The 72089-nt window shown below is 38.9% G+C and overlaps 2 protein-coding genes across 3 annotated transcripts; one reads left to right on the top strand and one right to left on the bottom strand.

Annotated features, from left to right (window-relative positions):
- Nucleotides 1-19324: 19324 nt before the first annotated feature.
- On the bottom strand, nt 19325-22705 carry LOC141592558 (cleavage and polyadenylation specificity factor subunit 3-I-like). The gene is made up of 3 exons (XM_074413291.1): nt 22536-22705; nt 20875-21610; nt 19325-20366 (listed from the first exon to the last, which is right to left on the bottom strand). Exons 1-3 carry the CDS (start codon nt 22553-22555, stop codon nt 20304-20306), a joined length of 819 nt encoding a protein of 272 aa, XP_074269392.1. The 5' UTR covers nt 22556-22705; the 3' UTR covers nt 19325-20303.
- Nucleotides 22706-40007: 17302 nt separating this feature from the next.
- LOC141591246 (putative transcription factor bHLH041) lies at nt 40008-46844 on the top strand. 2 transcript variants are annotated; one of them, XM_074411600.1, is made up of 9 exons: nt 40008-40113; nt 40688-40875; nt 41072-41209; nt 41295-41400; nt 41501-41515; nt 41598-41660; nt 41944-42642; nt 43319-43714; nt 46630-46844. In XM_074411600.1, exons 2-9 carry the CDS (start codon nt 40763-40765, stop codon nt 46705-46707), a joined length of 1608 nt encoding a protein of 535 aa, XP_074267701.1. In that variant the 5' UTR covers nt 40008-40113; nt 40688-40762; the 3' UTR covers nt 46708-46844. The 2 variants fall into 2 exon arrangements, with proteins under 2 accessions (XP_074267701.1, XP_074267702.1); XM_074411601.1 differs by lacking the exon at nt 40008-40113 and having other exon boundaries at nt 40235-40875.
- Nucleotides 46845-72089: the final 25245 nt, after the last annotated feature.

The following is a 72089-nucleotide window of genomic DNA, read 5'->3' as shown; positions in this document are numbered from 1 at the left end:
TCATTTTGGCCATTGATGACAATGCCCATATTAGTGTGGGGATGGGAATTCTAACATTTAACTCTTATTCAAAAACCCATAAAAAGTGAAAAATTTCAAAAATCATAAAAATTGAAAAATTGAAAAATCCAAAAACATGTTCATTTCCTTTGTAGTGTAGTCTTGTATATATTGTTTTGTATATATTGTGTTTGTTTTATCCTTGTTCACATTGATTGACTACGCCACATCCGAGACATGAGGATAGTGAAGACCGCATGGTATGATCTTTCCAATCTCCTTTTTCCTCTTTATGTTAATGACTATGTGGCTTTATTTTGATTGATGCGGTATAACAATGTGAACTTAGGACTTGCATTTAGTTTATATGTCATATTAGTTGGTAGAATCATTTGCATTAGGATGTTTATATGATAGTTGCATCATGGCATGTAGTTGCATGTTAGAAAAATTTTGCGAAACCGTCTACTTGGGAAGCTTGACAAGTGTATATAGGCCCTAGTAGATGCTTTTTCTTCTTAAGACTTTGCTTGTTAGAATACTTGTAAAACACCCTAGGATGTGTCATGCTAGTATCCTTTGACCCATGGATTAAGGCCTAGTCAAGAGTACCTTGTGGTGTGATAACTCCTTGGCTACCGTTTATTCCAAGGTGACCCTTGAAACCATGCATACATCCATCATCCATGTTCTACCATATATTTTTGTCATCAAAGGGAATGGGCACAAAAAGAAATCAATTTGAGTTCAATGAAATGAAAAGTGAAAGAAAGTTTGCAAAAAATGCATCAAATGAAAAGAGGAGCAAAAATAGAACTCCTAAGCTTCAAATACAAGGCACCCTCGTTACTAATTGGGGTGACTTTGAAAATGTTCAAAAAGAAATGCAAAAAGTTGTCAAGTATTGAAATGCCAAAAATAAAAAAGAAATGGCAAAGAAAGTGTTCGCAAATGTCAAATGCCACATGAAATTGGGGGGAAAAACAAAAATAAAAGCAAACTCCCAAAGTGAAACTCAAATATCTATTGATCCCTTTATCCATCATATCCATTTTTGTGCATGGTAGAGAGGGGACGACCCTTCTTCTTGTCTAGGCAAGAGGGGGAATTCCGCGATCCTCCAGCGTTTCTAACACCATAGGGAGTCTACTCTTGACAAAAGCATTTAACGATTGAGGACAAAGGTACCCTAACTTGACACAATTTGGAGGTGATTTATTGGTATCCTTCTAGGCTTAGTAGTTTGAAGAAATTGCATCTATGAAGGATTGTATACCCCTGAATTGCTTCCCTTGTAGATAATTTCCGCCACTTGATGAGGGAGTGGCTATTCTTTTTGTAGATGCATCCATTATATGTTTTTGTGTGCTTAATGTTTGGATGTGTCGCCATTTTGGCAAGACCCACCTTGCCTTGCAAGAAGGCATCCTACCTCATGGTTGTCTTGTTGTGAGTTGAAGGGGCGGAGTGAGACCCGCTAATTGTCTCATATCGGCTATATTATTAGGATAGGTTAGTATTGGTCCTAGTCTTAGTCACCTCTTTACTCGGGACGAGCAAAGGTTCGGTTTGGGGATATTTGATGTGACCATAATTGGCGCATATTTAGCCCCCGAATTACCCTTGTTTCCATGCTTTTTAGTGCTTATTTGGGTCATTTCTTATCTTTAGTTCTTTGTTTTGCATATTCTTTGAGATTTTGATCCCTTGGTAGGAAAGGAGTAAGAATCTTGCATTTTCATGGCAAAACAAGACTAAATTGATCAAATTCAATGACCAAGCATCAAGGAGAGACAAGATTAGAAGGCCTTTGTACATATCATAGTAGAAGAGCAATGTTGAGAAAGGATCCTTGAGTCCCCAAGAAAATCCCCAAGGAATTTATGAAGAAAAGGGAAGAAAAGAAGAAGCTACCACGCTGACTGACAATCCGAGCGGATTGTCAACAATCCGCCCGTCCTGCCCTTGCACAATCCGAGCGTCCCAGCTGGAATCCGCTCGGATTCCCCCTCAACAATCCGCCTGGATTCCCCAGAATCCGCTCGGATTCCATCGCCCAAATTCGGCCGTCCCGACCCTAATCCGCCCAAATTCCTTCACAGCGCGGTTTGTCTTCTTCAAGCTACGAAAAGAGAAGCCCTTCTCTCCAAAAATAGCGGCTTCTCCTTGCTCTACATAAAAAGTGTAATTACTAGTTTAGCCCTTAGTTAACCCTAATGCATCCTCCCTAATTTTCCCTATAAATACCCCATTAGTCTAATTAGAGGAGCATGTTCTTCTTATCAATAATTAGTGTAGTTAATATCAATCAAATCTCTCTTCAATATTGTAATCAAGTATTAATCAAGTTTTAATCCAAGTTTTAGTTCTTTAATCTCTCTTTTGTTCATCCTTTACTTTGGGTAATTGAAGATTATTTGGGTTATTATTGGGAGATTGACAACCTCTCAATCTAGCATTCAAGTACTTCTATTATTCTTGCTTTATTATTGGAATCATTAGTAGGTATAATCTCTTAATCCCTTTTTAATTATTGTTAATTACTTTCATTTATTCATCATGTTTCATATTGTTGGTATGATTGACTACCTTGCTAGCATGATCAACATGATAATGAGTGAGTAGTCTCTTAGCTAGGGTTAATGGGTGATTAGGGGAAACCAACATGGGGAATGATTCATGCTTAAATTAATATGGTTTCATGTTTTATTTGCTTGCTTGTTTTGATCTCAACTCATGCACATGTTATATTTGATGAAATGCTAAGCCTATGAATCCTTGCATTTACTATCATCTCCTATCTTTTCAATGAGACTTGTAAGACATAACCCAACTCGAGTCTCATTAGACCATGCATGTTGTTGAGTAGGGAAGATTAAGTCGACTTTTAGGTGTTGTACAATCTAATCGATTCGGCTCCGGGACCCAAACTTTCCTAGGATTGTAAGATATAACCCAACTCAATCCATCACAACAATAATTGCTTGCTTATAATTTGAGAACATGTTTGTATGATCATATCCCATGATTCCCCTATGATCCCATGACACCCTAGTGCCTTTAATCAATTGTTTACACCCCTTTTTATTCATCTTGCTTGTTTATTTTCATTGTTATTCTAGTTTAGTAACCTTCTACATCAACCCAATTTGTGACACCCCTTAGACACCACTAGTTACAATAGAAATCTCATTTCAACTCCCGTCCCTTGGGATCCGACCTTTACTTGCCTCTTTACTAATTGTAGAGTTGCTTGTTAAGCTATAAATTGTGTTTTGATTCGACCGTAACCAACGACCACATCTATTTATTTGTGAATACGAAACGGACCGATCAATTCTCAAATACCACCATGTGATGCAAAACTCTTACTATGCAATTGATGATAAAAGACCCACAAATAAGTACACACATTGTAACACCTCCTCATACCAAGTTACCTTACCAAGGACTACCCTAACATGAAAGGCTGTTACCATCTCGGTTTCCCGAGGTTAGTATATTAAGGTTACAAATTCCAAACAACATTTATTAAAGTATAAAGAGTTAACGATTACATTATCTCAGACCAACTCAAAATAAAAGTATAAGGATCTCAATACAACTGAAACCACAGACAGCTAAACTCGTAACAGCGGAAGCTAGACTCGAAGTGGTGACTCCCCATGACTGTCCCATAGCTAAACATATGCATCACCTGTCATAATCTGCTCACCATCCCCGAATGGATCACCACAGGTTTTATAAAACAACAATGGGGTCAGTAACTGAATAATCAAACAAAGACAAGTGCATAAAGTAACCAGCTGATCATCCTCCGTCCCCGGTCTCCCGATCTCACACGGTAACCGACTATACACCGAGGTGTGTAGCCCTGCCAGACTACCCATCGCAACAGGTAGCCCGCGCCGCCGCCAGTGGAGGACCGCAGTCAATCCCCACCAAAATCCCGCTCATCAACGAGCGATAACCCTGTCCCTTAATGTGCACATCCCCTCCCGTGACGGGTTCCACGAAGGGCAAACTAGGGCGTGAAGCCACTCCCGCAAGTGACTCCACCACAACCATCACAACATCATCAAAACCACCACACCACCACCACACCAACACTCCGATGATCAGCAGACAACAATCATACACAGTACAATCACAACATCTCAAATTAATTCAACACAACTGAGCAGGGAAACCCTGCATTTTCGCAATCCGCTATGCTGCAATCAATCATACAATATGCATAAAAAATACCACATCGTCACCTACAACAACGATAATCAACAACACATACGATGACCAAAACCCTAAACCCCCAAATTTACCCAAAACAATAACTAGGCAAAACCCTGACAGACAACCTATTAACTGATTACAAGGCATAAGAGGCTTACCAATGAAATCGACGCAAGAGAGAAAAGCATGGGGACTCACGAACCATTAACACTCTTGGTAGAGAATAGAGAGGATTAATGTTACGTAGAATGTTTTAGGTTTGTCAAACGTAACAAGTGAAGTAGTGAATCTTAATTTATAACTCTAACCGTCTCTAATCAAATCGCGGAAATAATCTCCGTCAGACTGGATACTCAGTCGAGTATAGAGTATACTCGGTCGAGTACCCTCGGTCGAGTATTCCACATACTCGGCCGAGTGTTCCTGGGCAGTAGCCAAACAGGATACACGACACACTTTACTCGACCGAGTAGGCCATACTCGGCCGAGTACCAGGCTTAGGAAAACCGTAGTATTACAGTCTTCCCTCCTTAAAAAGGACTTCGTCCCCGAAGTTCCAACCCAACCTATAAAAACATGGACACCTAACACTAACTCCACCAACCACGCTCCCTTCCACAACATGGCTCACGATATCGTCTCAACTACAACATAGTCTCCCAATACTAACTCCATAATACTATCGGATACCCACAACATTAGTGTTGCCACTCTGTCTTACTTCCATAACGTTCACAAGCAAACTCAATACCAAGACAATCCACCAGCCAAGATCAACCACCAAAATGGAATGTTACATTCTACCACCCTTAAAACGAACTTCGTCCTCGAAGTTTACTCACACACATAAACATTATCACACAATCCGTTAACACTATCGAAGTTTACTCACACTCCTAAACACCATACTACTACAAGCACTGCCATTACCTATAATAAAATCGAGCATCACACAAGCCATCCTTATTCTACACCAACATTCAAACTTCCAATTTCATCTGTATTCCCATCAACTCTCTTGTCCCATCCTACTCCTCTTAAGATAAATGTTACGTCCTCGTAACTCACTAATACTAGATCCTTAACTATATATTCCCATTATCCTCATCACTACCGCATGTCAACGATATCCGCCTATAGCCTCGACACCTACTACATCTATTCATATATCCAAGGATCTCTTACTCTAGTTGTTCTCATACCTCAATTCATTCGGCATACCACATAACCTATACCACAAACGACATACTTCTTTATACATGCACTTATCTCCACAATCATAACTCACGATCCGCGATTATTACACACACTCACATTAGCTTCTCAAGTTCACCTCTTTTATTACCACAAAACTCACCCTTGACTTGACATGATACTAAGTCCCAAAACTCCGTACTCACTGTCCCAAGAAAAGGTACTAACCCACATGTAGTTCCAGTTCAATACCACACATGCTCCACAACTCTCTAGCCACAACTAAGTCCACCAATGCCTCATCTAAAACAAGATCAAAAGTACTCCAACAACCTCTCACAACTGTGTCCCATTAACAGAATATTGATATACCATGACAATGACAGAACCATACCCAACTCTCTTTCATATCATACTCTATTCTCACTCCCATGTCGACACTGTTAAGAAACATCGGGAAACAAAACAACGGTTTATATGCCCCGACCGACACTGACAGGAAATAGCAGTAAACAAACAACAATCTATGACAACACGAAAATACTCGTATCACAACACGAAATATCGTGCCCAGATCGCCACCCGAGGCACAACAACCCCATATCGATAGTCATCACAACTTTTACAATCTCATAACACTGACTGAGTACCACTTCCTTGACCAGAAGACTTTCTTAAAACCGCTCTACTAGATCACAACGCAGCATACTACACGGAATAACAGATAATAACCTTATGAATATCATCCATACTATGACTCTTGAGCCCGGAACCTCACACCATTACTTACAGATATCATACATACACATATAAGTATAACATATGACGCGGAACACACATATAAAGACTCATAACTATCACACCACACCATTACTCGTGAGGTCAGGACCTCACACAAAGTTTTACACACCTCATGGACCCATAGTCGAATCGAACTGGCCAATCTTGATCACGTAAGTTACCACTTGATAAAGGATACCTCTCGTCCGAACTTAACTCAGATGCCCTTCACAACATATCCTCTCACCCGCATAATTTTCAACACTCGACGAACGTAACCATATCGTATGTACCCAACTACTAGAAGACACCTCCTATATGCACATCTTATACTCCCTCCCGGCCATACATACCAATCAGTCTCCACAAAATCATCCTCTTAGAACAACTAACTTCCCTATGTGACATCACCCTCGACCACTAGTGACAACACTACAGCACCACCATCCATCATGTGCCACTTTCTTACTATCATTTGTTTATATAATAATTCATTTCCTCTCTTTGGTTGTCATCCCAATAACGAACACCAACTCCATCAACAAAATTTACCTCAACATTCTTTCCAATTCCATCCTTAATTGTATTGTCACTTAACTCTCCATCAAAATCTTATATCGTGCAAACACTCTATCAACTTCCTACTCCCTTAATACCTCAAAATTCACGGCTAACATGTCGTCCTGAACTTCGATATAACCATTGACTCACACCCTCTCAAGATGTTATCTTATTTCCATGATTCCTTACTTTCATGTCCCATAATTTTAGTCAACGTTCTCCCAACTTACATCTATCCAATGATACCAACTAATAATTCATCTCCTTTCTTCTTCTACCCAACTCTTTAGTAATCCGATTACCTTCTTGTTGTTCTACAACTCAAATTCTATTAATTCATATAAATATCTCCTCATTCTTCTTTATCACGGATCCCCTCTCCTCATACTACTCACTCATACTTGTCACCCTCAAATCCCCACAACTAACGGTTACCCATTAATTACTTGTATCTCCCTTTCGTATTCCTAGGAAACCAACAATTCACCGTATACCGTTAATTGCCCAAAGAACTATACACTAGGTGAGCCTCTTGATAATCCAAACTCCCAAACTCAGTCACTATCTACAAAGCAACGTCGCAACATAACTTCATCTAAGTTCACTACATACCCCTCTTCTCTATCCCTCTACAACAACCTTTTATTACATATATCCTTAAGCAACACAATCCTAACCGTCTCCCACCATAAATCCATACACATCCCAATTTGTCACTATTCGCATCCCTCAACTCAATCTTTTATTCTTGCGTTTTACATCCCAATTTTTTTTTTTTTACACTTACATCACTTTTGCCCATATACACTTACTTTTATATTACTCAAAACACGACTATATCACTCACCCTATCTCACAAAACATGCTCCTTGCCTCGACTAGCTCATCAATCTTCCCTTTCCTTTTTCCACTATCCCTCACAATCACATATAACCCATGTCCTTCTATCCAACACCTACCCCTCATAAGCCGGCATTCTCCCTATCATAGCATTTGGTAACTTACGTATCAAGACCGTCACATATATAAAAGAACGCTTTAAGACCCAAAACATACATGTGTACATACCCTACGACTCAAAACAAATGTAATAACATAGCCACCGTGTAACACCCCGTATTTTATTAAGTTGGGTAAAATTCTTCTAATTTCTATTTTGAAGTTAAATTTCAAGAGCTCGTCTCCTTAAATGTTCCAGTTGTCTTTGAATTGGATTGTTGGTGTCCTTGTCCGCGGCGAAAACTCTTACGCTCAAGTGTGGAGGACACGAATTTTTTTTAAGTCCTTAAAACATGTTTGAAATATTTCTGTCAAAACTGATTCTGTATTTTTGTCTCAACTTTTGATTTTTCTGTTTCTGTTTCAAGTTTCGAGGGCGAAACTTTTTGAAGGTGGGGTGATTGTAACACCCCGTATTTTATTAAGTTGGGTAAAATTCTTCTAATTTCTATTTTGAAGTTAAATTACGTCATTTAACGATTTATATATATACATACTCTCAGCTAATTATTTAATTCATTATAATTCGAGTTGTTAATTTTAATAATCGTTAATAATTTTCGATCCTTTTACGAGTCCTTTATGAAAGTCGACCCTTAGTGGATTCAAAACGGATTTGGGAAAAGACATCCAATTAGCTATTTTGAGTTATTTTGCTAAATTATCAAATTTCGTTAAACTACGCTAATTTAGTAAAAATCGTTAATAACTCCGATTCGAATCGAATTCCTATTATTTCCGTTAGCTGGTTGAGTTTATTTTATTTTCACTCATTAAATTTATTTATTAGTAATTCCGTTTTATTACTGAAACTTTTAGTAAAACTGATTTTATTAACTCGAAACGGTTTTAAAAACGAGCGAAATTACTTAACGATGAAGAAATACGTATAATAAATAGCAGGCTAGCAGACTGCTGTCTCATTTCACTCACTCACGTCTCTCTTTTCTTCTTCTTCGTTATTTTTTCTTCTTTTGCGAGTTTTCTTTCCTTTTCAAAATTTGATCTGTTAATCGACGTCGGTGCTTCGTTTCTTATCTGTTTTCAACTATTTTTGTTCCATAGCGCTCCTCTCGTCGTTCTCGTCATTCCGTTGTAAGTACAATTCAATTCAGTTATGGATTTTTACAAACCCATTTTATCCTTTCAGTTTTATTTATTGTAAGACGGTTGTAGGGGCTGAGATAGACGGTCCAGTACAAGACTTTTACGTCATGGAGGACTTGTACGTTCGGAAAAAGGTAACGATGACGGGTTACTCGATATTACTTGTAAAATATGTTTATTTCGAATGCTGGTTAGTCTGTTTTATAGTTGAGACGGTGTATAATTATATATAGGGATCATTATGGATGTTAATTAGTCAGTTGTATAGTTGAGACTGTGTATACTGATATGTGGAGATGATTGAGACGGTGTATACTGAACTGTAGGGATCATTTGGGATGCTAGCTAGTAAGTGGTATATTTAAGACGGTGTATGCTGACATGTATGGATTGTTTTAGGTGCTAATTGGTGTCTTTTATAGTTGAGACGATGTATACTGAAATGTAGGGATTGTTTTGGGATGCTATTTGAGATTATGTTTAGTTGTGGTATATTTAAGACGGTGTATACTGGAGTGTAAGGATCGTTTTTGGATACTAGTTAGTCCGTAGTATAGTTGAGACGGTTTATATTTACATCTAGATATTGTCGGATACTAGTTAGAGTATTGTATAGTTGAGACGGCGTATACTGCCAGGTAGGGATTGTTTTGGATGTGGTTTTGATAAAAGAAAATGGTATATTATTTTGTGGACTTGTCTTGCTATATTTGTACTTTGTTGCAGGTGAGACGGTAAGCATTATGGGCCGTATATGTACTTTAATTATGTTGGAACAGGTACGAGATGCTAGATAGATTGGTCGGTCAATACATGGTGGTATTTTCATATTTAGGTGTGTTTATTCCCATTCTCTTATTGCGTGGTTGTTACCACATTTTGGATTATTTGGTTAGTCCATGCTGGATATGTACGTTGCGTACATTGGGTCTGTGTGTGTTTGTCGTTCTAGTGCTAATCAATGTCATTTGTTACGATTGTTTCTTTTCGCATCCTAACTCATGTGTCGTGGACTAGGCGACCAGATTGAAGTTACTTGGCCATGGTTATGTGTTGTAGCCGGGTTACGAGTCTCGGGGTTACGGGAGGTTACCGTAGCCGTTAAATCGGATACGTGTTGTATTCCGAGAGTATAGTGTCGGGTTACCGAAAGGCCGGTACTGTACTTAAGCCAGGACTGCTTATATCAGCTATGTGTTGTAGTCCGATAATTGTCGGGGTATGTGTTGTATCCCGAGAGCGTGATATTATTTAGCCGTCCTACCGGGAGATCGTTGGTTATTCCTTATGGTTGATTGGCATTAGTACTTTGGGACCCGTCCACTAAGTCGTCTTTGGTCAGGCGGTGCTTCCTTTACTATGATGTCGTGTTTGGTCGTAGTAAAGTGGGACACGTTTTGGTTGTGTAAGTTCCGTTATCATATGATTTATTTATCTTTTCTATGTTGTATGTTTGATAAACTGATGGATTTTGTGTTGTACTTACGTTATTACATTGTAATAGGGTTGGTAAGATACCTGAGTTACTCCTCACTAACCGTGGCATTCATTTTTTATGAATGACAGGTGATAGGTCGGTGTTATACGCGGTTTTATATGCTGGGGGTTACTAGACGAGTGGCTAGCAAGCGTTGTTGAGGCAATGATACATCCTTTTAATTATCGTTCGTTATTTCATTTTTTTGAAATTTGGAGGGATCTGAGATCACTTATATATCTTTATTCGTATTATGTTTTTATTTTGTAAAAGTAGTAATTAGGTTAAATAGTTTGAAAATGTTTTAAGTGAATTCCGCAGCCATGCCTCGAAGTTTTTAAATTTTACGTATTTTCCGCTGTTAATTATATGTTTATTTTTTTGTATAACCGCGGGGGTTCACGCACCGACTCAATATGACCGCCCAAAGAGGTACTCGGTCGAGTACCGGATACTCGGTCGAGTAATGAGACTACTTGGTTGAGTTCACGACTCCAGAAGCTGGACAGACTCATCACAGAAAGATTACTCGGCCGAATATGAAATACTCGGTCGAGTATGAAAAATACTCGGTCGAGTAGAGCCTACTCGGTCGAGTATCGACACAGTTCTCAGCACCGTCCAGTTTTCGTAAAACAGTCATATCTCACTCGTTACTTGGTCATTTTGGGCGTGTGACCTATCGTTAGAATCGTAAGAGGACAAGATATCACCTCAAATTAGAATTACAGCAATATCATTTCTAGAACTAGACTTATGACAGTTTTAAGACAGCCCTGCCATAATCGGTCTTCATACAAATCAAGTTTTCTAAACCAAAACAACTTGAACATGCATAAGGCAACAATAACAACTCAATACTTCTAAAACCAGTACATAATTGAACTTTTATCATACCCACATGAAAATTAAACATGTCATTCATATATATAGACGCATGACCTTAATCACATGCTACTACCAACAACCTAACATTAACATCATCATGATCATATACGCATGTACCCTTTTGAAAGCCACATAATAAACACTTAACATGCCAACATATTCCATACTAAAATCCAAATCAGTAAATCTCGCCATGCTTTTCACATGTTTCCACATACCACTTCTTATACCGAATTATTCAACCATTCAAGTTCCAAGTACCACACACATACATTAACTTAACACACAACAATTTCCCCCTGGTGACCGGCTTGAGATTGTGAGGGCCATAGTGCGACTTCGGGACGTCTCCCAAGTCCTTGCGGTAGTTCCAAACAACTGTCCCCGGGTTCATTTCATTTAGACTCCCTAAGTTCATTGGTTTCATTAGTTTTAGGTGCCGGAATCGTCGGCTCTGATACCACTTTGTAACACCCCCTCATACCAAGGTACCTTACCAAGGACTACCCTAACATGAAAGGCTATTACCATCTCAGTTTCCCGAGGTTAGTATATCAAGGTTACAAATTTCAAACAACATTTATTAAAGTATAAAGAGTTAGCGATTACATTATCTCAGACCAACTCAAAATAAAAGTAAAAGGATCTCAATACAACTGTGGACAAGGCCATCGGGAACTGCGTCCGCGGGATCCACACTAGGCATAATCGACTCGAGGTTCTTTCGAATCGAATTAAGACCAATTAGAGTCGCCACCAAGTTTTTTGGGAACTTGGAACCGTTCAAGTCAACTTTACACCTTTCATCAAAAAGCATAAAGCCAATCGACTACGAGTGATTAAAGATAAAGACTTGTACCCTATATCACTCGATTTGAATGACTCTCATAATCCAATGGTATTTAGACGGATCCACAAACCATAGATCTTGAGTAAGGGGTGAGGGTACGTGTTAGGAAGCCCATAAGGACACCTAACCCCGCCCGTCAATAACGGCCTCTACTAAGTCAAGTGTCGGATTTCAAACAAGGTCATAGCTACTACGATATATGAAATGCAAACATCGTTTTAACCCTAACATGTGAAGTTTCTATGTCGATTTAGATGCAACTAAACTAACTTTGTCAAAGTTGTAATTTAGCATGTGGGTTGATTGATCTAAGCAACATACAAAACAAAGCAAACAAGGCTTAAGGGGGAATGGGGGAGCCGTTGGGATCTACCTATTACAAACCAGGCATTTCATGCCGACACAACAATAAATTAAAGATACAACTCGATCTAAATACAATTGCTACATACAAAACCGTACACGATAACACACACGGCCAACCGGCCTAGAAAAACGTGCACAAGAGGGGTGGCCCACGGCTTACATGACTCACGGCCTTGGGTCACTCCTCGTGATGTGTGCTTTCGCTCAATCTCATCGAATTAGACATTGGGTCACACACCAAAGCATGCATTAGCATAAATCGGGCCATGTTGCTTTAAACAACATGCGATTTACTACGCTCTTACTTGCATTGGGGCACAACCATCTAACCAAACAAGACTAAGGTTTTTAAAAGAGGTTTTGACTCGATAAAAGAAAGCTAACTCGAAAATTACAACTCGATAACAAACGATAAATTACAAGCGACAAAACAAATAAAGGACGAACGATGCAAAAACAAACGAAACGAGAAAGGCCAAAGGCCACGACCAAATCTCATGGCCTAAAGCCACGTCCAAACCTAGGTCATAGGTCAGATTCATTAGGTTAGATAGATGATTGCGAAACGGGATAGGAAACAAGTTAGAAAACGAATTAGAAACGACGTTGATCGATTGGAAGGATGTCGCGCAAAGGTGTATTCTACACAGCCTAAAAGGGGTCAAATTAGGTCAAGTTTGCTAATTAAGTTAACTCATCTAGTGTTAATAAGAAGGTGCTAATCACGCACTCTTATACTAGCGAGAAATTAGGTGAAAGAGAGAGATGCGTTCATTAAGTTACAGAATTGTTAATCGGTTTTTAAAGCTATGTCGATGTACCCTAATGTGTCTAATTAGGTTATCAAATTGATCTAATGTCATCTAAATGAGTTATATGTTAACAATCAGAGGTCATACTAACATGTGACGGGTCCTAAGATGGGTCGAATCACACGAGAGAAGAGGAGATGTCAAAAGCGAAGAACGAAGTTAAGATTTGTTTTATTAATGCCCTACCTTGAACACGAGGATATGTAAATGAGACGGGGGTGTACGACCGACTGATGTAGCGGTTTCTTTCCCATCTCAAGTCAACGCGGGTGTTCATGGTGGTACTTTAACTCATACTCGGACTAAACTAGTTTCGTAGTTAATTAGAACAATCGATAAAAAAAAACGATAAACAAACAAAAACAAACTATAAAAAAACAAACATAAAAAAACGAAATAAAAGGGAGAAAGAAAAGGATTTGATGCACCCTCAACCTACATGTATCGTTGACACCGTCTTGGGTCGTAATCGATGGTAGATTTTATCTCGAGAGGCCGTCGTCGACGAAGAAACAAAGCAAACACGCGTTTTTATCGAATCTGGACAGCAACTTTCAAACAGCGATTTCTCCCTCGTTTCACGATGAAAATTCGATTTAAAAGATGTTTTGAAAACTAGAAAGAGAGGAGAACATAGATCTTAAAGCAACCCCTGCTCGTTTTGAGTTATTGGGCACGAAAAACGAGCACAAACAGAACTGGACAGACAGGAACAAACCGCGAAAACAGAGTGTATAACACTCTGTTTTTCGAGGGATTTCGTGTACTCTCAAGGGCAATTTGGCTCGTAAATCTTTGTCTAATGTGTAGATTGATGTTATGTGGTTAATTAGGAACAAGAAAATCGAGTTTTGATGGAGGTTTGAGGGAGGAACGAATTGTTTTTCGAGGAGGACACACAAACAGTTTCAGTTTGGATGTCGATTTTGTGGAGGGTTTTTGAGAGGCAATTAGGGTTTGTTTCTGAGGTTTAAAGCTTGTGAGTCAAGGTAGGATGTATAGAGAACTTAGAGGAATGAATGTATGGTGAAGGGGTGGTATTTATAAGGAGTTAAAGTAGGGTAAAAGAGAGGGAGAGGCAGTCGGGCCTGCTCACGCATAGCTGCTGTCCAGCAGCTTTTGTGAGGGTTTGAGAGGGGTTTTCTTGGTGATTAAGCTAGGGTAATATGGGTAGGATACTAGGGTATGAGTTAGGATTACTGGGCACGGGTTTTGGTGGTATTTGGAGCGGGTTTTGGGCTCGGGATTCATCACGCAAAACAGGGGGTAGGCTGTTTGTATGCGGGCTGTTGGGGGTGATTTGGGATGGGATTTGGGCCGTGGTTAAGGGGGTTCGAACTGGGTTGGATGGGTAGAGGCTTAGGTTGGTTAGTGTACTCGAGATTCGTGCCAACTCGTAAAGGAAACGGGCTCAAAAATCGAGCTATAATCGAGCTCAAAAACGCATGTTCAAAACGAGTTCTTTTCGATTTTCAAATCGATTTTTCAAATCAATTAACACATTAAAATAAATGATTTTTCAACCCAAATATACTCATAAAATGATTTTTCAAATCAAATATTTATTTTATTTTCAATAAAATAAACTTGGGAAAATAAATTCAAAATAAAATAAAATAAATTGAATTCACCTAAAAAAACCATAATTTAAATATCATTTAAATTAATAAAATGAACTCACTAAAAAAACATTAATTTAAATATCATTTAAATTAATAAAATACTTCATCGACGACGCCCATTCTACATCGTAAAACGAGCTCCAAATAATGACAATGACAACTAAAGAATACATGTGTCCTATCATCATCGGGTGTTTGTCGGGTTCTCTATAAATTCCAATATCGACGGATACGGGTATCTACAACAACTGAAACCACAGACAGCTAAACTCGTAACAGCGGAAGCTAGACTCGAAGTGGTGACTCCCCATGATTGTCCCATAGCTAAACATCTACATCACCTATCACAATTTGTTCACCATCCCCGAATGGATCACCACAGGTTTTATAAAACAACAACGGGATCAGTTACTGAATAATCAAAATAAGACAAGTGCATAAAGTAACCAGCTGATCATCCTCCGTCCCCGGTCTCCCGATCTCACAAAGTAACCGACTACACACTGAGGTGTGTAGCCCTGCCAAACTACCCATCGCAACAGGTAGCCCACGCCGCCAGTGGGGGACCGCAGTCAATCCCCACCAAAATCCCGCTCATCAACAAGCGATAACCCTGTCCCTTAATGTGCACATCTCCTACCGTGACGGGTTCCACGGAGGGCGAACTAGAGCGTGAAGCCACTCCCGCAAGTGACTCCACCACAACCATCATAACATCATCACAACCACCACACCCCCACCACACCAACACTCTGATGATCAGCAGACAACAATCATACACAGTATAATCACAACATCTCAAATTAATTAAACACAACTGAGTAGGAAAACTCTACATTTTCGCAATACGCTATGCTGCAATCAATCATACAATATGTATAACAAATACCACATCGTCACCTACAACAACGATAATCAACAATCAACAACATATACGATGACCAAAACCCTAAACCCCCAAATTAACCCAAAACAATAACTAGGCAAAACTCTAACAGACAACCTATTAACTGATTACATGGCATAAGAGGCTTACCAATGAAATCGATGTAAGAGAGAAAAGCACAGGGACTCACGAACCATTAACGCTCTTGGTAGAGATTAGAGAGGATTATAGTTACGTAGAATGTTTTAGGTTTTGTCAAACGTAACAAGTGAAGTAGTGAATCTTAATTTATAACTCTAACCGTCTCTAATCAAATCGCGGAAATAGTCTCCGTCAGACCGGATACTCGGTCGAGTATAGAGTATACTCGGCCGAGTACCCTCTACTCGGTCGAGTATTCCACATACTCGGCCGAGTGTTCCGGGGCATTAGCCAAACAGGATACACGACACACTTTACTCAACCGAGTAGGCCATACTCGGCCGAGTACCAGGCTTAGGAAAACCGTAGTATTACACACATTATCAAAACCGAGTAGGATAAACCTACCTTTTAGCAATCTCCACAAGCTACCCGAATCCGACTCGATTCCGTTTCGTGAAACCGTCACATCCTATGCAAATCACATAATACTATCACAAACGTCCTACACTATTATACAATACAAAACTCCTTATTATTACCCATATTATACATGCTAATTACTAATTAATTACCCAAAACAAAATCCCCAAAAGTTAGGGTTCATACTAATTGCAAAAGAGATAGATCTCAACTTACAAGGTGAAAGGAAGGAAGGAAGGATAAGGTGAGCAATTCTCTTAAACAAGCTTGAATTCCATGGGCAAGGTGTTTCTGAACGTTTTAGAGAGAAGGAAGATGATTTGGAGTGAGAGGGAGAAAGGATAACATTATTTTGGACAAGATCCAACTTAGGTTTATCACGTGTACTGTTCAGCAGCACTCGGTCGAGTGCCGAGTCCACTCGGTCAAGTACTCCCCATACTCGGCCGAGTGGAACTTACTCGGTCCACTGAATGCTTTACTCGGTCCACTACAATTTCACTAGGTCTAGTCTAGGTCCTACTTGGTCTAGTGTATGACTATACTTTACTCCCAAGTAGTCTCTTACCAAGTCATATGGTCCTCTCACGCATCTAGAGGTTCTTGTACAGGTCCCACAATATCTGGGTGTTACAGTTTTTGCTCCGGGTCCAAACTATATCCTCGGATACTAGCTTTTGGAATTCTAGTCGTTGGAATATTATTACACAATAATAAATGTACTTAATATACAATTTTATTGCTATTGATTACTGGTTTTATGACCATTAATCTTCATATCTTTTGGCATCCAATGTGACTGTTGGAGCTTATTTTCTTGCCTATAAAATGCTCTACTCTTACAGCTTTACACCATTAGAAAATACACAAACATTTCTTCCCTTCTCTTCTCTTCTATATTTTGACTTATTGAGAATAATTCCCACTTCCGTCTGTGGAGTGCACCATTGTGCGGAAGGAGACGTTAACCCTGGAGTTGGTGACCAAGGAACCGAAGGAGCACCTGTGTGGGAGTCTAACTGACTTAAGGCAGTGTTCTTACACGACGTCTCAATTAAGGGTATTTTCGATCAGCTATGTTCATATTTCATACAGAAGGAGTATCTATATAATAATAACATAAAAAGGCATCTTGAGCCTCCATTGAAATGCCACGTGTCACACCTTAGCTGCTTGCCACCTATCATATATATCAATATACCTCCATAAATTACATTAAAAATAAATTGCTAAACTTACGTTTTGCACTCTTAGCTTCCCAACCTCATTGATATTGTGTATTAACATGCCATAAAAAGAGAATTAAGATGTATTTACAAGGGTAGAATTTATGAAACCCTACTATTGAAATTCGCTTTTCCATATATATTCCTCATTTTCTAATCCTAAATTTGGAGTCAATTTTCCTACTCTCCCAATTTTCTTGACACCTTTGTCCATGTCTAACTGTTTATGGATGTAGAAATGGTAAGTTACATTTATTGGTTCCTTTTAATATTTATTTTACTTGGAATTTACCTATCTTTCTTAATAGACTCATATCCATGATTATAGTTTGATCCAGTCTCTTATTTGGTTGGGGTTGTTTCCTCTAAATATTGTAGTTTTCACACAAGGCGTATAATTATTGTGTATGTAGAGATGTCTATAGGTAATGAAATTGTTTTTACAGGCTATATATTGAGGAGAAGTTTGTTCATCCGAGTTTCGTTGAAGTTATAAGTGTTTGTTAAGTGATGATAATTGATCTAATTAATAATGTACCACTATGTATTGTAGGTTGTTGACGTAAACAAGTGAATGGCTTTTGCGGGACATCATTAAATCTTAGCCAACATATATTTGCTACAATATGTCTTCATGAATATCATTTCTTTGTGGCAAAACTGGCAAAGCAAAACATACAATTTTTTTTAATACAATATTATTTTTTTATTTGTAAATAGTTATATGAGAGTATGAGACATAGTACTTAGTGCAAAGTAGTATTCTCTTAATGGTGACTCGTAAAATAGAAATAGCAACAACTTTCATATTTTTTCCATTTTTTAAGAACTTCATGTGTCCTTTCGATATTATAGTATAGACTGCTTTTGCCTTTTGGTGTTCATGCTTTTTTGTCCCCGAGCTCATAAACCATCCCATTTCCTATCCCGCGAGAGATTACTTTTAATAATAAAAGAAAAATAATGTCCATAACAAGCCCCGTGATATTCACGGGAGATAAAACTAGTTTAGTATTGAAAGTGCCTTCATCTTACCTATTTGCCTAAGCTTTATTGGTGTTAAAAGATGTCAAAGAATTGTCTTAAAGAGTATCATACCATTCTATACGAGTATATGTACTTTATTTTCGCAATACAGTTTTGAGTAATCACTTTACTTTTTGTAAAATGATTTTTTATTTGCATACCCCTAACTCAAAACTAACGCCTCTAAATTTAATTCTATCAAAAAGTAAAAATGCAAAACTCTAACGTCTAGACTAATTAAATTTCTTCATATTTTTTTGATAATTTGAATATATAACACCGGATAGATACGTTAAATGCATATTGTTGATCAAATTATTATTAGGGTTATTTCATAACAATAATTCATCTTATGGATGGTCTGCAATAATTACTCCATTCTATTAATAATCCCAAGTAAATCCAACCTAATTATCATACCTTCCAATAACGAACCAGATGATATTTTGTGAAGTATTTTGTGAAGTTTATATTGTAATATTTGATAATTTTTGGACAACCTAGCTGGTATATGTGATGTTTATATGTAATATTTTCAAGTGTTAAATCAAGTAATTGGTTTATTTCATACACATAAACATCTTAAAATATCAGCTAATTCGTTATTAGAAGATGTGGTGGTTAGATTGAATTTAATTGGGATTATTAATAGGATGGAGTGATTATTACATACCACCATTATTATTATGAAATAACCCTTATTATTATTATTATTATTATTATTATACATTCTAAATATTGCAACAACCTACCATACATTCTAAATATTATTTTACATTCTACATTATTATTATTATACATTCGTCGGACTAGATCCTTAGGTAGTTAGGTCCCTTGAAACACAAATTCTTATTTAAGACGGTTGCTCAAGAGTAGAACTACTCCCACGGACAAGAAATGATACGTGACTACTCCCACACATTCTCATTTAAGACGAACGTATCCGTCTGGTCCACTTCCTAACGACCACCAACAGACACATATCCATCCACTAGCTCCATAACCACCACCAAATGCTTGGTTGCCATACCCAGGACCCCCACCAGGTGCCTCACCTGTTTGTGCAGAAGCACCACTTCCATACCCTACAGTGGGCCCGTAACCAGCACCATACCTAGAAGACCCATAATAAGCAGTTCGGTTGCTCCAGGCAGCTTTCATAGTACTTGGGAGTCCGCCACCGTAACCTCCAGAAGCACCTGCAGCACCTCCAGAAGCACAACCATAACCCCCATAACCATCGTAACTTCCTGTTGAAGTACCATAGCCCCCACCATATCCAGCGGCATTATAGCCTGGGTATGACAAAAAGCTCGCACTTTGTGGCTGCATGTATCAACTTCCATCCATAAGATTCTCATATGAACTTCAATTGCCTCTTAAGAGGCATAGTTCTGATAACCTCTACGGTTGCCACTACCAGAATTTGCATTCTTAGGGACAGCCCGTTTAACTTCTACATCCTTTCCATTCAAAACATGAAAATTCTTCTGCAATACCCTGTCGGCCGCATCCTCAGTATCGAAAGATATGAATCCAAAACCGCGCGGTTGTCGAGTTGTCTGATCATACATTATGTCAGCAGCAGTCACTTGCCCAAAATTCTCAAAATATTGACGGAACTCTTCGTCTGTTAGAGTAGGGGGCAATCCTCCAACGAAAATTTTTTTCGTCCTAATATTTCCATCACCTCCAGAGGTTCTGGTTCTTGCACCTTAAGATGAATCCTGTCTGAAGGCACTTTGATCTTCCCTAGAAAGTGCTATTTCAGCTTCCATCTAAAATATATAAGCACAATACACTTTATTATAACTTTCGTTAATTAAGATGAAGAAAGAAAGAAGATAATTAAAAAGCATATCACCAAAGGAAGAGTGATCAATTTGATGTATCTAAGACCAATAGACGCAACCGCGACCACCTCCCCTAAGTAAACCAAATACAGCATCAAGTAATGTACACCATATCAGTTGTCCTACTAAATAACTGTATTCTACGTAAACTTATAAGTAGTGCTCCCTTAGCAGTCATATATGAGTGCTGGCTAGCAGGCTAGGGCTATGCAACTGCCACCCAAGCCCAGGTTACAGCCAGCAAATAAGGCATTTTATAGTACAAGAACAGCCTTTAAAAAAAAAAAAAAAAAAAAAAAAGCAGTGGCATTTACAGCAAAAAAAAAAAATAGAAATTACAGCGAAAAACAGCAATTAAAGCAGAAAAAAGGGCATTAAAAGCAAACAAAACATAATTTAACAGCAAAGAAGGCATTTTACAGCATTAACATACCTTTACTGTTGTACCGTCGTCTTCCCATATGGTTGACGGTATCCAGGGAGACATCATTAGACACAGATAAGAATTATTCAATACGGCAACATGGTTGCGGATTTGTTTGTATAATTTTGTAAATCTTTCTTTGAGCCCTTCATTCTCACTCTCAACATCACCGCTTTCTTTGTCGATATAAGCCACATTGTTCTCAACCATTATCACAAACTTCTCATCTTCAAGTTTCACAACTCCGAACAAGGATAGCAGAATGTCATGGATGGCTTTATCCTTATTCTTCTGTTTTCTCGCTTCCCATGATAGTGAATCGGACACGTAGTTCATGTTGTCCAACTTCTCTTGGTTCAGACTTATTAGATTACTCAAAATTGAGGTAGATATAATATCACTAATTTGGCCAGCGTCCCAATTTAGAGATATATGCTTCTCTGACTCGTACTTTATCGTCACACAGTCACGAACCTTCATAGCTCGCAAAACAGAGTCCTCATCGATCTGATATACAACGCTCCCGTGCAATTCCGTGAGGCGATCCCCAAGGACAATAAATGGATCCGAGTAAGGAATTAACATTTGTTGTATAACATTTCTTGTGCAAATCGGAAGATCTTCGGGTGCCATAATTTTATAAGTGTCACCATCCTTAACCATTAGACAACTCATGGTTTCACCGAGCTTCAACTTTGAAATCTTCTCGGCTAGTGGTCCTACAACTGTTGCCCGTTTCTGGCAACTGGGATACATTTAGACAAAGGCGTTAGAATTTCATAGAAATTTGGTATGAGATAGGTTGAGAGGAGAGGCGTCAAAAACTGATGGTGAAATCTTATCTCAGCCCTCATATTTCTTAAGCTTAGTGAAATAGAAATTCACACACACACACACACACAGTATATAAAGACCATAATGTCACCCGTCAATTTGTGAGAAAATTATTCTGAAACATCACTATACAACGAGAGACTTTGTTAATTATATGACCATAATAAGAGTCAAGGGCAGTCCCTCAAGCAAAGTCGGTGTTTAGTCTTGGACAATTGTACGTTGCCACGTCTAGAATGACGACTCCACAAGGGCTGAGATTCATCATAGATGATACAAAGCAAACGCAGAAGGGGTATACAAGAATAGTTTACAAAGAGATTTTCTCGAATTCGCCTATTATAGATTAATCGTATTCCTTAGAAATTTGCCCAATTGATATTTGAAATGCAAACAATCTAAAAACCTAGCAGTGAAATGCTATGTTATTCAACGAAACACAGTAGCCATACAAAATAGAGAAAAAGAGACGAAATCAATTAAAATAACCTCAGAATCCAACACAAATTAGCAAATAAAATCATTAAAACTGCAACTATTAAAGTTATCAATAATTTTGAACCCAATTAAACTTTCGAAACAGCTTCATAACTCAGATCATCCATAAAATTGAGGACATAGAAGAATTGAACCCAATTAACAATGAAAGAACCTTAATCTGCCAGTTCAAACTTCTCAACTGCGGAATCTTTCTGATTACAAACCAAATCAAAATCAATACCAAAAAGCGGTCAAATAATTGGATTACAAAAAAAATACATGCACTAATCAATTTAAAAAAAAAAAAAATATGAATTAGAAAGGAAGATTAAAATTTCAATGATTATAAAGATTACCCAGATTTGTTATACTCCATGGTTGGCTGATTTTTGAAGCTCCTCCGTCGGATAATCACAACTCTTTCTCTCTCTTCTTTGTTGTGTGTAAGAATCTGTGCTTTGCTGAGGGTCTGACACTGAGCCTATGTTATTTATGTTGTTCGTCTCAAACGTCTACCGTGGAACACAAGATTACCCACTAGTTCTGTCCACTCCAAATAATCATGCAACGATATACCACCTGACAACTTATTTATGGTCATATAATTAATTCGGTAATGATAAATACAAATTCAAGAAACAGATTTAGCATTAAAAAGCGATAGTTGTTGAGTTTATGGATTCAAATCCTAAGAGGGGAGGGGTGAATTGTAGGTCTTATTTAAAAATTTATAACTTCAACTTTATCAATTAAAGTGAGTTACGATGACAAAAGAGATGAGGAGATACTTTGAATAATATTGAGACTAAACAAGATCACGATGAATGTTCTTTGAAGATGTAAAAAGAATAATCGTTCGATGTATTTATTTGTCTCGGTTTGTGGAATACGATCAGGCACTCAAATGTGACAAGATGATTTAATATTCTCGAAGGTTTACCAAAGCAAAACAAACAAACAAAATAAATTGCAGCAGAAATAAAGTGAAACAATTGAACACGAGATTTTTGAATTGGTTCGGCAACAAACTCAAGTGTCTACGTCCAATCTACCTTTTTATTGCTTTCTTTTAGTGATCTACTCCGACAACTAAAAGACCCTTACAATAAATGTAACACCCCCATACTCCAAGTGCCTTACCAGGACCACTCAGGTATAAGGATACTACCATCTCTCGGTTCGAGGTCTTGAATATCATAAGACAATGAAGAAACGTACTTTTAAAGTAATTATAGATTAAGCGATTACATGTTATAACCAAAACTAATAAAAGGAATTACAAGGTTCTCATACGGTCTACAACTAAAACTATCAAAGCTACTAGACTTCGTCGACACAAATGGAAGACTTCTAACCGCCACGTGATGACTCATCCGGCCTATCCCATACGCGTCATATCACACCGCTCAATAATCGCCACCACCCCTAAATGGATCACCACGCTTTTAAAACATTTAAACGGTCGAGACTAATCACACAATTCAATACATATATCAACAATAAGATAAAATGACGCCTTAATCACACACACACAACCAACCAACTCCAATCACCTCAATCATTGATCGTCCACTGGACCACCGCCAGTGGGGGACCGCAGCCTTCCCACCTAAGCCCCGCTCATCATACCGAGCGATAACCCTGTCCATTAATGTGCACATCCCTTCCGTGGCGGGTTCCACGAAGGGCGAAACTAGGGCGTGAAGTCACTCCCGCAAGTGACCCCACTCACCCGAGAACGCATCTCGAGAACCATCAACAAGCAATCACATGCCCACAAACACAAAGACAATCATCATATCAAACAACCAAGTACAACACATCACCAATATCCCATTATGGGACTAATACCGAGTAGAAATCCTACCGGAAAGCACAACAAATCAGGACAAAGTATCAAATTTGTATCAAAAGTCTCTTCTACGAACCCTCCTCCTATCATATAACACATAGAGGCTACACATCACAAACTACACACAAAACCCCCAATCTCTAAATTAGGGTTTAACCAAACTTAACAAAACATTATAAAAATTATATTAAAAGCTTACCCTCGACGCAGGGAACTCAACGATACGGATAACCACAAGAACTGACCGTCTGAACTCCGGGAATTGCTACGGATGCGATTAGGAAGATGAACTGGTTGCTTTCTCTCTTAAACAGGGTTTTAGGTTTTGTAAAAGTGATTTAAAACAATGACGACTATGTTAAATACCCTAATCGCATAATTAACAAAACCCGAGAAAACTCCCCGTAAAACCGGACACTCGATCGAGTACCCAAGGTACTCGATCGAGTACCCCCTTACTCGATCGAGTAACCCAGCTACTCGATCGAGTACCCAACAGGTCAGAAACAATTTTATCTCGCAACTTACCCTTACTCGACAGAGTAAGGGCTACTCGATAGAGTACCCCAAGACTTGTAAATACGGAGTATTACAGTCTTCCCTCTTTAAAAGGAACTTCGTCCCCGAAGTTCAACCCATACATAAAAACAACCATACAGACTCGACCAAGACACAACAACTTAGCTAAGGACTCAAGAACTCGACCGAACATAGAACAAGAACTCTTAACACCCACTCCACCAACTATGTTTACTTCCAAAACATGACTCACTATATCGTATCTACCACATGTCCACATATATATCTCTCACGACACCAACTCCATACATAACCAACTACCATCCTCTAATGCTGCTAGCTCCATAATATCACCAACTATCAAATCCAATACCAAGACACTCATAGACATCAAACGGGATGTTACATTCTACCACCCTAAAAAGGAACTTCGTCCTCGAAGTTTACTCACACTCGTAACTCATCATCCAATCACAATACTAGCGAAATATTCTCACACTCCTAAACATCACGCTCCTACAAGCACGGTCATGACCTTTAATAAAATCACCCACAACACGAATCGATCTTTTATTCTACATCAAGACTCAACTTCCGAATATATTCCCATATGTACAACCATCAAAATCTGTTTTATCGCATCCTACTCCTCTTAAGGCAAATGTTACGTCCCCGTAACTCACTAATACCAAACCATATCAATCTATATCTCATTACCCTCTGTACCACCACATGTCAAAGATAACCGTCTATAAACCAAACACTCACCATTCTTATATCCAAGGCTCCCATACATAAACATTTCCCATTCCTCAACTCATTCGGCAGCGCACCTAACTTATACCATAAACTCGTAGCAAATCACCATACCCACTCTTCATTATTACTGCCAAACAACATACCTCTCTACGTAAGGCACTTATCTCCCAGAAGCATAACTCACGGTCCGCACTCGTTACGTACACGCACACTAGATCCTCAAGTTCTTTCTTTCATTACCGCAAAATTCATACACAACTTAACATGACACTAATTTCCCCAACACCCTACACTCACTGTCTCAACGAAAGATTATGAACTACCTGCCGCTTTCAGCTCATTACAACACATGCACTACAAAAAGAATTAAAACAGGCGACTGATTTTGGCGACTGAAATCAGTCGCCAAAATCAATTTGGCGACTGAAATCAGTCGCCAAAGGTCAGTCGCGGACCTTAGTCGCCTTTTCTAGCTTTGGCGACTAAAGTCGGTCGCCAAATTTGGCGACTGATTTTTCAGTCGCCAAATGATTGAAATGGCGACGGATGGGGTAGTCGCCAATTTGGCGACTGATTCAAGGTAGTCGCCAAATTGGCGACTGAATAGCAGTCGCCAAATGCCAAGACGATCGCCTTTTTTTGGGTGACGAGCGATTTGGTGAGGCAAATTAGCGATCGATTTTAATTTGGCGACTACAAATCGCCGCCAAATTGGCGACTACCTTAGTATCAGTCGCCAATTTGGCGACTGACTTGCAGTCGCCAAATTTCAAATCAGTCGCCAAAGCTACTGTAAGTTTTGGTGGTTTTTTTCGTTTTCATTGCTAGCCAAATATTTACAACCTGCATACAAACCGATGTTCCACAACACCATACATCCCAAATTTCAACACACACAACACCATACATTTCAACCCAACACCTCCCAATTTCTCAATCTTCATTTCATATATTGAAAATGAAAGTTTTACAAGCTAAGCGATTCTAATGTTCAAGTCTAAAGTTCAAGTTTTACAAGCTTACATGCTAAAATCATCCTACTTGGAAGCCAACACCGGCTCCACTCCCCCCATGTGGACCATGCGGATCATTTGGATCGTAGTTGGGTCGAGTTCCGGGGTTACAACCTTGCCACCAAGTCTCAAACATTGCCATTCTTTCCTTCATTTGGCGCAATTCTTCATCACGTTTGGCATCACGTTCATCACGCTCCTTTATTTGACCTTGAAGTTGACTAATAATTCCCGGTTGATACGTGTTGCCGGGAATTGTCAAGTCGATCTCCTACGCGTTTTCTCATAGAAAGCCGGTGTTGAACTTCCGGTACCATACACGTGCCCTTTCTTGAAGCCATCCACCAACTTAAACCATATGTCATTATCCGGAGTTTCTGGATTGGCGGCTTTTTCTTGTTCAAATGCTTCCTACAATATTAAACAAATGGTTGTAAGTTAATATGGTAACCACCTTATATACGACATTTTAAAAGAGAATAAATTAACAAAAATTAAGTGTTACGGAAACTTACATATAATTGCTTGTCTTTTGGCTTAGTCCAAGTTCTAACCCCTTTGTGGTCAACCCTGGAATGCGTGTCCAGAAACAGATTCGGTTGCGTACCGTCGCAATCGGTCGTGACTTCTTCTTTCCTCTCTGAATGAAAAAAAAAACATACATGTTAGAAAATCAACAAAAAATCTAACATAAAATAAACATGTTGCATTGAAAACAAAAAAAAAGTGTGAAATAATAGACAAACTTACCCCCAACATACGATTCCAGAACGATCGTGAACCCGCGTAATGAGTAGGCTCGTTCACGGCGTCTTCCTTTCCTCCTCTTTTGTTGAGGGATGCTTGCTTAGACTTCTTCTGAAAAGCGGGACTATTCAAGAATTACTCCTAATGAGTAATTCTTGAACGGGTACTAAGTCAACATCAAATCAAACACCAACACAATCAAGTACTAAATTAATTAAGTCAATCAATAGCCCAATTCAACCACATAGTAAAGGCTTCTATCCTAAAGTCCGTAACATAATTTGAACTAAAATTAGTAAATTTAAAAAGTAACTGGTAAGAGGAGGTTACCTAATCAAGTAAAAGCAAAAATGAAAAGAAAACAAGAAGCAACAGACTATCACAGACGGTGGTGCCTAGCAGCAGCGGTGACAACCCTGAAAAGAGAAAAGAAAAACAAAAATAACATTAATAACAAGGTTATTCTACCTCAATTCATCAATAACATGAATTATCAAACTAAATTTATCAAAATCAAGTCCTAAAGAAGGTTCTACTTAGCTAATAGATAATTTCTCTTAATCCAAAAGACGGTTCCACTTAGCTAATTCCATTAATGCAAAGGACGGTTTCACTTAGCTTAACATTAATAATAATAAGGCGGTTTAATTAGTAATAATAATAATAATAATAATAATAATAATAATAATAACAATAATAATAATAATACAAATACTAATAATAATACTAATACTAATACTAATAATAATACCAATAATTCCCTTCCCCCACCGCCACCACCCACGGCCACCCTTCCCCCACCGCCACCACCCACGGCCACCCTTCCCCCACCGCCACCACCCACGGCCGACCTCCACCCCCACCCATAACCCTAAACCTAAACACAAACCCCCTTAATCATTCCCTTTTAATTCAAACACAAATTAAACTAAATCTAACTACAAATTAATCTAACATACTAACTACAAATAAATCTAACAAACTAACCACAAATTAATCAAACTAACTACAAATTAATCTAACAAATTAAACAAATTAAACTGAAATTAAACAAAAAAAAACTAACCTAATTAAAGAGAGTGATGGAGGCAATGAGAACGGTGGTCACGGTGGTGGAAGTGGTGGTGTGGTTGTGTGGTTGTTGTCGTCGCCTGTTTCGCCCGCTGCTTTCCTCTCTTTTTTTTTTTTTTTTTTGTTTCGAAAGAGTAAAGCAGGAGAGAGGTCTTCTGTTTTCTATAAAAAAATTTGGCGACTGAAAAGCAATTTGGCGACTGCCTTTCAGTCGCCAAATTTGGCGACTACCCCAACATCAGTCGCCAAATTTCAAAACACGGTCACCAAATAGATTCCTTTTTTGAAAAATGACAGCCTGGTTTCTACTAAGAAAATTGGCGATCGAATTCATTTTGGCGATCGAATTTCATCGCCAATTTGGCGACTACACATAAATCGCCGCCATATTTTAATTCTCGTCGCCAAGTTTTATTCCCTTTTAAAAAGATCGCCAAATTGGCGACTGATTTCAGTCGCCAATTTGAAAATCAGTCGCCAATTTGGCGACTAAATATATCAGTCGCCAAATTTCGGTCGCCTGTTTTAGTTTTTCTTGTAGTGATGTTCCACGAATCATTTTCCATTACCATGTCTACCGATGTCTCATCTGAAAACAAGATCAAAATTACCGTAACAACCTCTCACAACCGTTTCCCATCAACAGATTATCACTATCCCATGACAACAACGAAACATATACAACTCTATTTCACATCATTCTCTACCTCATTCCCAACTTAACCTGGTAAAGAAAACATGAATAAGCAAGACAACTGTCTATCATCACAAACTGACACTCGCAGAGAGCAACATCAAACAAAACAACAATCTATGTATAACTGGTATGTACTTTCGAAACCCGAATCATAATCATCCCGCCTACTCCACCACAACCGGTGATGGCATCACAACACCGCCACCAACAGCCACACCGTAGTGCGAAAATACCCGCATCACAAAGACTATGTACCGTGCCCGGATCACCACCCGAGGCACCACAACCACACCGATAGACATCACAACTGCATACAATTCCCATAAATACTGACTTAGCATAACTTCTCAGACAAGAAAAACTTACTCAAATCCACTTTATTAAATCACCACGCAACATATTATATGGATAAACAGATAAGCATCTCATGAACATCCTCTCTGCCATTTCCCTAATACACATGTGTTATCAATACACATAAAATTATAACTAGCCATGTCAAATCAATCAAATTATTACCTTTTTGGATATCATTAAATTAAATTACCGTGTCCAACATACATATTACCGAACATTCATAAAACAATTTTATAATTATCATACCATACCACTTCTTGTGAGGTCAGAACCTCACACAAACATTTACACAAATCACAGACCCGTAATCACAACCAACTAGTCAATCCTGACCACGTAAGTCACCACTCGAAAAAGGGTACCTGCCGCCCGAGTTTAACTCATATGCCCCTTATAACATATTCCCCCATTCGCACAACCATCACTTCCTGCCAAATATAATCACACCTTCACTATTCAACTAATAACGTCCGCCTCATCTAACCACATCTTATACCCTCTCACAATCATACACAACAATCAGGTCCCTACCAAATCAACCTCTTTAGAATTGCCGTCTTTCTAATATTCCATCACTCTTAGCCATTAGTGATAACACCACAATGCCACCGCGTCAGATATCAAATCTCTTACACTCATATCAAAATAACATGGTTTTTCTACCATTTTTGGTTAACATTGCAAATAACGAACATCAAACCCATCCACAAAATTACCTCAACATTATTCCAAATGCTATCTTATTTGTATTGTCATCCAACTCTCCACCAAATATCTCGTATCGTGCCAATAATCCACCAACTTCTTACTCCCTTAATTCCTCGAAACTCATTGCCAATCATGTTGCCCTGAAACTCCTATATAACCTTTAGCTAACATCCTCGTGATACCATCACATATTTCGATGATTTCTTATCTTTATATCACATAGCTCCGGTGAACATTTTCCTCAGCTTACTTTTATCCTTGTTTTCTCTTTACACTCTATAATACCAATTAATAGTTCAACTCCTTATCCCTTCTAGCTAACTCTTTAGCAATCTGGTTACCCCTTTGTTGCTCCAAAACTTAATTCCATTATTTTCTACCGACATCATCTCACTTTTTCTTACCATGGATCTTCTCTTATTATGCTATCACTCATACTTGCCACTAATCTATCCATAGAACCAACATTTAATGTTCAAACAATTGCATCCCCCTTTTTACATCTCTAGAAATCAGAATTCATTTAATACCGTTAATTACTCAAGGAAATCACACAGTAGTTTCATCTTTTAATAAACCAAACCTCCCAAACTCACTCACTGTCTACAAATACACCTCACGACATGTCTCCACAAAGTTCACTATATATTACTCTTCTCAACCCCTTTAAACGAACTTTCACTACATAAATCCATAACCCACACGACTCCTAACCATTTCCCTCCTTAACTCTTTACACATCTCAAGCTGCCACTATCCACATTCTTACTTTCAATCTTTTCATTCTCACGTTCATTATACTCACATCATCCCTTGTCTATATTCACTTATTTTTACATTACTCAACACACAATCATATCACTCATCCCGTCTCGCAAAACGTGCGCCATGCCTCAATAAACTATACCAATCTTCCTTTTCTTTTTCCACCATCTATCATAATCACATATAACTCATGTCCTCCCCACCGAACTCATACTCATCATAGTGCCACTCGTTATATCATAAGATTGGGTAACTTACGCTTCAGGACCAACACATACGTAAAACAATGCATAAAGAAGTAATACAACACCTTTGAATTAAACGTAATATGCAACGAATGTCAAAAGACAAACATATGACCCAAATACGATATGACCGCACAGACCCCACTCGATCGAGTACTGAACCTACTCGATCGAGTTGAGGCTACTCGATCGAGTGCCCAACATGCTCGATCGAGTGCCCCAACTTAACCCAAACAGACCTTCCGATCTCTCGACTTACTCGACCGAGTAGCCTTACTCGATCGAGTGACCCCATACTCGATCGAGTGCCCGAGGTACTGATCGAGTGCCCAAAAACACGATTCGGGTCAAAATAACGACAAGTACCCACTCGATCGAATCAACCCCACTCGATCGAGTCATGCAGACTCGTGAATACTACCCGAATGTTATCTCACATACCCTAACGTACTATGCATTCATTATTATTTCAACATTATGATTACAACTACGCATTCAAATCAAGCGACTCCTCATACAATTAACAAAATAATCTACTTCGTGTTATCAAGTGCCACGTTATAAACAACCATCATGCTTTTCATCCAATTCGTTATATAAAACACATATCATTGAACCTCTATTCTTCATGTTACTACTTACCGTAAGTCAAACATTACCATCTATATGCTCATATAACATTCAACTTTCAATCATGTATTACCCGCATGTTTTAAATTTTCATAACTTTTCATAACACAAACCACACCCATACACTACAAATCCTATTTCCATGTTGCTAATACAACAACATTACAAATCCACTTCATCACACATCATCATATACGAACTACTTTCTTTTTCTACCATATCATTCATCATTCTCATATACTTTTCCAACGATTCCAACCAACATGTCAACCAACTATCATGCAACATGCTTTCAACAAACCATATACAAAGACAATTAACATACACGCCGCACATCTACACACGGACTCCACGTTCCCATACCATGTGATCGGCTTAAGTATCATGGGGCCAAGATTTTGAAGTGAGGCGCCTACTCACCCAAAATCTAGCATCAAGGGCTCCCATTACACATACACCAGGTTCATTTTATTAGACTCTCTACGTTCATTATGTTCATTTGTTACAGTTCCAAAATCGCTTCCGATACCATTTTGTAACTCCCCCATACTCCAAGTGCCTTACCAGGACCACTTAGGTATAAGGATACTACCATCTCGGTTGCCGAGGTATCGAATATCATAAGACAATGAAGAAACGATTACTTTTAAAGTAATTATAGATTAAGCGATTACATGTTATAACCAAAACTAATAAAAGGAACTACAAGGTTCTCATACGGTCTGACTAAACTATCAAAGCTACTAGACTTCGTCCGACACGCGGAAGACTTCTAACCGCCACGTGATGACTCATCCAGCTATCCCATACGCGTCATATCACACCGCTCAATAATCGCCACCACCCCGAATGGATCACCACAGCTTTTAAAACATTTAAACGGGTCGATTAATCACACAATTCAATACATATATCAACAATAAGATAAAAGATGCCTTAAATCACACACACACAACCAACCAACTCCAATCACCTCAATCATTGATCGTCCACTGGACTACCCGCGATGGGGACCGCAGCCTGTTCCCACCTAAGCCCCGCTCATCATACCGAGCGATAACCCCGTCCATTAATGTGCACATCCCCTTCCGTGGCGGGTTCCACGAAGGGCGAAACTAGGCGTGAAGTCACTCCCGCAAGTGACCCCACTCAGCCGAGGAACGCATCTCGAGAACCATCAACAAGCAATCACACCACAAACACAAGACAATCATCATATCAAACAACCAAGTACAACACATCACCAATATCCCATTATGGGACTAATACTGAGTAGGAAATCCTACCCGGAAAGCACAACAAATGAGAAAGATCAACAATTTGTATCAAAAGTCTCTTCTACGAACCCTCCTCCTATCATATAACACATAGAGGCTACACATCACAAACTACACACAAAACCCCCAATCTCTAAATTAGGGTTTAACCAAACTTAACAAAACATTATAAAAATTATATTAAAAGCTTACCTCGACGCAGTGGAACTCAACGATACGGATAACCACAAGAACTCGACCGTCCGAACTCCGGAATTGCTAAGGATGCGATTAGGAAGATGAATGTTGCTTTCTCTCTTAAACAGGGTTTTAGGTTTTGTAAAAGTGATTTAAAACAATGACGACTATGTTTAAATACCCTAATCGCATAATTAACAAAACCCGAGAAAACTCCCCGTAAAACCGGACACTCGATCGAGTACCCAAGGTACTCGATCGAGTACCCCCTTACTCGATCGAGTACCCCAGCTACTCGATCGAGTACCCAACAGGTCAGAAACTATTTTATCTCGCAACTTACCCTTACTCGACAGAGTAAGGGCTACTCGATAGAGTACCCCAAGACTTATAAATACGGAGTATTACAATAAAAGACACCAACCTACTCCGGTTGTAAAGCTAGTACAAGAACTACTCTGTTCTTATGACAAGCTAACTCGCAACCTACTCCGGTTGCCAAGAGTTAAAGACTACTCCGTCCTAAACTCTACTAACACACTTAGAATGTTATAGGATCAAGTTTCCACTAACATATTCTTAGCAAAGAATAGAGATGGACAACTTTTACAAGATCAACAATTCTTAAGCAAGAGAGTTTAGTATTATAAAGTAACAGTAGCCACGACTGTAACAACTTGAAGACTCTTTAAAGGTTTTGCAAATGACACACGGTTTAAAGCTTTGAAAAACAAATTTGCAAACTTGAAAATAATTTCAGAAAGAAGTCTTAAGGTTTTATGAAGGAGAGGCACGGTTTATATAGAGGAGGTGAGTGAAGGGGTTGCTAGGGTTTTGAAGGGTCAAAGACCACACATGTGAAGGGCATTTGCAACCACCCAAAACTTGCACCAAAGAGGGCTCTTTTGCAAAGGCAAGAATAGAGAAAGAGTGTTTGAAAGATATTCTTAAAAGCTTATGCAAATTCAGAAAACAAAGAGAGAAAAAACAAGTCACATGATGACAAGTTAACACCAAAATGGCAAAAAGCATTCTTTGTTTTCTTAAAGAACCAAAGGGTTGAATTTGCATAAAGAGGAAACATTTTGAAAATAATAATAATTCAAACCACTCTTTATTGAAGACCAACTCCTTAATAAAAATCTGAATTTTATCTTTGAAAAATAAGAGTCACGTGAAAGCTTTTTGAAAGATAAAAAAGGGACTTCAAGTTTTACGAATTGTGGCAACAATCCAAGCAAATTTGTTTATTAATGAAAGCAATAAATGTCTGGATCTGTTTCTATTACTCTAAGATACTCTACTTTCTCGCTTGTACATTAGATGACACTAAGACTTAATACAATGAGATGATTAACAACTTCAATACTTCTTAATCCACGCTTGATATGATCATATATCCTGAAAAGGTAAACTAAGATAGCACAAATCAAATGGGCATGTCATCATCAACCATAAGGAACCCAACAATAGTAATAGTAGAACTTTATATAAAGTTCTTCATATGCCATGTCACAATGCACCAACCCCAATTTTTAAGAACTTTTGTTCACAATAGAAGAATTTTATATGAAGTTCTTAGATGGAAAAAAAACCATAAAATAAATAATGTAAAATGGTTTCTCACATTTTACAAAGTTATATTTATTGGTTGTACATTTTCCAATACTTTAGAACTTGGTTCTTATTTTAGAACTTGGTTCTTAAAAACAAGAACAACTTTTAAATGCAATAGAAGAACTTTTGAAATAAAGTTCTTGGTGACAACCCCAATGCTAAGAACTACTATTGCTATTGCTCTAAATTACTTACCAAAATGAAATTAAATTAGGAATTTACGACATAATTACGCGTAAATTGATGTTATTAATGCTTGATTTAAGGTTTTCATTCTTTTTTGTCATTTTCCTAATTAATAAAGTTTCTAGATCCAAAATAATGCCCTAGTTCTTTGTAAACTATTTAAGTTCTTTGTAAGCCGAGGAGTTCTTTGTAAACTATTCTGATATTTAAGTCCGTCTTAAAGTAAGCCGAGGTAATAATTCTAGTTTGTTGATATTTAAGTCCGTCTTAAAGTAACCATTTCCTGAAGGGTTGTTTGATTGATTTCTATAAACTAATTGTAATATAGTAATTAAAGCGAATTCAATAATAATAATAAAAACCCTAGGGATCGGATTCACTAGGTAGTCATCTAGGGGTGAGATTTAATTCATTGATTGAACAATTAAATTGTTTAAGGCCACAAGATCGGTCGATTCTATTATGTCCTTTACATCTAAATTTAACATGCGGTCGCTATCATTAAGTCAGTCTATTCAATTGTCGCGGCCTATACAAGTCTTAACCCGGTCGGTGAAAATCTATAGTTCGCAAGATTAATTAACCAATTCTGTTCATTAATTAATTAAGTAGATGGAAGACAACAATTGAACAACAATTAAGAGCAATTTAACAATCAATTCATTAATTAACCCCTTTTCTAACAACCTAGATTCCCTTTCACCTTATATAAGAAATTTAGCTACGCATACTAGAAGAATTAACAACAATAATATTAATAACAAACATAACTAAAGACATAAAAGATGAATAATGAATATTGAAAGAAATTTGAATAAATACCGTAGTAAATCAAGGATGAACAAAATCTAGGTCCAAGATAATGCGTAAATAAATTAACTCTAAAGGTTTTGAGAGAGATTTATTGTAAAGTGGCGTAACTAGGTGTAATACTACGGTTTTCTATGTCTATGGGTACTCTATCGAGTGAGGCTTACTCTGTCGAGTAAGTATGTTTTTAAGTAAAACAGTAGTCTTCCTGATGGGTACTCCATCGAGTACGTGTGGCACTCGATCGAGTACGTGTGGCACTCGATCGAGTAAGGGGCACTCGATCGAGTAAGTGTGTCTTACGGGATTGTTTTGACGGGTTTTGTTAATAATGCGTGATTAATATAAAAAGCTTCCGTCACTTTGCTTAATCACCTTTAACATCCTAAAATCTTTCAAAGAGAAGAATAACAGTTACGTACATCGCATCCGTCGCATTGTTAACAAATCCCAAGGCTTGGTTTGTCGGATTGGCTTGTTCTTTATACCGTTGTGATCGTCGTGTCTAGGGTAAGCTTCTTGTATAATTTTTATATCGTTTCATTGTTTTTAGTTGAAACCCTAATTGGGTAATTTGGGGGTTTTGGGTGTTTGATTGGCTTAGTAGTAATTGCATGATTGTATGAATGTATGTATAGGAGGAGGATTCGTAGAGGAGAGTTTTTGAGACAGCTGCTAGATCGTCTGATTCTGTGATTGCTTTCCAGGTAGGGTTTCCCTACTCAGTATTGGCTACATAATGTGTGGTGATTGTGATTGTGATTGTTGGTTAATTATATTGTTGGTTTGATTTTGATGGTTGTTGGTTGTATATTGTTGATTGGTTGTGTATCGTCGTGATCTTCGGCGCGTCCCCTGGCTGAGTGGAGTCACTTGCGGGAGTGGCTTCACGCCCTTGATTCGCCCTCTGTGGAACCCGTCACAGAGGGGATGTGCACATTAATGAACTTGGGTTTATCGCTCGATGGAGATGAGCGGGGATTTGGCGGGTACGGCTGCGGTCCCCCACTGGCGGCGTGGAGTACTTGTTGCGATGGGTACTCTGGCAGGGCTACACACTTTAGTGTGTAGTCAGTTGTGTGGTGATTGGAGATGGAGACTGGGGATTATTTGAGCTGCTTGAACTGTTTGTGTTTCTGTTTCATTGTGGCTAATGTTTTTGTGTAATCAGTACTAACCCCGTTTAAATGTTTTGAAAACTGTGGTGATCCGTTCGGGGGTGGTGAGCAGTTATTGAGCAGGTATGGTTGATGCGCATGGGATAGCTGGGTTGAGTTATCACGAACTATTTTAGAAGTCTTCCGCTGTGTCTAACGCTTGATAGTATTTTGACAGTAGATAGTTTTGAGAACTTGTATTTCTTTTTAACAGTTTTGGTTTTGGCATGTAATCACTTTAAACATTATTTTACTATTTAAGTATGTTTTTTTATTGTCTGATGATTATCATTGTCTCGGGTAACCGAGATGGTGACGTTCCTATACCTGAGTGGTCCTGGTAAGGCACTTGGAGTATGGGGGTGTCACAAAGTGGTATCAGAGCGACGATCTTGAAACCTGTAACCAATGAACCTAATGAACATAGGGAGTCAAACTAAAATGAACCTGGGTAGGAGTTGTAGGAGCTAATGCAAAGACTTGGGAGACGTCCTAAAGTCGCGAACTCGCCCTACAATTTTGAACCGGTCACCATGGGATATGAGTCGGGATCGCTATGTGTTCATTTTGTGAATTGTGTACCTATATAGTGATGTGTGGCATGAATCGGTGTGATTTTGTATGTTGTTGGTTGAAAGCATGTTGAATGATAGTTGGTTTATAATGTTGATTGGAGTCGTTGGAAAAGTATGTGAGAATGATGAATGATGTGGTGGAAAAAGGAAGTAGTTCATATGTGATAATATGTGATGAATAATGATGTTGCAGGATGGATGATTCATAATGTGGCATAATAGTAACATGTGAATAGGAATGTTGTGTCGTATACGTATATTTTTTTTGCGTAAAGTTGTATGATAAGTTTATGTACTTCTCCACTATTGTTCATATGTATATGTTGTAAGAAGTGTGTAGTTGTAATGGATGAATTGGTTGGAAAAGATTAAGTAAGTAATTGCATAAGAATATGAAATTCATGTGTGGAACATGTTTATGTGGGTAGTGGATTTTATAATGTTGCAATGTTAGTAACATGTGAATATGGGATTTTATGTCGTATATTATGTTATTGTTGTACGTAAAGTTATAAAATAAAAGCATGTGGGTAAATCATGATTGACAAGTTAAATAATCTATGTGCATGATGAATGTTGTTGCTTGACTTTTGAAGATAGTAACATATGATTAGGAATACTGATTTTATGAGTTTTAGATTGGTTTTGTTTGCTTGGTTGTTGTTTAAGTTGTTTGGAAGTAAAAATCAAATAGTTATGTCGTCTGATTACAGCAAAGTTGTCTTTAAACTGTTATAACTTGAGATTCATAAATGATTTTGATGTGATTCCAATTGGAGGTGATAGCTTGTTCTTTTACGATTCTAACGATAGGTCACACGCCCAAAACGACCAAGAAACGAGTAAGTTATGACCGTTTTACGAAAATTGGACAGTGCTGAGAAATGCGTAGGGTACTCGATCGAGTGGCCCTTACTCGATCGAGTGCACCTCTTGTTACTCGATCGAGTAGCCCTGATAATTTGTTTTACGTGCTTCTGACCTTCACCTACTCGATCGAGTAAGTCATTCACTCGATCGAGTGGCCTGTACTAAATCTAGTGACCCCTGTTTTGGGTCATATGCTTATCTTTTGACTTCGTTGCGTAATATGTTTAATTCAAAGGTGTTCTTTTGCTTCCTTATGCATTGCTTTACATGTGTGTCGGTCTTGATGCGTAAGTTACCCAATCTTATGATGTAAGGAGTGGCATCTGTGGTGAGTATGAGTTCGGTGGGGAGGACATGAGTATATGCGGTTGTGATAGGTAGTGGAAAAGAAAAGGAAGATTGGTAAGGCTTATTAAGGCATGTAGCATGTTTTGTGAGAAGAGATGAGTGGTATGATTGTGTGTTGAGTAATGTAAAAGTAAGTGAATATGGGCAAGGGATGATGTGAGTCTAAGGAACGTGGGAATGAAAAAATTGAAAGGAAGGATGTGGATAGTGGCAACTTGAGATGTGTAAAGAATTACGGAGGGGGATGGTTAGGAATATATGTAGTGAAAGGTCGTTAGATGGGTGATGCACGGTTATTGGAGTTCGACAGCAGAAGGTGAGTGTGAATGATGGGGTTGCGGACTGTCAGGATAGTTCGATTCCGACATCGAGACGGTTGTTTCAATTGGTGGTGAAAGACTGAAAGGTGACAGTGTTGATGTAGGGGAGTCGTGTTTGAGGTGTGGGTCAGGTCTCCGGCGGCCGTCGACTATGATGGTGGGTGGTGGTTGACGGTGGTTGGAGTTTGGTGTTGCCTGCCTCAAAACAGTCTACTTGTAGTTGTTAGTTTCATTTACAAGGGTGACAAGTTCTTCAGGTTGTCCGTCTTCCGAGAGTGTTATGGGAAGAAAGGGAGATAAGATGGATTTAATTGGAATTACTGATATGATGGAATGTTATTTGCAGGGCACCTATAAGACGGATTATTCCCATGAAATAATCCTAATATAAAACCAATTAAATCAACACAAAAGTTTTAACGAGCATAAACTAAAATGAAACATACAGGCAATTCGTTGATAAAGAGAAAGTACTATCATCATAAATAAAAGTAGTACTACATTATTTTGTCATATCATTTTGTTGATCATACAAATACTAGTAATAAACTAATAACCCACATCAACAAACATTAATTTGTGTCCACACCAAAAAAACATAGTGGATTGAAGATAAGTAAACCACAAGTAATGAAAGAACATAATATAGAAACAGTTGGTCTTACTTCAGACGGGTCATTTTGGTATTAAGCAATACGGCGGAATTTTATAATTATTTTACAGTTAAATGTTACCACTATTGAAAAACAAATTATCATAAATGATAACATTGACTGTACCATTGTGATTACATTTAGCATAAAATAGTCATATATACTCGTCTGAAGCTTCAACAAAAAGTGGCTATCTGAAACAAGAATTTGCGGATATACAAATTATAGTGTACACAAAAAAAAAAGGGAGTAAGTAGTGAAAAAACAATGCCAACATGTAGAGAAAACGATGTGTTGCCTTCCTACCTTGACCCATTTTCAAATTCTTCTCAGGCGCAGACTTTGACCACTTACTTTTCGAACACCATCTTACTACTCTTCTTATGGCTGCCTTACTTCTCTTCTCCTATATAAAAGTCTCATATTTTCCAACAAATCCTTTAAATCCAATAGTAAAAATTATAGTATCTTTTTAACTACTACACCAATACGATCGTAACACATATATAAGTTCGCGAGGAAGATGCTGAGACGTTAAAGGCTGAGCTTTCGATGAAAAAGCAGCATACGCTTTTATTAGGGTATGTTGATTGACTTTTATTATTAAATATCGAATCGAAACACCCTTTATAGTCTTCCATACTATTCATAAAAATTTCTACTTTTCAAATCAGAGTTACAATCTCAATATTAAATCTCAGTCATCGTTACAATCTCAATATCAGTCACAATCTCGATAACCTGATATAATATTGTATCTTTACAATCTTATACTTTTCAAATCACCTACCTATACATAACAAATCCCAAGTGCCTCATTTACACACAATTTTAAAATATCAAATAGTAAAAAATACTATATTCTCCCCTTGATGATATAGCTTTCAAGACACCTTTATCCCAGACATAAAACACTCTCTCAAATCACTAATGAGACGATATATGCTCTAGATTTGGTGAGTAGTCCATTTTATTAAATTCAATATTCTTAGTCCAATTTCCTTTTTTCGACTAGTAGAAAATTCAAGGAATGTCATCTTCCTATGAATCTTCTCCAAACAAAGAAACCCTCAAAGGATGCACACGTATGTAGCTTAATACAGTAACTACGTACTTTATTTGATGACATTATCTTCCTTAATTTTTCTTAATTAGGTGATCTGTTGTTCAACATTTGCATCTAATTAATAAAGATGCAACCTTTGATCGGAACGTAAGGAATATCGTCGAATGGACTCGGTTTTTCGCCTCAGTAACGGAGACCGAGTTAGCTACCTCCTTAACCTAATGCACTCCTTTGGTTGCTCTTACATTTGCCTTTGGTCCTACTCACCTGATATCAAGTAATTATACACATTTATTTATTTATTTATTTATTTATTTATTTATTTATTAATACTTGTTAGAGAAAACCGATCTTGGAACTCCAACCAAAAACTCGGGATCAGTTTTATTCTCTAATACTGATTGTTGGAGTCCCAAGATCGGTGTTTTTATTATCCAACAATAATTTAACATTTATAATTGGGGTTTTTGCAGTTTAATGTATTGTGAAGAAGGGCATTTTCAAGAAGGAGAAACAATCCAAGTATTAGCCAGTTCTTCATCAGGAACAACACTTGCTAGAAAACTGTTTGAAGATTATAAACAAGCTCTATTCATTGTTGGAGATCAAAGGTTAATATATTAAATTTACATCGTTTCGATATATTTCATGAATAATTAACAATTTTTGGGTGTTAACTACTACAAAATCATGCAGCCTTGTTCCAGGACTTGCATTCAAGAACCGAAAACCCTATTTGGAGTTGCAGGAGTTAGATCTACAAGGGCTCGCATCGATCGAAGTACAGCGTCATTTCTACTTGGTAAGCATCATTTCTAGCCTCAATTTATGAGTTTTTAATCTTCCTTAACAAAGTATTAAGAATGCTAACTAATGTTGCTTTTGTATGTGTTTGTTGACAGGAAGCAGGGATAAAGGTGTGTATCTATAAAACTGAGATGTTTACTTTAGTTCATTATTATTTAATGCTGATTTTGTTGCTGATTTTGGTATATATAGATGGCAGTATTCTTAGGATGTGACAGAGGGGAGATTGAACTAGGCATGTCATACATTCCAGAGGTACGTACTACAGTACTACATCTGCGTATATAGTTAGTTTAGCTGGTAAAGTCAGGTTTGAGATTGCTAATCATATATGATCCCTTACACACCAAAATAATACTCAAATGGTGTTTGTTGTATTTGGTGCAAAGGAGGCAAAAGGGCCATATTAAACCCTAAGCATGATAGATTAATGAATATCACTCGATCTACTACTAGCTAAACTAGTTGATATCGTTTTCAAATTTTGAATCAAATTGAGCTACACTAAGTCATGTTTTTTGTTGATTTGTACTTGAAGAACATGGAGATGAAGATGCAAAACATATGCTCACAAGATTTTACAAGACTCCAAAGCTCTCATCAATTAGGCATGGAAATGTCGAGATTGATAGACCAAAGTATTAGTAGGCCTTCATCCTCCTCCTCTCCACAATCAATTACTAATAGCCCTGAGTACTCCCAACTATTCTACACCTTACCAAGTATTACGACTCCATATCTACAAGAAGCTCGTCCTGTAATACAAGAATCGACAACAACAACAACAATGACAAAAGCACAAACAATCACAACAATGCCGGAACTAAACCAACTCCTAGACATTCCTTTCCCAACTCTAGAGACCACTAATGCCGCCTTAACAAGGGCATACCTTGCAATCTTGTCGTCATCATCAACAAATAGTGTCCAGCAAAGTAGGGTTTCCAATTGTGGAAGCCAAGTTAGACAAAGGCCAAGTGCCTTTAAGAGCTACCATCATCATCAAGGTTTAGGGATTAGCCAAATGAGGTGTGATTTGAGAAGCCAAACCTCGTTTAAACGAATTATTTTGTATTATAAAGGGATTAATTATAGGAGAATACAAGAGCATTCATCGGTACATGGAAATCGACCTACAAGTACTCAATTGCACCATATGATCTCGGAGAGGAGGAGAAGAGAGAAAATCAATGATAGCTTTCAAGCTTTGAGATCCTTGCTTCCTCAAGGCACTAAGGTACGTTCATCAAAGCCTTCAAGATTTTAATTTCTTGCCACGTTCTTTGTACATTGTATTCATCAATGTGTTATCATTGTGGAATAAATAATCTTGTAAAACAAAAATGGACAAAAGTAGATCATATATAACTCGTATTCCCTCTGTTCTAGTGAATAGTTTATATTTGCTTTATTATGTTGTGAGGGGAAAATAAAGCAAAATGTAAACTATTGAACAGGACGGAGGGAGTATTAGGAGTGTGGTTCTCTCTCACACATAAACTTTATTTAATACAAAAAAATTATTTCATCATGTAAGATTATGATCGATGAGATTTCAATTAAGATGAAATCATAAAGCATTGAGAGAGTCACAAGGGCGATTTTGGTGCTAACGAGATTTGAACTCAGGTCATGAGCACAACCTCTCATCACTTTACCAATTAAGCTAGTTGACATCTCCACGATATGATTATATGAATCAATGGTACTAGTATTTTTGTAGTAGATAGTTAAACGTCTAGTTTATGAGGTTATTGAATAGTAATATTATTGATCTGACCTGAATTTAAACCGAACAGAATAAAAATTGCCAATGTGAATCCCTTTACAGAAATAATAATCTCTAATAAAAACCTAAGAAATTTTGGTTGAGTGAAAATATGTCATTTCTCATGAATTATATATACATACAGAAAGACAAAGCCTCGGTACTAAAAGCAACAAAGGAGTATATGAGCTCACTGAAAACCCAACTCTCAGAGCTTAGCAAAAGAAACCAAGTCTTAGAAACACAACTCAAAATAAAGCAAGAAGCTGCTACAACCATTCAAGAAGTTGAATCCACAAATGATGAACTATCTGTCCAAATTATTCCGGTTTCTGAATCGACGTCAAGGGAGAGATTAGTAGACTTGCGAGTGCGATTGAGGGGTTATTCTTCAATGCCGGATTTGGTTATGAGGTTATTAGAATTTATAAAGCAAAGTAATGAAACAAGTGTGGTATCCATGGAAGCTCAAACACTTCAACAAAGAGTTGTAGCAGATCATATTTCTACGGATTTGGTCACTTTTAGGCTCAGAATTGAGGTACGTAACTACGTATGTTAATGTTGCTAATGAACGTACACTTGCATGTTTTTATTTTATTTTATTTTATTTTATAATTTGTTCGTTTTCATTAAATGCGTGGTGGGATCGTAAATTTATTTCGTTTATTTACCTTTGATTAAACTATTCGTTATGACGAATAAAAACAAAAACAAAAACAAATGACTGAAATGGAAAAATTAATGATTAAAATTAGTGGCGAAATTTTATCTAGTCTTTATACAACTTAAAAATATTGTTATGCAGAAAGTGTACATTTACTGAATCTAAGGCAAAGATAGATTTTTTTGTGTGGCAAAGTTAGATTATACTCCTTAGATAGATAGATAGTAAGCAAATATGGGGTGTATTGGGTAAATGTCGGATCTGGGACGGAGCTATTGGTCTAAATGACAAGTAAAATTGTAATAACCTAAAAACCAAAACACTTCCTCCGTATAATGGAGTAACATTTAATTCCATAATAAAAGTCTGATATTTCAAGACGATGACAAAAATAAACTCCATACTTCACTACTATACATGTTTGAGAGTTCATTCGTTTAATTTTAACTAGTTTCGAGTTTAGACCTCATGCAATACATGCATGGTATATACAGTTTTTATTTTTATCTTTAGTATACTCGTATTACTAATTACTTATTACATATAAATGGTACCAACAATAATTATTCGCATTTTTATCATCGTATTTTGTTTTAAAAAAAAAGTTGGAACTCCTTCACTTTGAAACTAGTGATTAAACCCCCTTACTTTGATGAATTGTCATTTATATAAACCCCCTTACTTTAAGAAAATGAAATTCCGGTGATATATTGGCCGGGAAAAATAAAAGGGTTCGATTCACATTTTGGAAAAGGCAAGGAGGTCAATTACTCCAATTAAAACTAATTAAGGGGTTCAATTTCACAATTCATTAAAGTAAAGAGGTTTAATCACTACTTTCACGAAAGATTTAGCAATTTATAGTTTATCAGTTTATTTTATTTTGATGAGAAGAGTATAATTTAGAACTTAATTTGCATGGACATACTAGTTCTTGAAAGAAACTAAATCCATTACAACAACAACAACAACAACAACAACAACAACAACAACAACAACAACAACAACAACAACAACGCCTTAGTCTCAACATAGGTTGGGATCGCCTAACATGAATCATCATCAGAATTCTTCTAGGTTTGAATCGGCCAATTATGGAACATCAAAAATAAAATATTGTATTATTGGCAAAATACACCAACGTAGATTTGCATGTAACCCTAAGTCTGCATGGATATGCTTAAATTTTAGTTTGAACTAGTATGAAATATTAATAGAACGTATGTTATTTTACATTATTGCAACTTGCATGCATCAAGTTGACAATATATAAAGAGTTAAAATCTTCTAGTCTTGCTTAGCTTCTTCTACCATACATTCTCGATTTTAGTATGAACACCCTTTCTTTTTATAATAATAGTCGGTCTGAATTGAAGTCCGGGTTCTTATATTGGTCCTTGTGCCACATGAATGGATTAATTCTTGTTTTGTGTTTAGATGGTCTGAATCAGGACCATGCATGCATGCATGGAAGAATTGACTTAGTCTTAAGCTAGTTTAGTTAGTTTGCTTAGATGGTGTACAAATTACTATATGAACGAGAGATTTAAGGATAAAATGTGCTTATAAGTTGATCGGTGATTGTAGTCCGTAAAGAAATAAGTTCTGTCACATGTAACCGTCTCACATTAGAGAAATAGAAATTAAAAGAGTGATCTATTTATAAATTAAGGAACTACATCCCTCATTACCAACTAATTTGGTTCGAACCCCGTGAACTTATAAAATGCTCTTGTTTAGAAAAAAAAAACATTGTAGATGGTTTAATTTTATGGTAATGCATTTAAAATGGAAAGGAAATGAGACCCGAAACTAACCAATTACTACCATGTCGATCATTTTTAGAGATGAATGTATGTACTGAAGTTGCGATCATTTTACTAGTATCCACTAAATAAATGTCCAAATATATATGATAGTCTGTAAATCACGTGTGTATCATGTTAACGATCAATTTTACCTAGACAACAAACTATGATCGACTCAACCATGAATTCTCACATTCCAAATTGCTCAAATATCAACGAGTCTTTAAACCAAATACTCTATAACTTACATCGTATCTTACCAACTCAATCTAGGCATATTAAATAAACATATACGGAGTATAATATTCATCTTCAAAATGAAAAAAATCTAGATATAAATTAAGTGGTAGTTGTCACCTCGTAGGAAGCATCCTCATTCTTCCATGCAATTAGAGATGTTGAATAAAAATAGTAGGATGATGTGTGATTTTCTCACGTCAACATGAGTTAGCTTTATTAGCTCATGGACATGTATAGATATTATAGTACTAGCTAATTTAGTAATTATGCATCTGAGTTTTACATTTGTGAATGAACATACACAAATTCTTTGAAGAAGGCGACTTATTATAATTTAACAATATTTTTATATAAAACAGTTTTACATAAATGTTATTGTAAAATTAAGTGATATTTTATCTAAATAATTCCACTAAATCAATTTTCATGAACCACCACTTTTCCCTAATAAAGGCACTAATTTCTTAATTACGGAGTATATGATACTGCTCCCATTTCAGTCATTTGTATACCTTTTGTTTTTGCACAAAGACCAAAAAATAAGGAGGGGGCCAAAATAAAATAGGTAAACAAATAACTGGAATGAAGAAGTATAATATTTTATGGTAAAATCGTTTTAAATGAAGCTTACTCATAAATTAATTGCAAATTTCAAATTAATTAAGAAAAATCTAATCAGAATTCAGAAATGTTGAATGGATATAATGACAAGTTTGCTAATTAGTTTTTTAATGTTTGTAGGGGAATGAATGGGACGAGACCAACTTCAAGGAAGCAGCCCAAAGAGTCCTTATGGATTTGGGCCACCCACAAAATTGACTAAGGCTAACCACTAATTATAGTCATTATGCTTTTTTGACCTTAACTAATATACATTGTATGTTGCGTTTCAAATTATCAATTTGGTTATTTTCAATCATTTGATGTAATTTTTTCTAGAGAAACATAGATTTTTTTCAAGCAAAGTTGTTTTTTACTTCTAGAATCTAGGTTATAGTTCCATTTGTTCTGGGCCTATTTTGGAAATTGTGTCTCCCTTCTTTAATGATTTCCAGGATCATCAGGACAATAGCAATGGTTAAAGTTTCATATTAAATTTTTTTATTAACACATCAATACAAATCATTAATTATGAAACTTTTTATTTTTCCTCAATGATAAAAGTTTCATACTTTCTATGTGGTACCCTCTTCTTCTCTCCTTTTCATAACATGAAACCGAATTCTTACTTTAAAAATCGATTTTATATAAGGAACTTTTTAATTTGTAACTCAATAGTTAAGAAGCTCCCTATATGTATGGAACTCTTTATAATCCCCACTTTGCTGCTATTGCCCTCATGATACAAAAATTTGCAAAATTTTATGCTATACTTCTGAATTTTCGGGTTTTCTAAATTATATCCCTGTATTTTTTATTTTTTATATTGCATCTTTAAACGTCTTACTTATTCTCCCTCATACCTTTAACTCTCAATGCCTTTAATTCTCATTTAACTATCTCCCTCCATCCTCAAACAACCATTATACAACCTCCATTCTCACTCATTAACATCGTGTCACCCTTCTCTATGAGCGGCATCTCAAATTATCTTTAATAAGCATAAACTACTAATAAAAACATTTCTCATGAAGCACGCATGAGAGGATAATGAAGGGTTTATAAATGGTTAGGTAGGTTTATATATTATAGGGTGGGTTAAAAAGTAATTCGCATGGGTAGTGAAGAGTTTAGGATTCTAAGTACCTAAGAGGGGGAGGGGGTGAGTTCACTACTACAGATACAGGCTATAACAACGGTTGAAAACCGTTGTTATATAAAAAAGCGGACGTTGTTAAAGCGTCCGTTGTAAAAGGTTTTAACAACGGTTGGTTTTCTTAAGGAACCCGTTGTTAAAACTATTTAACAACGGTTTTAAGTATAAAAACCCGTTGTGGAAAGTGTGACTCAATTTTGGAGGGAAAGTTATAACAACGGTTAATTAACAAGGAACCGTTGTTATAACTAAAGACAACGGGTTGTATCTACATAACCGTTGTTGTTTGTTTTTACAAAATAAAAAAAAATTAAATATTACTAGATGCATGCATAATTACGGGGCCCGTTATAATTCCGATGCATGCATTATTACTGCCATCCCTGTATACTGTGTGCATATGAATGGACAATATATGGAATGAGAAGGGTTTACATTAGATTTGAAGCAGGGAGATATGATGATTATGGCACAACTTCCTAAACATGCATATATTATATTAATTAAAAACCAACTCAAAGGACACATTACTTAGTATAAATACATACATTATCTCAACTATCACCATTCCATTATCTCACTATATTCAAAACCCTAATCGCTAAAACAATCTCCAACCCCTAATTAATCTTTCAAACTAACAACTCCAAAGTTCATCAACAAAATGAACGATTACATCCTTAAAACTCTTACTATGACCGAGAAAAATACCAAACTTCATCCGCCGGTTGCTCCACATCGAGGACAGTTTTAGGAGCTATCTTGTGGATGCTCAAGCCGCACTCAAGGACGCCAAAAGAAATGGCTTGACAGAGCAAGCGAGTTGTTGCGACTATATGACGATATAGCAATCACGAACGAAACCTCCAAATAGCTAAGGAGGAGAGGAGGGATATCATAGAAGAGAATAAGACTCTCTATGAAAATATAAGAATTGCATTTTTAGAAATGTAATTCTTTTTTTAATTTATGTATTTATATATATATATATATTAATGAATTATTAATTAAGTTTATCATGCATTCCTCTCTATCATCTTACTTCTTCTTTGTTTTATTTTATTTAATTTGTTTTACGAGCTAATTAAGCGAATAATAACATAATAATGATCGATAAAAACCCATCATATATACATGCAAATGAAATAATTAAAAAAAGAAAACAATGACGATGAAAGACGATGAAACCAACGATGTGGCGAGATTTACCCGATAATTAGAGAAAGTAAGAGACGATGAAACCAACAAAGGACGGCGAGATGATAAGTCGGCGATGAGAAAGAGAGAAAGAGAGGATGAGAAAGAGAGAAAGAGACGATGAGAAAGTGTGTTTCCTGTGTTTGTGTTTGTGTTTGTGTTTGTCGTGTTTGTGTTTGTGTTAGGTTATGTATGTGTTTTGTGGCATGTAGCGATGATCTGTGTTTGTGTGGTTTATAGTATGGAAAGTTTTAACAACGGTTGTAAATCAACAACCGTTGTCAAATAAGTTTTAAAAACGGGTTTAAAAATACCCGTTGTGATTACTTTTCACTAACTTTGCGCCAATTTTGCGCCAAATTATTAACAACGGTTGTTCAAATTTAACCCGTTGTTAAAACGTATAACAACGGTTATATAACCACACCCGTTGTAATTAAGTATAGTAAAAATCGCGCCATACATTCTACAACGTCTATTGTGATTTTTGTGCATAAACGTTGTTAAAGGGGCGTTGTAGTTGCCTGGATTTGTAGTAGTGGTTAGGTACTATTTTAAAAGTTTTAACTAAACTTAATTGATTTAGGGTCCGTTTGGATTGAAGGAATTGGAGAGAAGGGGAGGGGAGGGAAAGGGAGGGATTTAATTTCCTTTGTTTGGATAAAAAATATGGGAGAAAGGAAATGGAAGGGGAGAGAAATGAGAGGACTTATTTTCCCTCCTATAGAACAAATTATAATCTTTCCAAGGGTGGCAAGATTTGGAAAGAAAACATTAATTGGACTCTAATTATACCACCACCATCCTTCAATCCTCCATCCATTCTTCATCTCCCTCCTTCCTCCCCTTCCATTTCCCTTCATAATTTTTGTTATCCAAACACCCACATTCCATTTGCCCTCCCCTTCTCTCCCCTCCCTTCACCTCCCCTCACTCCCCCTCCCCTCCCTTTCCCTCCTAAAATTGTATCCAAACGGACCCTTAAGTTAGTCAAATGAAATGATATCTCAAGTATCTAACAAACACCCCTTTTAAATGAAAGTTAAAAGGCGTATTGTTGAGTTGACTAGAGCAACAGTGAGACGGACTGTTGTGTTAAAATAACGATGAATGAGTTTAACTAAAAATTTCAACTTAGTCTTTATTGAATTAAAGCAAGTTGATTGATAATATGAAGAACAAGTGGATACATCAAGTAAATTGATTCATTAAGAGTGTATTAAGTTGTTAAGAAGATTGTTGTAAGGCAACGGTTGATCTGACTATTGCTTGTATGTCTTAGCTCATGAGAGAAGGCTACTGACCAAAATCAACAGTATCGGGAACTGTTGTTAAATAAAACGTGAGTGAACAACGAGTAAGATAAATGCAGCGGAAATAAAAGTAACGAGAGATCAACACGATATTTTTGAATTGGTTCGGCCAACACTCTAAGGGCCTACGTCCAATCTTCTTTTATTAATAAGTTAAGTGATCTACTCCGACTACTTAAACACTTACAACAAAAGGACCAACAACTTACTCCGCGGGTTGCGACACGAGTTCTAAGACTACTCCGTCTAGAAACTCAAGACTCTAACTAGAATGTTTACAAGATCAAGTTTCCTCAAACTGATTCTATGAAAGAATTGATAAGGACAACTTATAGATCAAACGATTCTAGGCAAGAGAATGCAATACTTAAGGCAACGGTAGTGAAGACTGTTGTCACTGGAAGACTTAGAATTATTTTGCAAAGAAAGTAAAAAGCTTTAAGTTCTTAAAAATAATTTTGCAAAACACTTTGAAATTCTCAGGAAAGTCTTAAGAAATGAAGGAGAAGAGTGCTCCTTTTATAGGGAAGCAAACTAGGGTTTAGAGGTCAAGACATATGATAGAAGACAAGTATTTTTGACTTAACCAAGTTTGCATAAAAGGGGCATTCTTCCAAAGGTTGAACAAGAAAAGAAGCTTTGTTATTATCTTTAAAAGTTCTTTGAAAATCAGTCAAAGCAAGAATGACAACCAAGTGAAGACATTTTTAGAGGAACAAATTTAGAAAGAAACAAGTTCTTCTTTCCAAAAACCATGAAAAAATGCATTGCAATTTTGAGTTAAAACCTTTTGAAAGATGTCATTGGAATATCCTTTTCTTAAACAATCACCTTTCACAAAACTCAAATATCAGAAATGAGTATTTCAAAGAAATGGAAGTTTGTATTTGGAAATATGAGTATTTTTGAAATTGAAGACTTCTTCCAAGTGACACGAGTTAAAGCAACAGTCTAGCTTACTGTTGCCTTAAAAAGCAGACCGTTGTTAAACAACAGTCCTGCTTACTGTTGCCTTAGTACTATACTCTTTTACCCTTACATAAGTGACTCTTATTACAACACAATTCTTGGGTAACTTCATCAACACTTCTTGACCTTGAACATTGGTTAATTCTTGATTGGGGAAGAGGACTAAATCCTAAAATGGAACATCTTAAAACATGGTTAAAAGTATGCATGTCATCATCAACAAATGTGTTCTAACAGGTAGGTTAATGGGTAATTGAAATGATTGACAGGTAATACAATAAATCAACTAACCACTTAAGTCAACGGATACAATTGATCACTAAGGTTATTAAGCCATAGACCAATGTATAGAATTTAAGGGTATACCATTGAATTTCAATCAGATAACGGTACTTACAAAACCGATAAACTCAGGGGTACAATATAGAATTTTATTTCCAAAATGTTTTCTGTTGAGTATGGTTATATCGAGTTGAGCGTCATCCATTTTGAGTACTAGTTGGTCTTATACTCTTTTTAAGACAGTCATATCCGTATTAAATATAAAACAGGTTAAATATCATTTCATATACTCCCTCCCATCCAAATTAAAGATAACACTTACCTTATTCGGACCATACAAACCAAATTACTCATTTCCTTTTTTTGGAAAAAAAACATTACTAAAATCTCTCACACACCCTTGTTATTTACATAGATTGTCATTATGGTTGTGGCTCTCTTTTAATTAAATTACAAGTGAACTTACTATATTTCCAATACTACCCTTACTTTTCCATTTTTACTTAAAACAAGTGCCCCCTCTCATGTTACTTTTGTTTTGGATGGGAGAGAGTATATGTATATGGGACTATGGGATAAAAATTTGTAGTTTTCTAGATATTCTTTTTTTTGTCTAATCTATTTAACTTTTTTAATTTTTAATTTAACATAAATATATGCCGGTTTAAATAAGAATTTGTGTCTTAATACATTGATATATAGTGTACAAATGACTTATTTAACTTTATTTTTTCTAGAAATACTTGATAGTAGTCAACAAAACACAAATTCTCATTATAGATGGGCATTATTCATCTATAGCTATAGACGGATAGTAACCCTCTTACAAAATGAAAGTGGGAGGGTAAGTGGGTTGGAAATGGATACCTCACTTGCCCTCCCATTTTCATTTTGTGAGAGGGCCACTATCGATCCGTCTATAGCTATAGACGGATAGTAACCGTCTATAATGAGACACAGGATGTCAACAAAATTAGCTAGCGTTTAGGGGTCAGGGGTCTAATTAACGAACTTATTAACTTCATCACCTCCATTGGTTTTGCCTTAATATTCGTGGTCACGTAATCTTGATCTCTCCAAATGATTACAGTTTAGTCCGAAACCTCATCTTAGCTAGTATACCTCATTCAAGGATCAAGGATAACAATAGTACTTGTACATTTTTTTATTAGACCTAGAAGTAAAGAAGGTTTGAACATGGGTAGGTCTCCCTCAAAACGGGCATATCTATTTTAAGATTAAAACAAGTCAAATAGGATTGTACTTGTACAAGTTTTTTGTTTTGTTCTTAGGCACTCTGTTTTTGGCTAGTCCATGTTAATTGGCCCGTTTTAAGTATATTCATCTTAAATAAGAATTTGTCCAACATAATATAGGGGCATTGGTTGGTAAACATGTCTGGGACATTAGTAAGAGCAATAGGTCTTGGTATAGACGGGTGGGGCGAACAGACGGGTAAAGACCTCTAATAAAATGAGTAGGGGGACAAGGTGGGGCACCCCCCATGTGCTTCCCACTTTATGGCAAATGGGTATTTTGTGAGGGAAAATGGTATCCGTCTATACGTATAGACGGATAGTGTCCGTCTATAATGAGAATTTGTGTAGTAAGCAATAGGTCTTGGTATAGACGGGTGGGGCGAACAGACGGGTAAAGACCTCTAATAAAATGGGTAGGGGGACAAGGTGGGGCACCCCTCATATGCTTTCCACTTTATGGGTTAAATGGGGAGAACTTGTGGGTTAAATGGATTAATGGAGTGTACTTGAAAGGGAGTGATTGGTGAGATTATATCTGTTCTGTTCTGGTAATTGAATTCTAGTTGATTGTGGAAGCAAATATGCAGGGTTAGGAATAAGATTTGTTAACAATCAAGGGACATTTATACTGGATGCCAAATACAATGTCAATAAGGCCTGTTTGATAAACAGCGGATTAATTTCAGCATCAGCAGATTATAAATGGCAGATTTTATCAGAAGGTTTGACTAGCATATTATAATTAGGAGAATTAATTTGAGTGTTTGGTAATTGACAGATTACGATTAGTAGATTGTTAGTTTTCTTTAGAAAATGGAGAAAAAAATTTCTATTTTACAATATGCTAACAAATATGGTGGGGTAAGCAGCATATTGTAAAACAACATATTGACCCTAAATATGTTGTTTCAATATGCTGTTTACCAAACACTAATATTAGCATATTGATTTGTCAAACATGCTAAAACCCTTGAATATGCTAAAAATTAGTCAATATGTCGTTTACCAAACAGCGCCTAAGTCTTATGTTTGGTTAAGGAATGATCAGATGCCTAAGGTTCGGTGGGTGAATTGGATTTGGTGTCGAGATAATATATCTAAGCATTACTTATTATATCTTGGCTTGCTATACAAAAGGGTGTTGCTCTTTCATGTACATGATTTACTCAATCATGTACATGATTTACCACTTTACCCCTCTCTTTTCAACATATTTTCAACTCATCTCAATTCTCTCTATCAACTTACTCGGTCCACCTTTCAACCACCAACCCAGCCGCTGTCACCAAACCATCGATCCCGCACCACCAACATCACCGAAAGCGTAAGTATCAGACAAAAAGATTAGATAAAAACATTAGATTAGAATGGAGATCAGTTAGTTACCTTGTTCAACGCAAATTCGAATTGTCAAAATCAATGTAGAAATGGATGGATAGCAATGTACTCGTAAATTGAAAACACAATTCTCTTCATGGTTATCTTTTCAATTCTAATGACTACCTACTTTGTATCGAAATGCTAGTTTTAGGCGTGGCTACTATTGCTAACATAATTTGTGTGAAGGATCCCTAAAATAATTTTTAAACCTAATTTTTAAATTGATATGATAAATTAATGCTTCAAGATTGAAAATAGAATTATCACAGAATTATCAGTTGATATATATGTGATTTGGATGCACAATTCTTAAATGTGCCAAGTATTTGATTAATTTTTTAGGGTAATAGGAAAAGAGAGAATATTTTGTTCTTTTAGAAAAAGGGTAGATGATGGAAAGATAATGAAAAAATGTACATGAAAAAGTAAAATATGTACATGAAAGAGCAACTACGATACAAAATACGCTATTGCCGACGGATAGATTGCGTCAATGGGGGGCTCATGTGATCGAATAAGACTCGTCTGTTATACCATGGAGACGATGAAAGTCTCCAACATCAATTCTTTACATACATGTTATTAGACATATCAAATAAGAGTTAGTTATTTGTATATGTCAAGTTAGTTAGAAAAACCAATTATGGAAAGTTAGTTACAAAGAGTTTGTTACAAGTTAGATTTTAGGAAATATTAGTTAGGCTGCTTATATATAAATACCCAACGATTGTAATACATTTGATACAACTTTATAATAACAAGATTACATTCAATAACAAATTCTCTCTTATTCAATATCTCATATTACTCTTATAATAACTACAAGTTTATATCATTTAACATGGTATCAGTAAGGTTTCATTGTGTTTCTGGGTAGAATTCTTTGTATCTTCATCTTCCTCAAGAGACTTTGGTTTCATCTCTGGTTTTTCTTGGGTTATTTTTTCTGCGTTTTAAGGAATTCTTCAGTTGGTTTGTTCTCTTTTTCCTTATTCTCTTCTTACACGCTTCCGCAACATCATTCTTCTTCTTTGTTCATATCATATCAAGTCTCTTGTTCTTCATTAATCAATACTAAATATGCCTGAAATTAATACTGCTTCGTCTTCTTCATATGAATACTTTGAAGATCCATTGTTCTTATCTCAAAATGATCATCCCACTGCTACTCTTGTCACAAATCTTTTTTCTGGGCATGATTTCTTGGGTTGGCGTAGGGATGCATTCATGGCTTTAACATCAAAAAACAAAGAATCTTTCATTGACGGTACATCTGTTAAACCTGCTGCAAATGACAAGAAACATAAACAGTGGGTGCGCTGTGACTTTATGGTTAGACAGTGGATACTGAACTCTTTATCACTGTCTATAAAGGAGAGTCTGAAGTATGTTAATTCTGCTCAAGAGCTATGGTCAGAATTGCTAGAAAGGTATGGCCAAGCAAGTGCTCTAGAAGTATATCAGCTAAAGAAGGAATTGGAAGGTATTTCTCAGGCTAATTCTTCTTTAGTTGATTATTATGGCAAAATGAAGAATTTATGGGAGACTCTAGATGGTTTGGATCCTTTACCATTATGTACGTGTGGTAAGATCAGTGAGTGTAGCTGTTCTTTATTAAAGAAGATTATTGAGAGAGAAAATACAGCAAAACTAATCCAGTTCTTGATGGGTCTTAATGGTGGTTATGACACAATAAGGTCTCAGATTCTTTCTATGGATCCACTACCATCCATTAACAAAGCTTTGGGACTTTTACAAAAGATAGAAAGGCAAAAGCATATCACAGATGCTGTTAACTCTCTTACTGAAGCATCTGCATATGCTAGTTATAAGCATTCTGATAATAAGAAGATAATATCTGATGACAATGCTGGTTACAAATACTGCGATCACTGTGAAAAGAAAGGGCACACGCGTGAAACTTGCTTTGGTCTGAATAGATGTCCTCACTGTAAGAAGTTTGGACACAATCCTGCTAATTGCTTTGTTATAAAGGGGTATCCTTCTGACAAAAATAAGGGCAAGGCATCTGGTTCTGTCTCTAAAAACTCCAGTCAAGCTCATAAGTCTGCAGGTTCTGGTGTTATACAAAGGGCAGCCAATATTGCTGAAGCTGCTTCTGAATCACCACTTGATGATAAAGTCTTGGCCTCCGCTGGTTGTTCTACTAGTGGCAAGGAGCAAGGTCATTCCCAAGATATCTCTTCTGATGTTCTTAATGGCATTATATCTACTGTTATTGATCAGGTCATTCAAAGAATGTCTGATCAACAAACAGGTCTCTCAACTTCTCAATTCTCAGGTATATCTTCCTTTTCATCTGTTTCTGTTGTTCATAGTTCTTTGGGTCTTAATGACTGGATTGTGGACACTGGAGCTTCAGACCACATGACTTATAGACCAGACTTGTTAACTGACATAGTTGATCTTAAATTGCCTATCAAGGTTGGTTTGCCAGATGGCTCAATAAAATTTGTTCACAAAACTGGTACTCTCACATTAACTCCAAGACTCAAGCTGTTACATGTCTTTTATATACCAGATTTCAGGCAAAATTTGATGTCTGTTAGTAAGCTTATAGACAATAATTCTGTGTTTGTTCTTTTCAACTCACATGAATGTCTTTTTCAGGACCTTTCAAGTAGAAATGTGATTGCTAAGGGCAAGAGGATTGCAGATTTTTATAGATTTTCAGTTCCATTTAAAAGCATTGCTTCTTATGTTCAGCAAGTTGTTCTTTCTAAACTTCAGTCTGTACTAAAAACCTCTACTTGTTCTACTGTGAAAAGTGATTCTTTGCATTTACTTCATCATAGATTGGGTCATATGTCTGTAACTAAATTGAAATATGTTCCTGGTGTGAAAGAATCAATAAAATCAGACTTCTCTTGTGACACTTGCATTCTTGCTAAGCATCATAGATTACCATTTCCCATTTGCCATAAAAGAGCTGTTTCTTTATTTGATCTTGTTCATATTGATGTATGGGGGCCATACAAAACACCATCTATTTCTGGTGCACGATATTTTTTAACCATATTAAATGATTTCTCCAGGAATACATGGACAATTTTATTTCAAAACAAGGACCAAGTTCCTGGTTTGCTTAAGGATTTCTTTGCTTACATTTCTAATCAGTTTTCTAAAGTTATAAAAACCATAAGATCAGATAATGGAACTGAATTTCTCCAACAATATTGTTCTGCATTATTTAAAGCACAAGGCATAGTTCATCAAACTAGTATCATTGGCACCCTTCAACAAAATGGGAGGGTGGAAAGAAAACATAGGCACCTTCTTGAGACTGCTAGGGCACTCAAAATTCAAGCAAATTTGTCAATCAAATTTTGGGGAGATTGTCTTCTTACTGCTACTTATTTGATTAATTTAATGCCATCATCTGTAGTAGACAACAAGACCCCATTTGAGTTACTGTTTAATCAGGCTCCCTCACTTGATCATCTTAAAGTCTTTGGATGTGTTTGTTTTTCTACTATGCCACCAACATTTTCTGATAAATTTGGTGATGGGGCATATTCTGCACCGCTGACCAAGTCAACATATTGAGCAAGGTCAAAGATATCCACAGCAAGTCAACGACTTAGACAGCCTAGCCGATGCAGCCCATCTACTGTCACTGGTCTCGGCATGGCAACCGCCAGGGACACATACCCGCGTACTCATACCCAAGACCCCTCGGCGGTGAGTCAACAGGGCCCGCCGGCCTGCCATAGGTCCCTCTGCCGAGGGGTAGATCAGTCTTTCCACCTGCTAGCCACTTGGCCACTTGGCCACTACGTGACAAAAGGTGAAAGTCTATAAATACTCCTCAACCTTCATTGAGGAAAGATCCACAACTTAACCTAAATACACTATTCATCTGGTAATATCTTTCTTATCTCTCTACAATACATACCTAGCCAAGCAACACAACTTAATCCTTTAAGTTTACTGACTTGAGCGTCGGAGTGAGTACGCTTGGCACAAAGCCAAGCCCTCAGTTCGTTCATTGTTTCAGGAGAGGCCGAGAGGAACGATAAAGGAAAGAAGGACTCAACTCAAGACATTGTTCTACAAGCCACGGGTGGTAACAATACATGCTCTGGAATTACACCCGGAACAATTGGCGCCGTCTGTGGGGAAAGACACTAGAAGCTAGTCACATTCATTCCCAAACAAAAAAAAAAACACACAAAAACCCACCCAAAAAGCTAAGAAGATGTCAAAACAACAAGACGCAGTCGTGACCGACGAAACCGCGTTCTACCAAGATGATACCTTCAAATAATTCTGGAGTCGTGCAGCCCTCCACCGGCGGAGTAATCCAACCGGAGTTCGGGATGCCAATAATACCAGACACGCCGCTGCCAGCCAACCAGGTCACCATCATGGGACATGTGGTTGACGTAGAAAAACTGAAAATGCTCCTGGACCTAATTAGTAATACGCCTGCTCACACTGTCACGCCGACAAGAGCGGCGGAAACCGTCCAGGAGACCAGGGCCCAAAATGTGACTCTGAGAAATTTGAACGGAGCACTAGGAGAAGCCGACCCGGTCAAGTCGCCGGGGAGCCCAAAGTGGGCGTGGTAGACCTAAGTCCTTCCCGTACTCATGGGAGGACAGCGTCCCAAAGCACGAACGAGGCTTACCCCAAAGGAGCCAGAGGAGTCCGACTCAGCAGAGTTGGAGAAGAAGTCCGAGTCGAAGAAGGAGCCCTTCCCGCTACGAGGGGAGGAGCCGGATTAGGAATGCGAGAAGCCGATCGCCGCGTGTCGTTCGACACGTGGTCAGACAGCCCCTCAGCGCCTACGTCCTAGAAGTCCAGGTGCCAACCAAGCTCAAGTTACCACCTCTATCATACAAAGGAGATAGTGATCCAGCCGACCACGCTGAGGCTTTCGAGTCTTACATGTCGGTATGGGAGCAACCCGATGAGGTCTGGTGCCGAGTTTTCCCAACAACTTTGCATGGGATGGCTCAAAGTTGGTATAAGGGGCTCCCCGACGGCTCGGTATACTATTACGCCGACCTAAGGGACGCCTTTCTAGCCCAGTACTCTTGCAACAAGAGAAGGGCCGTGGAGACATCGGACCTCCTAACTATCAAACAGGAGGGGGGCGAGTCTCTACGGAGCTATGTGAAGAGGTTCGATGGAAAGGTCCAGCAGATTCGAGAAATTAATCCCGAACTGGCGGCCTTCGCGCTGATGAAGGGCCTCCCAAGGGGAGACTTAAAAAATGAGCTCATCAAGTGCGGAGGCCTGGGCTTGGATGCCGCCAGGAAGATGGCTGACCAAGCAATCAAGGTAGAAGACTATCACAAGACGGGTAGGCCCAGCGAGGCCGAACACTCAGAAAAGAAGAGCCGTCGGGAGGACAACCCGGATGAAAGACGCCGTGACAACAACGGGTCACGGTCCGATGAAAGACGCCGTGAGAATAATAGGTCACGGTCGGACAAATCTGCCAGGAAACAGGACTCGACGGGCGCCGGGTGGAGTTCAGGAATGTACCACCAGAGGCGGTATAGTGATAAAACCCCTCTCGTCGTATCAGCCGCCGAGGTCTTCGCCCGAGCAAAACGAGGGCCGAAGTGGGAGAGACCCCCAAGCCAAAAAGTGACGGTGACACGAGCCGATCGTGAGTACCACGGCCACACCGGCCATCTAACCAACGATCGCCGTCATCCGAAGAATGCCATTGAAGAGCGATCCGGAAGGGGAGCCTCGGCAAGTACGTTGCCAAAGGCCAAAAGATCGACGCCGACGGTTCGGGTAAGAAATCCGTCTTCGAACGGATAGGAGAGATCCATGTTGTCATTGGGGGCAACGAGAACGGAGGGTCCGCTCATGGGCACAAACGGCACCTGAACGAGCTATATCAGGCCATCAACTTTGTGCCCAACACAGCGATCCCTGCTTCCAACATCCCCGATATAACCATTGGAAGGAAGGACTACGAAGGAGTAATCGCTCCTCACAGCGACCCACTTGTAGTCAATTTGGACATATCCAACCACCTGGTCAAGAGGTGCCTGATTGACACAGGCGCGTACACGAACATCATGTTCAGGGAGTGCTTCCTCAGCCTCGGCCTGAAAGTCAAGGACTTGAGCCCCTGCACCAACCCACTGTACAGCTTCTCTGGGGCCGGCCTGGTACCACTGGGATCAATCAGACTCCCGGTGACGTTCGGCGAAAGGAATGCGGCTAAGAATGTCCTAGCTGAGTTCGTGGTAATCGACGGCTCGTCCGCCTACAACGTTCTCATAGGCCGAGTCACCCTAAGCGAGGCCGACGCAGTGATGTCCATCCGGGCCTTAACACTGATGTATGTCTCGGACCGGGGGGAAGCACATAAGCTCGTCTCCAAAGACGAGAACGACGAGGTGGTCAACGTCCAGATAGCTGCCAGAGGATGCAACATGCAATCCCTCAAAGTAGCAAAGAAATCAGAGAAAGGGAAAAGTCTATCCTTACAACAGGAGGGCGACCTCATGGATGTAGCTAGCGGCTGACCGGGAAGGTGTGCCTTTGATAAACTGTTAGGACACTGGTAATCTCGGGAAAACTCCGTGTAGCGGCGGAGGTGTCCAAAACAGCTGTGGGCATCCCGACGCATGTTTTTATCTAATAAAAATCGTCCAAGTCTTCCATCAAAATGTTCATTTCCCCATAGTCACTAGGAAGAAGCAGACGCCGGCTCGCACTGTCATACCGACAAGAGCGGCGATCTCTGTCGAAGTGACGCCCGGCTCGACTTTGTCATACCGATAAGAGCGGCGATCTCTGTCCCGAAGCAGTGACGTCGGCTCACACCTTGTCATACCGACAAGAGCGGCGAGTCTCTGTCGATGTGACGTCGGCTCACACACTGTCATACCGACAAGAGCGGCGATCTCTGTCGAAGCATGACGTCGGCTCGCACTGTCATACCGACAAGAGCGGCGATCTCTGTCGATAGCGACGTCGGCTCACACCGCCATACCGACAAGAGCGGCAGATCTGTCGAAGCGACGTCGCTCACACCGTCATACCGACAAGAGCGGCGATCTCGATCGAAGCGTACGTCGGCTCACACCGTCATACCGACAAGAGCGATCCTCTCGACAAGAAGCGACGTCGGCTCACACTGTCATACCGAAAAGAGCGGTAGTCTCCATCAAGAAGTAGGCGCCGTCGCAGTCACCCCAAGTAGTAGACGCCACGGCAGTCACCCCAAGAGGTTTGACGCCGTCGCAGTCACTCCAAGTGGTAGACGCCACGGCAGTCTCCATCAAGAAGTAAGCACCGTCGCAGTCACCCTAAGTAGTAGACGCCACGGCAGTCACCCCAAGAGGTTTGACGCCGTCGCAGTCACTGATGTATGTCTCGGACCGGGGGGAAGCACATAAGCTCGTCTCCAAAGACGAGAACGACGAGGTGGTCAACGTCCAGATAGCTGCCAGAGGATGCAACATGCAATCCCTCAAAGTAGCAAAGAAATCAGAGAAAGGGAAAAGTCTATCCTTACAACAGGAGGGCGACCTCATGGATGTAGCTAGCGGCTGACCGGGAAGGTGTGCCTTTGATAAACTGTTAGGACACTGGTAATCTCGGGAAAACTCCGTGTAGCGGCGGAGGTGTCCAAAACAGCTGTGGGCATCCCGACGCATGTTTTTATCTAATAAAAATCGTCCAAGTCTTCCATCAAAATGTTCATTTCCCCATAGTCACTAGGAAGAAGCAGACGCCGGCTCGCACTGTCATACCGACAAGAGCGGCAGTCTCTCGTCAGAAGCGTGACGCTGGCCGCATTTGTCATACCGACAAGAGCGGCAGTCTCTGTCAGTAAGCAGACGTCGGCTCACACTGTCATACCGACAAGAGCGGCAGTCTCTGTCAGTAAGCAGACGTCGGCTCACACTGTCATACCGACAAGAGCGGCGATCTCGTCGAAGCGATGACGTCGGCTCGCATTTGTCATACCGACAAGAGCGGCGATCTCGTCGAAGAAGCGACGTCGGCTCACACTGTCATACCGACAAGAGGCGATCTCGTCGATCGAAGCGAACGTCGGCTCACACCGTCATACCGACAAGAGCTAGCGATCTCGTCGAAGCGTGACGTCGGCTCACCTTTATCATACCGACAAGAGCGGCGATCTCTGTCGATGCGACGTCGCTCACACTTGTGTCATACCGAAAAAAAGAGCGGCAGATCTCCATCAAGAAGTAGGCGCCGTCGCAGTCACCCCAAGTAGTAGACGCCACGGCGGTCACCCCAAGAGGTTTGACGCCGTCGCAGATCACTCCAGTGGTAGACGCCACGGCAGTCTCCATCAAGAAGTAGGCGCCGTCGCAGTCACCCCAAGTAGTAGACGCCACGGCAGTCACCCCAAGAGGTTTGACGCCGTCGCAGTCACTCCAAGTGGTAGACGCCACGGCAGTCAATAACAAGGAGCACTCGCCGGCTGACACCGTCACACCGGCAAGGATGGCAATTACCCTCAGGAAACAAACACCTCGACGGTCACGACCAGCGCAGTTGATACTCGCAAAATGATCAAAACGCCTTAGAAGCGTTACACAGTTAAGGAACGCACTCTAGACTGCCTCGGCCAAGCAAAGGCGGAAACAAAGGAGACGCCCAATTAATAACGTGAGAAAAACTCAGACAAGGACGAGAAAAGACCTCGGCCGACCCAGAGACAAAATGAAAACGTTAAGTACAGATTGAGACGCTCAACTATTAGCACAAGAAAAAGGAATGAGGTAAAGACCTCGGCCAAGCCGGAGGCAGAAGAAACGAGCTCTTATTAAATATTTTCAACAAATTACAAGAAATACAAACGACGGCCGTCCCCATAAGGGTCAGCCAAAAGACAACCTACCAAAGTTGTACAAAATACAGAGACAGAAAGGCAAAAGGGTACGGATACCATCTCCCTATGTCTGTTGCTGCTCGCCATCAACAGCGACAGCAGCATCTCCTTCGATAGGCAACCCAGCGGTTTTCCTGGCAGCCTCAGCTTCAGCGGCCTCAGCCTTTGCCTCGGCAGCCTCAGCTTCCCTCATTCTCTTGGCCTCCTCATTGGCCGTCTTAGCTTTCTCAGCAAAAGCTGCCGCCTCCTCGGCCGCCTCCTGCTCTATCTTCACCCTCACCGCCTCCTTGGCCCTCTCCTCCACGGCCTTCTCCTTAGCTTCGAGCTTGTCGTCAAACAGCTCGTCGAATTTGCTCCACGGAAAGAAACCTTCAAGAGGGAAGAGCTCCTCAATTACTTCCCTGGCAAATGCTTCGCGGATCCCGAATTCGGAGCACATGTCGGGAGCATTTTGGTTTGGAGCATCTCAATGTCGTCCTCCTTTTGCCCGATGATGGCCTCCTTGCTCCGAATCACCTTCCCCGAATCGAAACCGTTCCCTGAATTCATTCCTCTGCTGGAAATAGAGGTCGGCGTGCCTCTGAACGAGGTCACACTTCGCCAGCAGCTTTTCAACTTCGGCCGCAGCAGTCTCGGCCTTGGCTCTCTCAGCAAGGACCTCCTTTTCAGCGTCCTCCCTGAGCTTTCTCTCAGCCAAGAGCGCCTTCTCGGCCTCCCCCCTAAGCCTCTGCTCATTGAGAAGATCCAGCTTCGCCTTCGTGGCCACCTTCTTAGTGGCATTAAGCTCAAAAGCGGATTGAGCCACTGCCTTCTCCTGCTCCATGATACGAGCACCGGTCAGCTCGTTCCACCTCGCCAATCTCTTGATCAACCTCGCTTTCCGCTACAAGTCGAGAGGGGAAGCCTTCTCGGGATGAAGAGCCGGTGGCGACGTTTCGATCACCGACTGCGGACGGGAAAGGGAAACCTTCTGGGATGAAGAGTCAATGGCGACGTTATGATCACCAGCCTGCGCGGGGTTCTCCTCCACCTGCTGCTCGACAAGAGCGGCGGCCGACTGCGGCTGATCTACAAAGTTTAAAATAAGCATCAGTATCAACGTACATAGACATGCCGGAGAGCCTGTCACCGGCAGCGCCTAATGAACCGGCTAAGTCTGAGCCACAGGATAGATCAATACCGTGCTTGGCCTTCTTGGCCGAAGGGTGCATTTCCTCGTCAGCAGCAGAAGCAACGGCAGCGGTAAAGGCTGTCTGCTTTCTTTTACGGACAAGGGGCGACCCCTCCTCCTCATCGGAGTCATCCCCATTGGAGATATAAACGATCTCCACCGTCTCCTTCTGAACAGGGGGGATGGAAGGCGGAGCCGATGTCGACGCCATCACCGCCGAAGGCTTTGTTTTTCGCGTATGGCGCGGCATGTTACTAACAACCTTCGCCTGGGCCTCCACCACATTCAAACTTTTCAGCTGCTGGTCCATAAGATCATTCGGCGACGTCCTACGGTCATGGGTCAGAGCCTTGGGATGCAAGTCAGCAACGGTTTTGTCTTTGTGCAGCCCCATTCTCCGGAGGATATCCTCAGACAAATCCGGTCCAAAGTAGTCTGCGAAGGAAACAAAGCAAGAATTAAGTAGAGGAATTAAATCGAAGTTCGAAGAACAGGAACATTGGCTGCGGTGATGGGCCTCATACCGACCCCACTCACCCTGTGCTAAGGCCGGTATGAGGCCGACATGGCAGAGCGGCTCATCCTGAAGAATGATCTGCGTGGGGGGAATCCATCTTTTCGGCACCCCACTCTTGTCCGCCTCAAAGAGCCTCATCGCCAGCCTCTCATCTTCCCTAAGAGGGACCCTGCCGGCATCCATCTTGAGTTTTTTTCGGGTGACCCATCTGTCATGTTCCGCCTTAGTCTCACACCGCAAGTTAACTTGGTGCTGAAAGCAGCGGGGCAGCGGATAGTCATCCGGCACCTTAACGTACACCCACCGATCTCTCCAGTCTTTGCAAGAAGTAAGTTTGTCAACAGAGACATAACCCTTCTCCATGTGCACGCTGTACCAACCGACGCGCCGAGATTGTGTTTGGAGATAATGAAGCCGGCGGAATAAATTCACCGTTGGGGCCTCCCCCTTGAAGAGACAAAGCCACACAAAGCCGACTATCGTCCTCATGGCCAACGGATGCAGTTGGGCCACAGCGACGTTCATAGCTTTGATGATAGCCACGACGTACTCGTTCAGCGGAAACCGGAGCCCGTACTCCAAGTGTCGCATGTATACACCGGTATGGCCCGGCGGAGGGCAACAGACGGCCTGACCCTCCTCAGGGATAACAATCTTGTATCCCCTGCCAAAAAAGAAATGGCCCTCGAAAAATTTCTCACCGGAACAACTGGCCAACTTATGGGACCAAGCTCGGTCAACACGTACCTTACAGACGTCACCGTGATCCATAACGTACTGCCTCCCCTCTTTGGGACGAGCCTTTTCAAAGATCATCCCCAAAACCGTCTGCGCCTTCTCGGACTCCGAGTCATCCTCCCATTCCTCCAAAATCCGAGGATCGACTTCAGGAGAAGGAGACCTAGGGCCCCTGTGCCTTATCGGAGGGCGTCCAACTTCTCCTCCTCATCAAGACGCGACGGGAACCCCGGCGCCGGTTTACTAGGCCCGACATCGCAGAAGACATGTTTACAATAAAAACTTACAAAGTTAAGAAATTGGGAGGTTTGTTTGTTTACCTTGAAGAAAAACACTCGTCGGAGTAACAACTCTGAAAATTAGAAGAAAGAAGAAGCCCTTGAAAGTTTAGAGAGAAGAAAATTTTGGAGAATGAAATTGGTGGCCAATTTCACTTTAATAACCGCCCTATTTATAGGGAAAAGCCCATAAAGAAGGACCAATCAACACCCATGAAGCGTCATCCAATCGCCGACAGACACGTGTCGGACATGCAACCACGGGATGTCAATCGTTGCAACAGTTGAACGTCAATCAATGCAACAAAGTGACAAGCGTCTTCAAAGACGCCCATTCATATCTCTCCGCCTATTCACCTTCCTCAACAAATTCTCAAGCATCTGTTCTCCGCCGGCCACATGATCAACCAAGCTAAGTAGCGCCGGCCGGGGGCAATCAAAAACAACCGGCACTCTCAACCCTGGTCTCGGCAAGCGTCACTTTCTTTTCCACATCGGATGTCCTTTACACATCCATGTGGAGGGGGGATATGGTACGGCCTAAGAAAGACCAGGCCGAGGCAAAAGAAGCCGCCGCATAAGAAGCCGATGCAGAAAATTTTTTACAAATTACTTGCGCAGAATATACGCTCAAACGTACATCGGAGCCCATACCACGGCATAGACTACGCTGGGGGCAAATTGATGGGGCATATTCGCACCGCACCCGACCAAGTCAACATATTGAGCAAGGTCAAAGATATCCACAAACAAGTCAACGACTTAGACAAGCCCTAGCCGATGCGACCCATCGGCTGTCACTGGTCTCGGCATGGCAACCTGCCAGCCGGGACACATACCCGCGTACTCATACCCAAGACCCCTCGGCGGTGAGTCAACAGGGCCCGCCGGCCTGCCATAGGTCCCTCGGCCGAGGGGTAGATCAGTCTTTCCACCTGCTAGCCACTTGGCCACTACGTGACAAAAGGTGAAAGTCTATAAATACTCCTCAACCTTCATTGAGGAAAGATCCACAACTTAACCTAAATACACTATTCATCTGGTAATATCTTCCTTATCTCTCTACAATACATACCTAGCCAAGCAACACAACTTAATCCTTTAAGTTTACTGACTTGAGCGTCGGAGTGAGTACGCTTGGCACAAAGCCAAGCCCTCAGTTCGTTCATTGTTTCAGGAGAGGCCGAGAGGAACGATAAAGGAAAGAAGGACTCAACTCAAGACATTATTCTACAAGCCACGGGTGGTAACAATACATGCTCTGGAATTACACCCGGAACATTTGGCAATAGAGCAAGGAAATGCATTTTCATAGGCTATCCTCATAATAAAAAAGGTTATAGGTTGTATGATGTAGAATTACACAAAGTATTTGTTGCTAGAGATGTTATATTCAGAGAGCAGGTATTCCATTATCATACAAAACAATCAGAGGACTTGAATATTACTGCCTCAAGTTTGGTAAATCCTGCTATATCATCGAATCTTTTACCATAAGATCATGCCACGCCTGTCAGCACAACTGCTGACATTCAAGTTAGCACAACTGATGCTACTGAGGAGATTAATATTCATAATTCATTAGACAATAATAGTAATTCAGATGGAACACCTGAAGTAAGCATTCCAGCACCAAATAATGCTAGCAATCAGCAAGAAGTTGTTATCAGGAAATCAACAAGACCTAGGCAGTTGAGTACCTGGTTGAGTGATTATCATTGCACACATAAGCTCCCAGTGCAGCAAGGGAGATCAGCAAATTCTGCTGCACTGCACACTACTGTACTCCAACAGTTGCATGAGTTTGCACCAGATTATGTATCCTCTTTGGCTAATGTTCTGAAGGAGCATGAGCCTTATAGATATGCAGAGGCTAAGGAAGATGTTAGATGGGTGCAGGCTATGCAGGCAGAAATCAAAGCCTTGGAACAAAATCAGACTTGGGAATTAGTTAAGCTACCTAAAGGGAAGAAACCAATTGGCTCCAAGTGGGTGTATAGGATAAAATATAAACCTGATGGTTCAATTGAGAGGTTCAAAGCAAGATTAGTTGCTAAGGGCTTTAATCAAATCAAGGATAAAGACTATAAACACACTTTTTCTCCAGTTGCTAAACTGACTACTGTAAGAACATTATTGGCCATTACTGCTATAAGGGATTGACCATTATTCCAATTAGACATTAACAATGCTTTTTTGCATGGGTTTCTTGATGAAGAAGTTTATATGAGGGTTCCAGAAGGTTATAATGTGCCAAAAGATATGGTCTGTAAGTTGAATAGGTCACTCTATGGGCTCAAACAAGCCTCAAGACAATGGAACAAGGAATTAACCAAGTTTTTACAACAGTTAGGGTATTCTCAGTCAAAGCAAGATTATTCCTTGTTCACAAAGTATGATGCAACTACTGATAATTTTACAGTACTGCTAGTATATGTTGATGATATATTACTCACTGGAACTTCTGTTAGTGAGATAGACAAAGTCAAGCAAGCATTAGATAAGGCTTTCTCAATCAAAGATTTGGGTGCAATGAGATACTTTCTGGGATTAGAGATCTCCAGAAACTCTACAGGAATATTAATCAACCAAAGAAAGTACATACTAGATATATTAAAGGATTTGAAGATGGAGAATTGTACCTCTGTTGCCTTTCCTATGCAGAGGGGACTAAAACTGTCAGTTGACAGTGGAGAAATACTGCCTGACCCTGAGCAATACAGGCGGCTGATTGGAAGACTTCTTTACTTAAATTTATCTAGGCCTGACTTATCCTACATTGTTCAACATCTAAGTCAATTTGTAAGTGAGCCTAGGATGCCTCATATACAAGCAGCTATGCATGTTGTCAAGTACTTAAAAGGGACAGTCAATGCAGGATTATTATACAGGTCCCAGTCTAGCATTTCTGTCACTGCATTCAGTGATGCAGATTGGGGCCAATGCCAATACACTAGCAGATCTCTGAGTGGTTATTGCATTTACATAGGGGACTCTCTTATCTCCTGGAAAACGAAAAAGCAACCCACCATCAGCAAGAGTTCTGCTGAATCAGAATATAGGAGCCTATCATTCACTACCTCTAAATTGGTATGGCTTGACAGGTTACTAGAAGAACTGAGAGTGACTGTATCCAAGCCGATACCTCTTTATTGTACTAATAAATCAGCAATACACATCTCAGAAAACCCTGTATTTCATGAGAGAACAAAACACCTAAGTATAGACTGTCACTATGTTCGTGAAAAGCAAGATGAAGGTTTCTTGAAGACTGATTATCTCAGAACAGGCTTGCAGATTGCTGATGTGATGACCAAGCCCTTGGGAGCTGATCAACATCAATATTTCACTCGCAAGCTAGGCTTGATTATTCAACCTCCCTAGCTTGAGGGGGGTATATTAGACATATCAAATAAGAGTTAGTTATTTGTATATGTCAAGTTAGTTAGAAAAACCAATTATGGAAAGTTAGTTACAAAGAGTTTGTTACAAGTTAGATTTTAGGAAATATTAGTTAGGCTGCTTATATATAAATACCCAACGATTGTAATACATTTGATACAACTTTATAATAACAAGATTACATTCAATAACAAATTCTCTCTTATTCAATATCTCATATTACTCTTATAATAACTACAAGTTTATATCATTTAACACGTGTCTTGTATCAATGGGTATATGGACAATCACAAATTCTCATTTGTGACGGCACATATCCGTCATTCTGGAGTGACGGATACCATTTTACCTCACAAAGTACCCACTTTTTCTCTCTCTGCAACACTATTTATGTGGTCCCCTTTCTCCACTAACCCATTTTGTTACCATTTTAACTCACAAAATATCCGCCACAAATGATGACCCGTCACAAGGGAGACCAATTGATGGACAATTATATCTCAATGGTTGGGATTGCATTCTCAAAGACATGATTTGGAGCACACCTGTAAAAGGTTAATAGGACTAAATCTTCCAAATTCTACCAGGCCGCAATGTGGGTTGGGTTGAATACTTGAATGTCTTGATTTACTATATTTGGATGCGAAGGAATGAGGTTTGTTTATTGAAATAAATCTATGCATTATGTTAAATACTCCCTCCGTATCAGATCAATGGTTACACTTACCTAATACGACCGTACTATACCAATGCTAACATACTATAAATAAGCTGTGTTTTTACAATAATACCCTTATATTTTCCTTATATTTACACAATGACCACTTGTGGCCCACTCACCAACCCAATAATTTAATCCCTTATATTCATTTTACTTTCCATCTTTGCCCCTACTTTTACCCTCTTTACTTAAATACCATTTTTTATCATGTTACCATTGGTGTGGTACGGAGGGAGTATGTAATTTGCCCGATTAAGCATGAGGTACTAATCAGTGGATTAACGAAGAGACTTGATCCGAAGCAGAAGAATAATAAAGAGGCGGAATGGTTCTAAGTTGCTTATTTGAGACGGTAATAAGCTTAAAACAAAAATTTACAACATTTCATAAACCCCAATTAGAATGAACATTAATTACCATTAGAAATACATTTATTGAATTCGTTCCATGCTTTACCATGGTATTATGAGAGACTTATTGTTGGAAGAAGATCCACTCCATTTATTTTTTGTCCATTTTCTTTCACGAAGATTATTATACTATACGGAGTATATTTCAAACTCACTCATTAACCTTTTCATTCTTTATTTATCAAGAAAATTCATAACTATCCGATTATGTCCAGAGTTAATCTGAATCGTTGAGAAGTAATGGACCTCCATTTTTTTTAGGAAATGGAGAGGATCCTTACTCCTTATTAGGTCATGTTCTTTTAGACTTAATTTCAGCTCATTTCAATTCAGTTTTATTCAGTTCAGTTCAGTTCAATTCAGTTCATCTTTTCACAAATTAATTCTTATTTTAATTCAGTTCACTCCATTAAGCTAAGTTCAGTTTAGTTCCAATAAGAACATGTCCTTGTTGTCTATGTTATTCTATTCCGGAACAACTCTTTTTTGGGGGTTTTCTAACATGTGCCTTTAGGATACACATTAATAACCCATATATGATAAGATTAACAACATATTCTCATTAATTATGAAATAAGAATATACTTGAGTATCTCATGTAAATATGTTGTTAATCTTACCATATATGAATTATTAATGTGAATTATTAATGTGTGCCTGAATGACACACGTTAGAAAATCCGTTCTTTTATTGGGTAAAATAATTTGAGACAAGTGCCTTCCCAATAATAGCCTTGTTACCGGCCTCCAACAAAATCCTTAATTTCTAACCATAGAAACTTTATTGATAGGCTGTCAGTTTGTCACTAATCGCCCAAATAAATACGAAGTACTTTTCACGAGTCTGAAGTCTCAAGTCGGCGAATTCACTTGTGGACACATAGACCCCCGCAATCTCCTCAGCTTACATCTTTTCAAGACTCACAAGTTGACCTAACCCCTACACCACGGCACCACGCTAGTCAACCTCCTTACACTTGTCCGGTTGTCACCTAGCTAATACGGATCATTACACAAATACAAATACAAATACTCATACTCGATCCGTATAAAACAATTTGGGTTGAATGTCTTGATTTTTCCTTGTTCAAGTCTGTTTAAATAGCGGGCGGGACAGGCAGGGGCCACACGGCCAATCGCCTGAACTTGATCAGCTTTCATTGACCATAACTCGACCTATATACTGACCGAAGCCCCCAAATGACCTACTTATTGTCGTCTTATTTGTATATATATTTATGAAATACAAATCTTGTACTAGGATGACTAGTATATTGATTTACTCAATTGGCTCATCTAATTTTATTTCTTCTTTTTGTAAGCAAAAATTACTTTATTAAATTTAAATTGGAGTTGATTCAATTTTCAATTAAACTGCTGAATCTTTATTTTTCATTGTAAATTTTTTTTAGAGTAGATAGATTTGCATTTAGGTTATACCAAAGATTGCTGAAAAATAATTAATTACAGTGAATTACTTACCTTAGTGAATTAATATATTACTTTAGGATAACTCAAGAGCATCGAACCCCATCGAATCGAATCATTTCGCTTGATTTTGTGCTTGTTAGATGACAGGATATTGGAGATGAAGGTTGCTGTGTACTGGGCTTAGAAATGGGATTAAGAGTTTGATTAATTAGATTTAGGGGGTGTTTGGTTCAACTCATAAAGGTATGAGGTATGGGTTTGGAATGAGCCAAACCCATACCAAGTGTTTGTTTGGCAAAAATAGGGGTTTCATACCCATACCTCAAACCCATGAGGTATGGGTTTCTCATACCCAATGGGGGAGGTGGGTATGAGATTGATACCCATGGGTATCAAGTATTAAAACCAAAAAACATGAAAAAAACTTAAATGGAACATTTTAAATGGAATTTTTTTTACATTTATTTGATTAACTCTTCATTTTCATGATTTTTTAGTATCAAAAATAATTATT

Source organism: Silene latifolia, chromosome 7 (genome assembly GCF_048544455.1).
Source record: "Silene latifolia isolate original U9 population chromosome 7, ASM4854445v1, whole genome shotgun sequence".
NCBI lineage: Eukaryota > Viridiplantae > Streptophyta > Magnoliopsida > Caryophyllales > Caryophyllaceae > Silene > Silene latifolia.
Note: the sequence above shows the minus strand (reverse complement) of the source record. Positions and strands in the feature narration are given on the sequence as shown.

Bases quoted from the DNA above. Each gene is read 5' to 3' on its own strand.
- LOC141592558 (XM_074413291.1), bottom strand. From the start codon at position 22,555: ATGGAGTATAACAAATCTGG. The intron at 21,611-22,535 runs GTAATCTTTATA...AATGTATCCCAG, and splicing joins ATGGAGTATAACAAATCTGG to TTGCCAGAAACGGGCAACAG. The intron at 20,367-20,874 runs GTATGTTAATGC...TATATATTTTAG, and splicing joins ACGACGGTACAACAGTAAAG to ATGGAAGCTGAAATAGCACT.
- LOC141591246 (XM_074411600.1), top strand. From the start codon at position 40,763: ATGGACTCGGTTTTTCGCCTCAGTAACGGAGACCGAGTTAGCTACCTC. The intron at 41,661-41,943 runs GTACGTACTACA...TTGTACTTGAAG, and splicing joins GCATGTCATACATTCCAGAG to AACATGGAGATGAAGATGCA. The intron at 43,715-46,629 runs GTACGTAACTAC...TAATGTTTGTAG, and splicing joins CTTTTAGGCTCAGAATTGAG to GGGAATGAATGGGACGAGAC.